The sequence below is a fragment of the Ziziphus jujuba genome, chromosome 3 (assembly GCF_031755915.1).
Source record: "Ziziphus jujuba cultivar Dongzao chromosome 3, ASM3175591v1".
In the NCBI taxonomy this organism is placed as follows: Eukaryota; Viridiplantae; Streptophyta; class Magnoliopsida; order Rosales; family Rhamnaceae; genus Ziziphus; species Ziziphus jujuba.
The window spans coordinates 4780405-4852493 of record NC_083381.1 but is presented as its reverse complement, the minus strand read 5'-3'; the positions used below and the strand labels follow the sequence as shown (position 1 = coordinate 4852493).

General features: G+C 31.9%; 2 protein-coding genes and 1 long non-coding RNA gene across 7 annotated transcripts; 2 read left to right on the top strand and 1 right to left on the bottom strand.

Moving 5' to 3' along the window:
- Positions 1-25744: 25744 nt before the first annotated feature.
- On the top strand, positions 25745-32600 carry LOC107421923 (uncharacterized). 4 transcript variants are annotated; one of them, XR_009638290.1, is made up of 6 exons: positions 25745-26157; positions 26264-26332; positions 26433-26657; positions 27151-27212; positions 28879-29000; positions 31745-32600. It is a non-coding gene; the product is annotated as an uncharacterized LOC107421923 (long non-coding RNA). The 4 variants fall into 4 exon arrangements; XR_009638289.1 differs by lacking the exon at positions 28879-29000 and having other exon boundaries at positions 25746-26157; positions 26482-26657; XR_009638287.1 differs by lacking the exon at positions 28879-29000 and having other exon boundaries at positions 25746-26157.
- LOC107421922 (probable disease resistance protein At4g27220) lies at positions 32295-40641 on the bottom strand. The gene is made up of 6 exons (XM_048477764.2): positions 40555-40641; positions 37733-37947; positions 37485-37618; positions 33484-36465; positions 32752-33290; positions 32295-32432 (listed from the first exon to the last, which is right to left on the bottom strand). The coding sequence occupies exons 4-6, from the start codon at positions 36292-36294 to the stop codon at positions 32399-32401; spliced, it is 3384 nt and encodes a 1127-aa protein (XP_048333721.2). The 5' UTR covers positions 36295-36465; positions 37485-37618; positions 37733-37947; positions 40555-40641; the 3' UTR covers positions 32295-32398.
- An 11636-nt stretch (positions 40642-52277) lies between these two features.
- On the top strand, positions 52278-56967 carry LOC107421919 (lipoyl synthase, chloroplastic). 2 transcript variants are annotated; one of them, XR_007242290.2, is made up of 7 exons: positions 52278-52919; positions 53476-53566; positions 53699-53856; positions 55305-55476; positions 55712-55822; positions 56227-56362; positions 56551-56967. XR_007242290.2 is itself a non-coding variant. In XM_016031277.4 (6 exons), exons 1-6 carry the CDS (start codon positions 52432-52434, stop codon positions 56308-56310), a joined length of 1104 nt encoding a protein of 367 aa, XP_015886763.3. In that variant the 5' UTR covers positions 52279-52431; the 3' UTR covers positions 56311-56967. The 2 variants fall into 2 exon arrangements, 1 of the variants encoding a protein (XP_015886763.3); XM_016031277.4 differs by having other exon boundaries at positions 52279-52919; positions 56227-56967.
- Positions 56968-72089: the final 15122 nt, after the last annotated feature.

The window sequence follows — 72089 nt, the reverse complement described above, 5'->3', positions numbered from 1 at the left end:
ATCTCATTGCCTAAGCAAGACAAGTTCTTATTTTTCGGGATTTAGAAAGGAAAGAAAAAAGAGAGCAAACCAGAAGGCATGTTCAAAATGCGAGAAGTCACACCCTATTTATAATAGAAGGATGAACCACCTCCATCCCACCTTTTATGTGACTTTCAGATCTACGGCTCAATACGTATCTTGAAAAAAGGGAAAGAAGATCTACTCCATACATGTAAGTGATATCTTTTTCACGCTATAAGTAACGTATGTCTTTTCATATCTAGATAAGCATATCTATTGTAATGATTATCTTCCTTGGAAAAAATCATGACACTTCGATATTACCGAAAGGAGAGACTTGAAATGTCACGCACAAGGAGAGCTTGACACAAGAATAAAACCCTCATGCAAGGGTTTCGAGGTTTATAAAAACTACAAACTAGTCTCGGACTAGTGTCGTTTGGGAGAGATCGGTCGATACAATAGGTGAAAGATAATTCGGCTTCTGCCAAACAATGACAACAAATCGGTCATAGTCTAAATCGACAAAATCGACACACAGTCAGAGATAACTCGGCCCACAACGAATTAAAGCTCCGAGCTAAACTTGGATTAGCATGGTAAATAATCACTCGGCTTATACGTATCGGGTGAAAGATCATTCGGCCAAGGCCAAAAAAAAAAAAAAAAAAGAAATAGCAACAAACTAGCTGTGGGTTAGGTCGACTACAAATAATTTGACAAATGCACAATGGACAAACTATAATTCGATTACGCCAAAGGGAAATAACAAGAAGTAACGCTCGGTCCAGTGTTCAACCTAAAAGGTTTAGCTGGACATAAATGAGCAACAAAAGAGTTACATCCAATGTCCCACAAAAAGGATGAGTAACCAAATCAAAACGCTACAAAATGTTATAACATTATGCAAATCACTTTCCAAACTTGAGCACATAAAATCGATGAGTTCAACAAAGCTCAATAAATGGAAAATGAACAATTTCCTTCAATTAAGTCAATTTGCAGAATCAAAGTGAAAATCGAGGAACACCACAATGCAAACAACAACGGAACAAAGTCATGTACGACAAAAGTAAAATTTTATTCAATTTACGAATGAAATTACAAGACTAGATCAGATGACGTAAGTACAATAGCGAAGTTAAGTGCTTATTAAAAGCTACAAAGTTTGTAGTGTGAAAACAAGTTTCGCATAGAAGGGCTACAAGGTGGCAGAAATTTTGATGCCATACAATTTCACCAGCTGTCCAAAGGTAACTGTGAATATCAAAGGACAAAATTTCCTCATCCCAAAGCGGATGATTAGATCTATTCATCAGTTGGATCCCTGCTTTTCGAGAAGCCTAAGCACGTAGAATCTCGGAGCTTTCTCCAAAAGATGCTAGTAAAACTCGAAGAAGAACCATCTAAAACTGAAGCATTGATCTTCAATAGAATGCTGCGACGATATGTTTATTATCCAATCAAGCTTTGGAAGTAAAAAGTAATAATGCAGATCAAAAGATCTAGTTATCGTTTTATTACCCAAACAAGCACAAGAGCAAAAAGTGGAACTTTGTAAATTCCATTGCATTTTGCCAAATCAAAAGCTTGATTGAATAATAAAATGAAAACCAACCTTTTGTAGGAATTTCAAGTAACAACGTTATGGCAACAAGGGTTATATATATATATATATAAATTCCGAGGATAACAAGCAACGTTTATCCATAAGCGATAAAGGAGAACAACAAAATCAAGTATATCTACAGACATAAAAGTTTATCCATAAGAAAGAGTAACAAAATTATGTTTATCCACAAACATAATTAGATGTGTCAACAAAATTTATCCAAAAATAAGAAAGGAATATAATTTTTCAAGATTAGAATTTTCAGCTACAGCATCAGGAATTTCATCTTCGCCAGTGGTGTTAAAGGACTTCGAACCCGCATAGTTAGGAGGAACCAAGCTGCGATGCACGATATCCGAGCTCGGATTAGCAGCAACCTCAGATCTTCCTTCGATAGCGTCACCTGAGATCGGACCCGAGACTTCATCCTCATCCTTGACATCCAAGAGTTTAAAAACAACATCGCTCGACAAAGAGGCAGTAGCAGCAACCTGAATCAATTGCCAAGGATCAACAAGGTTTGTATCTCATTGTCAAATTTAATAGAAGCAGAATTTAACTGGTCTATTATCTCATTAAATTGATTCAGGTGCTATTTAAAACTACTATTCTTATGCATCTTCAAATTAAAAAGTCTCTAAATAAGGTTTACCTTATTAGCAACAGATGATTATTCACACATACTAGATAAGCCTTCCATGAGAGATGCTATTGTACTCTTCTTTTTCATGTTGAACACCATTGATTTTGACAATGCCAACCTAATCGTACCCAGGTTTTTGCGATCTAATAAATCCCAATCCTCTTATTTCCATTGCTTCTAGCTTTTTATTCAAAGTCAAATAGAAATCCTTTTGATAAAGGTAATCTTCCAACTTCATCTTCCAATACTCGAAATTTGTCCTCTCGAATTTCTCAATTGTTGAGCTTTACTTTGAACCCGTTCGAGTCATAACCTCTATACTAGAGATCGATTAGCCAAACCAAGGTTTGATACCAATTGTTGAGAAAAATTGGTGTCTTCCTAATTCTTTAGGATCTTGGGATTGATGGTAAAGAGAAACCAATGAAACAATATATCAAAGAATATATTCAAAACAATCAAAAAATAAAGAGAACCAATAAATTTTTAATGTGGTTCAACTATCAATGTGATCCTTACATCCACAAAGTATACCCTCTCAAAATCCATTATTAAACTTGGAGGTATTACAATGTTGGTGAAGAGCTTTCTCTTCTTCTCTTTCGTCAACTATCTTTTTCTCTCTCTAAGTCTCACAAACTTAGATATCACCTAAAAAGAAGAGGAACAACATATTCGGATGGGGCCACAGTGCTTTAAAGGCTTTTTCTATGTTGCCGCAGTGCCACAGTGATTCTTGGCCAATGCCTTGGTCCTAGTTTTAGGTTTAGGAGCTTTTCGTTGTCTTTTTCGGTGCTACAATGCCACCTTTACAACATTGCAGCACTACAAAGTTGCTTCTCCTACTGATAGGGCTGTGGCCTAGCCTTAGGGCTACAGCTCCACCTAATAGGGCCACGACCCAATGCTACTAACCAGCAGCTTTGCTTATTGGCTACTTCTTCTTGCTTCAACTTTTCTTGGGTTTTTTTTATGTAAGTCTTCACATCAACAAAAGGAAGCAATAAGTGTCAAGACCTATCCAGGATCCCTTCCTGTAAGTCTAGACAATCTCTAATTCTAGGAGAAACCCTATCTGACCATCCTACAGAAAATCTGGCAGCATCTCTTCTAAAGGTAGAGCATGCCCCAAAAATTTCCTACATGAAAACACACTTTTATATGGTACCACCTTACTACAAAAGAATTCCATAATTGGCAACACTTCGATAACAAAATATAAATACTGATGCACATATTAGAAATAATTTCATAAATACAAAATACCTTTAATAATTCACATCTGCCCACACCACCCACTTATTGTCGTACTACATTTCAGTATTGCTTTATGAATGTACCAATGCATAATAGAGATAAGAAGGTAATAAAAAAGCAATAATAATAGTAATAATATTAACAACAGTAACAGCTCAACTTGCCCAAAGGCTACCACACCTGCCCGAAGGCTTCTGTACTTGCCAGAAAGCTTACATATTTGCACAGAGGCTTCCACACTTGCATGATAGCTATTGTTCTTGCCCATAGGCTATGATACTTGCCCGAAAGCTATCATATAATAATGACAACAACAACAACAACAACAACAATAATAATGATAATAATAACAATAACAATAAAATTAGTGATAATAATAATGATAATGAATATATAAATAAAAATAAAAATAATAAGAGTATAACAACCATGTTAATAACAACCATAATAATAATAACAATATGAATAGCAATAATATTAATAACAACAATAATATTAATAATAGTAATGGCAATAAAAGCAATTAAGAATATTATTAAGTAATCAAATCATGTATAGATACGGTAACATAAGATAAAATAATATTTTAAAATTCATAACATATAACGAAATATGCACACTCATAACGGATGTTAGGACCTGTCCAAGATCCCTTATCGGAATCCTAGACAAGCTGTGATCCCAGGAAAACCCCACCGTACCTTCCAAAGGAAAATCCGATAGAATCTCCCTTAAGGGTTAGACTTACCTTAAAATTCCCTGCATAAAAAATACACTCTTATAAGCATCACCTTATTCCTCCCATCTTGCTACCATAATTTCCACAATTTGCAGCATTTCGACATCAAACTATATAAAACATATACACAATAGAAATAAACTAATAAGTAAAGAACAAAAATATACCTTTAAATGTTTTCCGCCCGCACCACCCACTTAATACCGTGCATTTCAAATACATTTCAAATGTTATTTTACAAACATACCAATGCGTAATATAGAAAGAAAGGTAAAACAACCACCACATTATCCATACAAATAATAGCAACCATTTTAATGACAATAATAGTATTAATATAACTTACCTAAAGGCTACCATATTACCATACATGCCAGAGCGCTATCATATTTACCGAAAGTAATCACCTGTCCAGGGGCTATTTCACTTGCCCAAAGGCTACCACTTGTCCAAGGACTATTATACTTGTCTGATGGCCATCTTTCTTGCTCATAAGCTGTGATGCTTGTCCAAATGTATCATATCATAATAATAATAATAATAATAATAATAATAATAATAATAATATTTGTAAACGAAATCATGATAAATAATAATAATAATAACAATATTAATAACAAGAATAATATTAACAATTGTGACGATAATAAAAACAATTAAGTATAATGCTAGAAAATTAGATTATGAATAGTTAAGATAATATAAGGTAAAATAATATTTAATTCAAAACATATTATGAAATATACATTCGCATTGAAGGTACAAACGATACCCTCTAACATGCTGCATAATTCATAATTCTAGCTGTCGGCGGCAATATAGTATGGGGGTGGTTGCCTAGATTGGTTGTCTGGTCCCCTAAACTCGTAGGCAGCATAGTTACAAGACTAGCTATTCATGGACCACGTCGGATCGTTGCTCCGTACGGTGTGATACATATAAACATAATATAATACATGTATATATATATATATATATATATATAAAGGTACTTGATACACATACTATATACTAGTGATTTCCGATGCTATTCAGCGTTCCAAAGCACTGCCTAGCAGGAAGGTTAAAGAGAGAAACCTGTATACAAGCCACCCTGGCGTCCCAGCAGCGCTGATGCTAAAACCCTCTATTTGGCCATGGAGGTGGCGGCTAGGGCCAATATCAAACTTGTCTGCTCTCGATTCAATGGCAATCACGAGAGAGTATACAACATGTGCACTCATCACATCCGCCTGAGCACTCATCAAATCCGCCTGTGCGCTCATCACATCCACAACTACAGAACACCAGTACGTGTATGGTGCATCTAAAAACTATAAATTTTTATAGTATTATTAAAATAATGAGTTTTGATCAAATAAGAAATTTTTAAATAAATAAATATTTTTCTTCAAATCCATGAAATCAATTTACACCAAAACAATATAAAGAAAAAAACAATGTAAAAAAATACATAAAAATTCATACATAATTAAAATCACATAAATGCACTATTTATGCATCATAATTTCAATTGAAATTTATTAAATATTCAACATACAACATAAAATTTTCAAATATTTAAATCTCACAGTATATGTGTAATTTAACATCCAAAATAAATTTAAAAGTAGATCACTCACATTCATATTTGCATATATACACACATATGTACGAAATGTATATATTTACAGATGTGAAAGTACATATGTGTACGCAAACTTGTATATGTATATAGTTTACACGCAAGCACATAAATATAATTATTAATTTAAGAACAATAATAAAATCTAAAATCATAAAGCTTAGTTAATGAAAATAATTATCCTTCCTTCTACACAAAATTTTCATGATGAGCTCAAGATGCGCATATCAATCAATTTAGTACCAATTTCTATTAAAGGGAGAATAAAATGAATGCTTTCATGCCTCAAATTTTCAAAAATATACCTTAAGTTGTTAAATTGAATGGACTTAATGTAAATATATTCATATTTATATATAAATACATGATGATATATACACATCTCTATATAGAAATTGAAATACACAAATATATATATATATATAAATATATGTACGTATATTATTCCAAAACTCACAATAAGAAGGCCAATTAACATGCTCACAATATATTTTAGCCCCTTGTCTATATATTTATATATATATATATATAGTTCTTTTATGGTCAGGACCGACCTGATGAAAATGGTGCGATCCAAAAACGTGAAAAAATGACCAGCCATTATTAGATTTCAACTTATCCAGTGAACGGCTCAGATATTTTCTTGTCACACATGAGAAGATTGCAACTTCAAAAAATTTTCTTTCAACCTTCCTGCTTCAGAATATCATTTTCTTTCCCGCTAGCACCACTATTTCACACAGAGTTTACCATTTTAAAATTCCCAAATAAACCTCCATTTCTCACCATTTCAAAATTCCCAAATAAAATCAACCGTTCCAGCCCCAGATATTTTTCTATTGCTTCCACCGTCCGAGCCTTCACCACGACAATCCAAAATCCATTTAGAGCTTGGGTTAAAGGTTAATATTTGTGAGCCATTGTTTTTTTTTTTTTTTTAGCCTTTTTTTTTTGTTTTTTAAATGTGAACAAAAAACCAAAAAAAAAAAAACAATAACATCGATGACCTGCAAAACGTCACCGGCTTAGGTACCAAACAAGTGGACATTTTCCTCTAGATTAAGGGCTGCTCTTTCCTGGTGGTTCAGAGTAGTCTTAACGTGGCCGAGAGCGAAGTCCCAATGGTAACTGTATCGCTGTCTAGAGCAGAAAGGGCGCCTACGGCCTTAATAATTGAGTCTCGTTTGGTTGGGTTCTTTTGAATCTTGAGGCTCCGATCTTGATCGGATATAAGGCTGAGGAGTTCCTCCTTTGAGACTTTCGATTGAGCTGTGAGGGATGAGCAGGCGCTCATAGAGGAGTTAGAGTGGTGGGGTTTCAGAGAACAAGAATTGAAATAGTGATGTTATGGGTTGAATTGAATATTGGAAAGAAGGAGATTTGAGGACGTAGAGTTCTGGAAATTTTCTTTTTTTAATTCCTTTGTAATTTTTTTATATTTTCGCAAGTATCATTCAAAATAATAAAATTTAAACTTAAAAAAAATTGAGAACTAATTAAAAATTACTAAATTGAAAAGATAATAAAAAAAATTTGAGGGACCAAAGCTAACGCTATTACATTCCAACAGCATTGGCTTTGGTCCCTCAATTTTTAAAATTTTTTATTATTTTCTTTTTTTAATTCCTTTATAACTTTTTTATATTTTTGCAAGTATTATTCAACATAATAAAATTCAAATTTAATAAAAAAAATTGAAGACCAATTCAAAATTACAAAATTGAAAAGATAATAAAAAAAATTGGGGGGATCAAAGCCAACGCTATTACATCCGAGCAGCATTGGCTTTGGTCCCCCAATTTTTTATTATTTTCTTTTTTAGTTTCATTTTTTTAATTCCTTTGTAATTTTTTTTATATTCTTGCAAATATAATTCAAAACAATAAATTTCAAACTTAACAAAAAAAAATTGAAGACCAATTGAAAATTACAAAATTGAAAAGATAATAAAAAAAAATGGGGACCAAAGCCAACGCTATTACATCCTAGCAATGTTTTCTTTTATCCCCCAATTTTTAAATTTTTTTAATTATTTTGTTATTTTTTTATATTTTTACAAGTATCATTCAAAATAATAAAATTCAAACTTAACAAAAAAAATTGAGAACCAATTGATAATTACAGAATTGAAAAGATAAAAAAAAAAAAAGGAAATCAAAGCCAACGCTTTTACATTCTAAAAGCCTTGACTTTGGTCCCCTAATTTTTTAAATTTTTTTATTATTTTCTTTTTTATTTTTTTTTAATTCCTTTGATGAAAATTGGACCAAAAAAAAAAGGAAAAAACTTTTGATAAAAATTTGATAATGAACAAAAAAAAAAAAGAAAGAGGCAAAAATAAAAAAGAGAGCTTCTCTTTAAAACTGGACAACAAAAAAAAGGAAATTTTTTTTTTTATGAAAATATGATAATTTAAAAAAAAAAAAAAAAGAGGGTTTATGTTTAAAATTATACTAGAAAAGAAGAAAAAAAAAACTATCACAAAAGGGAGCTATTTTCTTAACAAGCATATGCTTTGTACCGGTTTTAGCGACGCTATTTTAAAATAGTGTCACTAAAAACTAAGCATATAAATTTACATATTTGGTTTTTAGTGACGCTATTTTAAATAGTATTGCTAAATCCTGTATAAAGCCAACACTTGATCTGAAAATAGCATCGGCTTTGATCCCTTTTGTGACAGCTTTTTTTTCTTCCCATTTTTTCTTCTTTTTTAGTCCAATTTTAAACAGAAATCCTCTTTTTTTTTTATTATTTTTTTTCATCAAGAAAAAAATTCCTCTTTTTTTGATCTAATTTTGAAGACAAACCCTCTTTTTTTTTGTTCATCATCATATTTTCATCAAAAGTTTTTTTTTCCTCTTTTTTTGGTCCAATTTTAAACACAAAACCCCTTTTTTTTTTTTTGTTCATTATCATATTTTCATCAAAGAAATTAAAAAAAAGAAAATAATAAAAAATTTAAAAAATTGGAGGACCAAAGCCAAGGCTTTTAGGATGTAAAAGCATTGGCTTTGGTCCCCCAATTTTATTTTTGTTATTTTTTCAATTTTGTAATTTTGAATTGATCCTCAATTTTTTTTTTTTTGTTCAATTTGAATTTTATTATTGAATGATACTTGTAAAAATATAAAAAAAATTTATAAAATTTGGGGACCAAAGCCAACGCTGCTATGATGTAATAGCGTTGGCTTTGGTCCCCCAATTTTTTTTTTACTGTCTTTTCAATTTTATAATTATTAATTGGTACTCTATTTTTTTTTTTTTTGGTTAAGTTTGAATTTTATTATTTTGAATGATACTTGAAAAAATATAAAAAAAATTACAAAGGAATTAAAAAAATAATAAAATAATAAAAAATTTTAAAAATTTTGGTTTTTTTATTATCTTTTCAATTTTTTAATTATTAATTAGTCCTCATTTTTTTTTGTTAAGTTTGAATTTTCTTATTTTGAATGATACTTAAAAAAATATATAAAAAAAATTACAATGGAATTAAAAAAAAAAGAAAATGATAAAAATTTTTAAGAAATTAGGGGACCAAAGCCAACGCTGCTAGGATGCAATAGCGTTGGCATTCGTCCCCCAATTTGTTTTTATTATATTTTTAATTTTGTAATTTTCAATTGGTCTTTAATTTTTTTGTTAAGTTTGAATTTTATTATTTTAAATGATACTTGTAAAAATAAAAATAAAATTACAAAGGAATAATAAAAAGAAAATAATAAAAAATTGGGGGACAAAGCCAACGCTGCTGGGATGTAATAGTGTTGGCTTTGGTCCCTAAATTTTTTTTATTATCTTTTTAATTTTGTAATTTTCAATTGGTTCTCAAATTTTTTTGTTAAGTTTGAATTTTATTATTTTGAATGATACTTGCAAAAATATAAAAAAATTATAAAGGAATTAAAAATAATAATAATAAAAAATTAAAAATTGAGGGACCAAACCCAACGCTGCTGGGATGTAATAGCGTTGGCTTTGGTCCCCCAATTTTTTTTATTATCTTTTCAATTTTGTAATTATTAATTGGTCATCAATTTTTTTTGTTAAGTTTGAATTTTATTATTTTGAATGATACTTGAAAAATTATAAAAAGTTAAAAAGAAATTAAAAAAAGAAAATTTCCAGAACTCTACATCCTCAAACCTCCTTCTTTCCAATATTCAATTCAAACCACAACACCACCATTTTAATTCTTGTTCTCTGAAACCCCACCACTCTAACTCCTCTATGATCGCTTGCTCATCCCTCATAGCTTAATCGAAACTCTCCAAGTATGAACTCCTCAACCTCATATTCGATCAAGATCGGGGCCTTAAAACTCAAAAGAACCCAACCAAACGAGACTCGATTATGAAGGCCATAAACATCCTTTCTACTTTGGACAGTGATACAGTCACCACCGGAACTTCGGTCTCGGCCACGTTGAGACTACTTTGGACCACCGAGAAAGAGCATCTTTTAATCTGAAGGAAATGCCCAGTTGTTCGGTACATAAGCCGGTGGCGTTTTGCAGGTTATCAATGTCCTTTTTTTTTTTGGGTTTTTTGTTCACACTTAAAAAATAAATAAAAACCAAAGGCTCTCAACCAAAAAAAAAAAAAGAAAAGAAAAAAGCCAATGGCTCAAAAATACTAACCTTTAACCCAAACTTTAAATGGAATTTGGATTGTCGAGGAGAAGACCCGGGCGGTGGAAGCAATAGAAGGATATCTGGGATTAGAATGGTGAAGATGGAGGATTTTATTTGGAAATTTTGAAACGGTGAGAGATGGTGGATTTTATTTGGGAATTTTAAAATGGTAAAGTCTATGTGAAACAGTGGTGCTAGCGGGAAAGAAAATGATATTTTGAAGCGGGAAGGTTGAAGAAAATTGTTTTGAAGTTGCAATATTCTCACGTGTGACAGGGAAATATCTGAGCCGTTTATTGAATAAGTTAAAATCTAGTGGCTGATCATTTTTTCACATTTTTGGACCGCACCATTTTTTGTCAGGTTGGATCTGACCATAGAATCTTTCTATATATATATATATATACACAACATAAATTGTAAGATGATTACTTATGGAATTTATCAACTATTAGTATAAGTATATATGTATTTATCTATTAATATATTTATATATAATTTGCCCACTCACAGCAATTGAGGTGCCTAAACCAAATTCACTCAACAGTCTCCTTCGTTGGCTTTCCGATTCGCTCCTTCCTTCAAACTTGAAAGAACCCAAAAAGATCCTGCTAAGTGGTGGTCCGAGTTCATAAAAACCGATGAGGCAGGGGCAGTTTCTGCGTTCAAAATCAAGGGGTTTAAAGGAGAAATTAGACTCTAAAACTTGTTCCAAGATATTCAGAGGATTCAAACCCTTTGGAGACAAGTTAAGAATCAAAAAGGGTGGTCAAGGATTTGAAGAAATCTCTTTCCCCTTCCCCTTTTTGTTCAGCGGCAAAACTAGAGACAGAAAGAGAGAGAATGTGGGAGAGGAGCTGTCCAGACAGGTGAAGAAGAAGCAAAAAAGTAAAAGCAAAAAGAAAAAGAAAGAGGATTAGTGGGAGAGAGAGAGAGAGAAGAGAGAGAAAGAGAGGGAGAGGAAGAGAGAGTTCTAGAAAGAAAAAGGAGAAAAAGGAAGGTGGAGAATTTTCCCACGTGGGGAAAAAAAATGAAAGAAAGAGAAAAAGAAAAGTAAAATAATAATTTAATAATATAAAATAATGATATAATAATATTATATTATATTTTGGATGACATGTGGTACTTTATAAATGTGACAAATGGCGCATCCCATTTGGTGACACATACCATACTTAAAAAGCCTCTTTTGAATATTATATTACTTGATAAAATACATCTCAGGAAAAATAATCATAACTTTACAGATCTATAATTTTTCAAACGTATATCCAAATTAGACATACCACCAATCTACGGACTCGTATCAACAAGCACTTCACAATCATACATGAGTCAAATATCAATTTTACAAGAGTAAAAAGTCAACTCCAACACCTTGAACAGTTCGGACCTCAACTTTTTTGCTCATAACTTTTAAACCGTAGCTTTGTTTTTTATGTGCTACTAGTCTATGGACTCAAGTCAATGCGTACTTCACAATGGTGCCTCGATTAACCTAGAAATCTATCCTAATCAAAAAGTCAACATTTGACCCCTCTCGGTCTATGACGGTCAAACCAGGTCAACTTCGGTTAACTTGAGAAAATTCCGATGTATTTTGGGACGGGGTGTTACAATGGATGTACATACAATAACATTTAATATGTTATTCAATCCATGATACCAGCTGTTGCCAGCACTCTACTACTAATAAAGCCCGAGAGTCATTGTCCATGTTGGTCGTTCAATCCCCAAGACTCATAAACAATATAGTTACAAGGCTAGCTATTCATGGACCATATCAATCATCAACCCCATATAGTGTGGTACAAGCAATATAAGATAACACAACATACATATATATTTCTAGGTATATATATAAAAAGGTACTTGATGCACTATACTATATACCAGGATGCCGGTCAATAACCGGCATCCTGAATACTACCTGACGAGGGGATTAAAGAGAGAATTTGCATCTGATCGCCTTGGCATCCCAACAACACCGATGCTATCAACAGTCATCCTAGCCATTAAAGGAGGTGATTGATGCTTACTATGCATTATACCTGCCTACTCTCAGATCCATGGCTATGGCAAGAAGACCATATTTACTCACGTGCTAACAACAGATACAGTATAGAATATCAGTACTATGTGGTGCATTCAAAATTATAATAATTTGATGCACTGCACTATATACCAGTGGTGTCAGGTGGTACCCAACATCCCAAGTACCATTTTGACAAGGAGGTTAAAGAGAGAACCTATATGCGGTCGCCTCGGAGTCCCAATAGCACCGATGCTATCAACAGTCATCCTCATCATGAAGGGAGATGGTTGATACTCACTATGCATTATACTTGCTTACCTTCAAGTCCGTCGCTCCTACAGGAAAACCCTATAAACTTTTTTGTTAATCATATATACAGTACAGAACACCAATATTGTATTATGCATCTAAAAACTATAAAATTTTATAATATTATAAAATTTGAATTTTGATAAAATACAATTGAATTTGTGCCCTTTTACCAGATCCATAAAATTTCATAGTCTTTTTTAACCTATCATCATAAATCCATCAATTTAAATATTTCAATTTCTATTATCATAAAACCAAATCTATGAATAATAAATAATTAAATACATATTTGTATTTTCGATCACAATAATTTAATATAGTTATTTTCTCAAACCTTCACAATCAATTTATACCCAAAGATTTCATTAAAATCACATAAAATTTCATATATAATTAAATACAAAAGAATGTATTTATTAAGCATCATAACCACAACAATAATTAACAATAATTTAAAAATGCAGTTCCTTGATTTCAAATATATAAATTCAATGTCATTCATAATTAATTCAACATAAGCACGGTCTCATAAATTTAAATAACAAATTATTTATACATTGAATACATACATTTTTCAATTTTCCACATTTAAATAATAATTTACTTTAAATGGCATCATTTTAAATACTCCATCATAATTTGCAAACAAGGTACCAATGGAAAGCTAAAGAGGTAATGAATTCTTTACGGACCTCCACTTGCCTCAATTTCACCGGGAATGGCCGTAAAACGGCTAGGAAGTTTTGGCCAAACTTCAACTTGTTGTATCTCCCAAACAGTAGGGAATTTAGCTGACTGGACCTCAAAATTGAGATCAGGTGTCCAAAAATAGTAGAAAGGATAATCAATTCAACCAGGCAGTGGCCGAATTGCTGAAAAATTGGCTTTGCCATCGTAGGTGATGGAGACCCAATCTAGGCATGTTTGGCGATGGTTTGCCTTGCCGTTCTAGATGCCGCCCTAAAATTTCCTAGGCATTACCCCTGATCGGTGCGTGCATCGTAAGGGTGATCGGAAAGTTGGATTCCAACGAGACCTAAATGGCAGAGGGAGAAAGAGATGGGAAGAAGAAGAAGGGGAGGAGAGAACATTGTTTTTTTCCCATGTGAGGGAAGAGTAAAATGAAAAAGAAAAGAATAAGAAAAAGGAAAAGAAAATTAAATAATAATAAAATAATGATAAAAATAGTATAATAATATAAAATGATATTATAATAATATATATTATATTTGGGATGATACATGCCAATTTATAAATGCAACACATGGTGCATCCCATCTAGTGACACATGCCGTAAATAAAAGAGTCCTTTGAATATTTCATTGCCTTGTAAAATCAGTCCTAGAAAAATAGATATAATTTTACAGACTCGTAATTTTTCAACCGCAGGTCCAAATTAAGCGTGCCTCTAATCTATAGACTCATATTGATGAGCACTATTGTAAAGTGTAGGATTCAACATCAAAACCCTCATAAATAAAAAGTCAACTCCAACTCGTTGATCAGTCTGGATCACATCATGTTTTGATCATAACTTTTTATTCTTAGCTCTGACTTTGGCATACTACTAGTCTATGAACTTATGTCATTGAGTACTTTCACATGGTACCTTGATCAACATGAAATTTCTCCCACAATAAAAAGTCAACTATGGAACCCACTTAGTCAATCCTCAGTCAACTTGCGTCAAACTTGGTTGAAAATTCAAATTCGGAGCACTTTCTCGAGTCAGGGTATTACAAGATTGTAAAAGTATCTTATCTTGTCCAAAAAAAAGAATATAGTTAGGATTCAGTAATTTAATAGATGGAGAAGACGAAGAAGATATTGTTGGTCATGAACATGTGATAGTGCCAGCAATATAGACTAAGACATCATATTTAATTAATAAAGCATTAAACTATGCTTTCCAAGGAAAATAAATTGTTGGAGTAAGTTCAGGGGGTGCTTGAGTTGCCACATTTATGACAATAAGAGTTTGATGAGAGTCAGAGAGACTAAATAAGATCTGTGTTCACAAAGAGTGAAACACAAGATGAAGAAGAAAAAACAGAGATGGTGTTGGAGACATGGAACTCTCAAACATAAAGAGAATACATCTATTAGGAAAACTAGCCAAATATCATTGATGAGAAAAAATAATATAAAACTATTAGTATATGACTTGCACCACAAAGGTGATGTACATGAAATAGCAGGATACACGCATATGGAAATGTGTCCTTATTTTGATGAAATCATGATATCTTGAATACTTAATCTATATATATATATATGTCAGGACCTACACAAGATCATTTATCAAAACCTTAAATAAGTTCTAATTCCAAAAAAGCCTTATCGGATTTTCCAATGGAAAATCAGATAGTATCTTCCCTAAGGGCTATACATGCCATAAAATTTCCTGTGTAGCAAACATATTTCTAAAAGCACCACTTTATTCCTCCCACCTTACTACAAATAGTTCCCACAAATTTTAGCACTTCAAATAATATAAAGGGTATAAGTGCAATATTAATTAAATAAATATCCATCATCGTATACAAAGCATTATAAGTTTACAATTAAGTATGAAATTTAATACAATAAAAGGTAGAAAGGAAAACAGAGAACAACTCCTTGGAATTCAGCAATGAACCAAAGACATCGAGCTCGCCCTAGATGTAGGAATGTCAACGGACAAGGCGAGGCCAATTTTTAAAATCCTATCCCTGTCCCCACAGGGAATTTTTCATCCCATCCCCATGGTTTTCCCCCTTTCTTTAGATGTGGGACGGGGACGAGGATTCCCTAATCAGGAACAGTGCGAGGCAATTTTCCCCATTAGTCACACACCTGAAATGACAGACATAAATTCCATAACTCACAGCAATTAAAATTCTATAACTCACAGCATAAATTAAGAAAATAATTTTTATGCTTTAATTATCTATAATTTAAAAATTAAATAATCAGAACAGTATAAACTCAGAAACCCCACCATTCTTGCAATCTTATCTAAAAAAAAAAAGAAAAAAAAAACAAAAGTAAAAACAAAATCAGATACAGGCGATAATAAATTCATTACCAAAAAAAAATAGACATTTTATATATTTTCATGAACCCATTTGTACTCAATTGCAAATAAATAAAACCCTAATTGAATAAGTCAAATAAATTCGATCTATGAACAAGATTTGGTAACTTGATAATAGGAATTAATTTCACTAAAGATTGTAAATTTAGCAGAGACGGGGAGAGCGAGAGAGAGAGAGAGAGAGAGAGAGAGAGAGAGAGAGAGAATTGATAAAGAAGGAGAGAGAGAGAGAGAGAGAGAGAGAGGAAGGCATACCTTCAAGAGTTGGTTAAAGTCACTGCTAGGTTGCATTGTAGATTGGAGCTATAGATAGCGTGAGTTGGATTGCTGCTATTGACTTCTTACGTAAAAAATGGCAAACGATAACCCAATTCCAAGGAACTGTGGTGGAGACACAAAATCCACGGTAGCAGCTGACCAAGGCTAAGGTCTTATGCATATTTCCCAAAAAAAAAAAAAAAAGAGGGTTTTATGCATATTACAAAAATAAAAATAAAAACAAAGGGCACCAAAGGGAGTTGGTGGTGGTGGTGGCACTAGAGACTGAAGTGATTGGACTGAGTGTTAACTTAGGGCTTGCAATACCTACTTCACAGTGAAAATATATATATATATATATATATAAGTAAATATATAGGGCCGGGTTGAGACCGGGGTTTTTATTCCCTGGTTCCAACCCGACCCCAATTCGGGCCTAAAGAATTTATCCCAAACCCAGCCTGCAACCCCTTTTTGTTGGAGAAAAACCACCCCGTTAGTGGTGGTGCACCACAGTTTTTAGGGTGGGCGTGGCAAATTGACATTCCTACCCGGCCAGTCAATGTCTACTAACCTGGGCCTAGGGAAACAAGTTTAAAAACATGAGATACTAATCATCCCAGTGAGTGACCCTAACTACTACATAAATAATAATATAACAATATTAAATAAGGTTGACTAACTAATAATGAATAAATAAATAAATAAGTAATTATATATACATATAATAGTAATTAAGTAAAATTAGATTTTCTCCCAAAAACCCTCACAATTCCACTTAGTTAGAAAGGTTCCCCTTTTAAAATATTTTCACAAAACCAATTATTTTGTAACCCCAAAATCAAGTAAACAAATAAATAAGTAAAATACAATTAAATTAAAATTTGAGATTTACATTGAAAATAATATAGTAACAATTTATTTAATTTTAAATAAAATATCATGAAATGAGATAAAATCACAAATAAAAATTGTAATAGAAAAATTTGTATCAAAGAAAAATTAAACTCAATATATGATTGACAATAATTTGATTTAGTAAATCAATTAAATAATAAGGGAATATTTTAACTAATTTAAAACATCCACTTGAAATAAATGATAAAAATATAATAAAATTTATTTAAAAAAAAACACCAAATCAATTTGTATAAAAGCATGGTAAAATACATTTTAAAATATTAATTTAAAACATTGATAAAAATATGCATAAATACATTTTTAAAAAATATTAATTTGCAATATAATGATTAAACACAATTAAATACATTTAAATTTAAATACGATTTTAAAACATTCTTAATTTGCAAATCGTGTTGAGAAAACAACTTGACGCACCACACTATATACCATGGTGTCAAATGATACCTAATGAGAATCCAATCGTAGCAGTGCAAACAACAACTCACTTGGGTGCTGATCCTGTGCAACTGAAGACCGACCAATTACTCGGGCATAAGCTAAGAGGTTTAAAGAAAATCTGATTAGTTTCATTCAAAGAGTAATTCAATCTCAAGAAGGCGTATTAATATCAAAAGATTTAAAGCCTGTACAAAGCATCCAAGTTGCGAAGGCAGAAATGGACCCGAGAAGCTGTTTTGGTGCATTTTAGGACTCCGAGAAGCAAAAGATGGGTTTGTTAGTTTATGAACATGATTGAGCTCACCAAGAGGCCATGGAATCATGTCAAGATAAAAGCATTGGTATCCAAGCACATCATTTGCGCCCAAGCTTCCAATATGGCCGAATCACATTATTTTGGCGTTATGAAGGAGTTATCTTGTCATCCAAGCAAGCTTTGATCATTCCAATCAATGGCAACATGTGGGAACCAGTTCTAATCCTACTAGGCATCCTCCATGGCATATTAGATTAGATTTGGAGCCTAATTAGCTTGTGACTGAACAAAGATAGCTTATTTGGAAAACTAGTTAACTACTTTCCAAATCTGAAAATTAGACTTTTAAATTAGGAAATTATCTTTTATTTAATTATTTATTGTACAAATTTATTTAGGAAGGTTGATATTTTAATATTTTGATTGTAAATTAATTAATTTCTTTTTCAAAATTAAGGAATTAACTAATACAAATTAGATTAGGAAAGCTTAGTGAATTTCAGCCACATCAATATTCTAAACCCTAACGGCCGGCTTTTATCTAGTGATTTTAGGGTTTTGTTTTGTAACTCAAACCTATTTAAAGATTTATTTTCTCAATAATATTCAGATCATCATTCATACCAAAAAATTACTCGTGAGAGAGATTTCTCTTTGTTTTTCTTAAAACACATAGAACTCAATTAAAGAACTAGTATTCTAGCTTGACTTATCAATAGGACCATCCATAACCTATTGTGGCGTCTTTGACATATATCAAGATTTTCTAATCACAATTTGATTAAATGTCAAGATGACCATTAGAATCTGGACTTAATTTTGATCTGAGCTAATTTAATATAGGTTTAGGAGCGAGCCGACCGAAGTTCATATCAGTATTCAGTGTCCCAAGTATGGCTTAACGGAGAGGTTAAAATGAAAAACTTGTAAACGGTTGTCTTGGAGTCTCAACAGTGCCAATGTTTATAATAATCATCCTAGCCATGGAGAGGGGTGGCTTATCTATATTGTATAAAATTTGCCAATCCTCAGGTCTAGAGCATCCCACAGGATGGCCATACAACTTGCACGCTTTATAATATATAACAAATATATTATAAAACACCAGTATTGTATAATGCATCTAAAATTTATAAATCATAATTCTTAATTATCAAAATCTCATAAATACCACTGGGTTAAATACCTTCTTTCAAATCCATATAATTCACATTTTCTTTAAACCATCATCATAAATTCACCCATTCAAATATATCAATTTCTATGACAATGAAAACAATTCCACAAATATTTAAAACAATTATTTTTTTCAAATTCTCAAAATCAATTTAAATCAAAATATCATTAAAACCACATAAAATTCATATAAACACAAATATTATGCATCATAAAATCAACAATAATTTTAACAAAATTAAAACAATAATTCTTTAAAACTCCAAAAGATATATTGGCAGCAACACATATCTTAAAATTTATCATAAATTAGAAATATAAATTTAAATGGAAATTCTCTTAAATATTAAACACATAAAAATATATATATTTTTCAATAGCCCCAAAATAGCTTTTGAAGGAGGATCATTCACCTCAAGCACATGAATCAATCAAGATCCTCCACGAGATCAGTTTCACGACTCGCATGTGCACCTAAAATATCAATGTTACACAAAACCAATTAAATTAATATTTTAATCCGGTATATTACACAAGAGTACCCAAGGAAGCTAACACAAATGTTGTCCAAAATTTACAAATAATATACCAAAATGAAGCTTATGGAGCAAGTGTTACAGATTGAGTTTTACCTCTCTTAGATCGGACTTGTGATAGCCGAAATCTCATCGGAAAGGTTTCAAGCTTAATGTCCTTGGATCTCTCAATCTATTAAGAATTGGGGGAAAAAAGACCTTAGATTTGGGTTTAGGGAGGTTAAATTAGTGGGAAAGGTAGGTGGGGTGATTAGAAACTCACCGAAATTGTGTTTTTTGGTGAGCCATCATGGTCACCAAAAAGTGTCACCACTAGGGCACGTCCGTTGGCCATTGACTGTGATTTTTGTTGGGGAGGTAGATCAGAGAATGGGTGACACAATGGGACTAGTGATGTCAAAAATGGATGGCTGATTTAAGAGAAATAGCTGGTTAAAGGAAATGACATTGTTGTAGAAAAAATGCCTCGATCTAGACACGTTGCAGACAATCTGGCCTTGAAATTTGGGTGGCCAGCCAATTTTGAAGGGTGGGTGATGGTGGGTCAGCACATGTAATGGTTCAGTGGTCGAAAAATGGGCAATGATGGTTGGCCAATTTCTCTCTCCTCTTTCTCTTTCTCTCTTCTCTCTCTCCTTCTCTCCTTCTCTCTCTTCTCTTTCTTACACCTCACTTGATTTTCCACCAATTAAAACAACACCCATGGGTGCCACTGTGTACTCACAGGGTTAGCCTAGTTTTTGACCCATGGCATAGTGTCATTGAACACTGTGCACACACACAGATTGGTATACATTAAACGCTATCCCAAAAAAACTTTGTAGGTCCATAACTTTTAACCAAATGTCCAAATTAAGCGTGCCGCTAGTATATGAACTCATATTGATGGATACTTTACAAACATACATGAGCCAAAACAAAATTTTACAAAAATAAACAGTTAAACACGGCATAGCTCGGACAGTTTGGACTGCAACTTGTTTCGCTCATAACTTTCAAATCATAGCTCCATTTTCGATGTGCTACTAGTCCACGAATTTAGGTTGCCGCGTACTTCACAATGGTGCCTCAGTCAATGCAAAATTCTGTTTCGATCAAAAAGTCAAAACAGATCCCACTTGGTCAACGATGGTCAAACTCGATTAATGCGAGAAAAATTTCGGTATACCTTAAGATGGGGAGTTACATATATATATATATATATATATTATATGTAACAGTGGATGTAAAATGCAAAAAACATGAGATGTCAGTAATTAAAAGCATGGACATAAAAATACATATACCTTTTAATTTAAGCATGAACATAATTAAAAGAATTACTAAGAATCACATCTTGGATGTGACCTTTAGAGGAGAAACTAATAAAATTTGCAATCCCAAATAAAAACCAATGGGATCTATGTCTGGATGAGTGTCATATATTATCTTCTATTTCTTGACCACAAATCTCTCATGGGTTGTCATGACAACCCGCCACTTCCATTTCTTGAAGCTGCAAGTAAACAATTAGCCATAGAAAATGGGAAAAGATTCATCAATCACTACATGGATCGACAAAACACTTTCTTTATTTTCCCGAAAGATGAATTAAATGAAATTATTTTACTAACTCAAATAATCCAAGTATACAAACAATTCTTAGGTGTACATGAGTCTTTCAATCAAAGCGTTTGACAACCATAATGAAAACACGTACATGACAAAAACAACTCATCGAAATAGCTTCAAGATTCTTAAGAACATATAGTTTAGAATGCTATAATGGGAGTCATCCTAAGATAGATGACCTCTTTTGAAGTTTCAACAAAATAAAAACTCTTACCATTTGGAGTGTGGTGGCTAAATTGAGTGGTAGAGCATTACATAACGTTTGGGAAATTTGAATAAAAAAAACCCTTTACTGTCTGGAGTGCTGTGCCTAAACTAAGGACAATATTGGTGGAGTAAGAGAGTGCAGAATGCATACTCGGCCATAAGTGTGTCAGTGAGAACACTGGGCCCAAGGGGGCATATTGTAAAATCTATGAGCCGTGAAGGATGCAAGGCAAAAAGCAGGATGTTAGGCCCTAAGGAGATGTGTTATAGGCTTTGTGAGTCCTCAAGGATATGCGACAAGAAGAGACATAATCAGTGAACAACATACTAGGTGAGTTATGATGACTAGTGGCAGTTTAGTGTGAAGCTACCAAGATAAGTGTGGGTAGGTGTAAGACACTGGCAATCTAACTTACTAGCAAGACTAAATGGTGTCCAATCCCATATCACATAAATGTTGAATGGTAATTGTTCAAATATAATGATAGTCACTTTTTTTACAATCAAGGCCTTTTCACAATGATTGATTTCAGGGTTTGTAAGAATTTTTTTTAAAAAGAAAAATCCTTACCATCTGGAATGCAGTGACTAAATTGGGGATAATATAGGTGGAATAAGAGAGTGGTAGACTGTTACATATTATCCAAAGAAATTATAAACCTTCTAAAAACTCTTTTAAATTTTTGCAAAGGAATATAGAAAATAATATTGTTTGCAATGGATTACATGATAAATAGGAATATTATCATACCATTTTTATGTTATATAGAAATACTGTTGATGCCATGATAAAGCTTAATCTCATTTTTATTTGATTCACATGTTCTAGGACTTAATTAGGTCAATCTAGATTAGGAATAATTAGATTGCCTTATGTGAATTAAACCAATTATTTGAGGAATCATATTTTGATTATTTTAAAGATTAAGTGTGATTGGCAAATATCATTGTTGGAATTTGGTTCCATGCATTAAAATGAATATGAAAAAGTAGTGGGGAATCCAAAAATGTAACGTTTCTATATCATTGTTTTTCTTCTTAGTCAATTCAATTGCTTTCTTTAATTTTTAATTGCTTTAGTTTAATTTTCTTTTTTGTTTTAATTTGCCAAACAATGACAAAGACTTTAAATTTCCAAAACATAAATTTATTATTCAAAGCAATTAGAGACCTTCTAAAAACTCCTTTAAAGATTCTATGCAAATTCTGAATCATTAACTTTTAAAGTCATAAGCTTACAACATGATCATATCATTAGAACTAAAAGTACGCACCTAATTACCAATAAACAGTCCTAGAACAAGAAAAATAATTTCCTAGCAAATGATATCATCTAAATCTAAAACTTTTACAAGGTATTGTATACATGCATAAGTGACTTTGATTGAAATTTTAGATTAAAATAATAATGAAAACCTATTCAAAATTCATTAATAATTTGACACAAAATACTAAAAAATCAGGTTTTTATAAATATACATTTAATTTCCAATTTGTTTCTCTCTCACAAAAATTTAATAGTAATTGAAATTTTATAGGATAATACTAGACATACATATGTAGTCATATAAATTTTTATATCTCAAATAAAGGCCAAAAGATGGTCAAAACAAATTTAATAACTTATTAACAGAAATTGAAAAACAATGGTTCATATGGAGTTCAATCTAAAGAAAAATCATTGTGAATAAAATAAAAGGCCAAAAGAGGTCAAAATTTTACGATGTTACACTACAAAAAAAAAAAAAAAAGGAAAAAAAAAGGGAATTACTGACCGAATCTTTTGCAACCAAACTTTTTTGGTCGTTAAAGATGAACATTAGTATAATGGTCGCTAAAAATTTCATATCTCATATTGGAAAAATGGTGAGCTACCATTTTCAGCAACCAAGGATTGGTCACTAAATCTAAGCTTTCAGTGACCAATTAAATTTTGATTACTCGGGAAATCTTTCCTATGTCTTTTTTAGCAAGAAGAAGATTTTTCAGTGACCAAATATGTATTGGTCATTGAAATTAATTATCACCAACCAATATTTGGTTACTAATAGTCTAAGTAATTAAAAATGAAAATAAATATAAATGTATGAAATTAGTGACCATTCTTTGGTCACCAAAAATTTTATCTTAGTGGCCAATGAATTGGTCATTAATACTAATAATGAGTGAGCAAATGGAGTTTGGTTGCTTAAAAAGAGTTAAAGTAAATTGTTTACTAGATGAAACTTTTGGTGAGCACATAATTGTTATATATAGTTGTAATAATTAAAATAATGTAACAAAAATATGAATATAAGACCTTTTTTTTTTTTTGGAGGGGGGTAGAGTATGAATATAACACCTTAAGCCATCTAAAAGCTTTTATCATTAAAATGTTGCATGAGTGATTGAAAGGTTGATAGTTAAAATTTTTTGAAATTAAAAAAAAAAATGATGATATAGGTGTTTGACTACTAAACATGAGCAACCAAGTGATAGCATAAATAATAAAAAAAATAAAAATAAAGGATAATACCTTTTAGTGATTAAAAAAAATTGGTCTCTCTCTCTCTCTCTCTCTCTCTCTCTCTATATATATATATATATATATACACAATCCGTCTATGGTGCGGACGGTCCTCATGCGGACCACAGTATTGATGACGGTTTTTCATAGTATTGGTGACGATTTTTTAAAAAACCGTCGTTAATACTATGAAAAACCTTCACTAATATTGCGGTCCTCATGTGGACCGTCCTCACCATAGAATTTCCGTATATATACATATTTGTAATTGATACTTGTGTATTTGAATTCATATATATATATATATGTGTGTGTGTGTGTGTGTGTGTGTGTGTGTATGGGTGGAAATGTATTATCGTACATATATACATACATAAATTTATTTATCCTTTAAATATAGCTACAGATATAAACAATAATATGTATAACTTTAATAAAATAAGAACTCTCCTCCACCTTATAATAAAAGCCATATTGACATGTAGATGCTATGAGTTATCAATTAACCATGTAGACTTAGTATTTAATTATTTGCTTAAATGCTCTTCTAGAATGATTTAAATAACAATGATCATTGATGCTAATATTTAAATTTTAAATTCAACTACATTTGATATTAAAATGCCCCCATTTCTTGGTTTATAAAAGAAAAAAAAAAGTGACATTATCATGATGTACATACAAATAAAGATGTACTATTTGCCATCACTAGTAATTAGTGAGACCTATGCTGACTTGGAAAATATTAATTGATTACGTTTATTATTTTTCTTATATTATGGAAAAGTGAATTCTTATTGGTAACCTATTAAGTTACCATGTCAATATGTCACTAATGATGGGTAAAGGTAAAATAATCACATTTAATCGATTTAGTTTTTAAATGGAAAATTTTAATCAATAGGTTATTCGATAAAAAAATCAATTTTGGAATTTTGAAAACCATCTAAGTATTTTTATTCTTATTTTGAAGCAAAAAAACCATCTAAGTATTGGTTGGTCAATTTCAATTCTTCTGTTATTTTCTCATTGGTTCAGTTAATTATTAGTTTTGAAAAATCAATACAGACATTGGTTCTTTCAATTTTTAATTGGTTTCAATTTAATTAATTTTTTTTTAAATTTTCTTTGGCTTATATAAACATTCCTAACGATGGTCATCATTGATTATAAATAGCATTTTCCATATTACTACGATTTTCATTATAAAGTGAGATATTTTGTTAGGAGAGCAAACTATATAAATTTCATTAAAAAACAATTGATAATAGAGTCATTATTTTCTTATATAAATATTCTAATTTGATTTCTCTAACGCATATAATGAAAAATTATATATATATATATATACACATATATATATATATATAGAGAGAGAGAGAGAGAGAATATTTTACATTAGAGTATAAAGGATTTTTCTTTTATAGAAGAGTGAACTTATTAAAGTGATCTTATTTGTTACATGATTAAAAATTAAAATTCTTTTGAAATAAAACTTTACATATCATTGTAATCAATATTGCATGCATACATAATCAGGCATATATTAGTATATATGCCAAAAACACAAATATATACATATAAATTGTTTTCTTCGGAAACATATATATCCATACTGATTTGATATTTGCTATAAACTTGTAGTTATAGATTTTCGAAAAGTATATTTAATCACATTATGAGTATGTAATAATTTTTTATATATACGGGTTAAATTTGCTGTTGATTAATTAGATTAACCACTTTCATAGCATTAATACAATTTTAATAAATTAACAAAGTCAATTAATATTATTATCATATCGATATTATATAAAAACAAAAATTAAAATATTTATCATTATAGAATATAAAATTTTTACTTTAAAATTTGGGTCTTGGCAAATAAATAAAATTTTCATTTTGGGTTGGCGGGAAATTTGCCCCCTTCCCTTCCAGTTAAAACAACATTTTGCCCTAGCCCCATTTGAGACTCTGCAGTGCTTCGTCACTCCAACAATGTCATCCCCTGCTCTACGGCCGCATAAGAATTTCTTCCGTGTTTCTTCTCTCTCCGTCCGACGGATGATCCCGATCTAGCTGCCTCTCAGGTGTGCTTCACCTCTTTATTTCTCTCTTTTCCTTTTCCTCCTCTATTTCTCCGTCGCTTTCAATCACACAGCGACTTTCACTCTCCTCGTTTTCATCGAACTTTTCTATTTCCATCTCCTTCATATCCCCCAACACATTCTTTTTTCTTCCTCCCTCTTTACTCACACACTTTCTTTCTGATTTGGTCCCAAAACTTCGTTATCCTTCACTTGTGCAGGTAAATTTCCACGCCTTTTTTTTATTAGATCCGTTTTTGGGTTTTAGATGGTGATACTGGAATTCACATTAAGCTTTTACTAATTAGATAAAGTTGGCTTCTTTAGGCTTTCCTTTATTGTTTTCTCGATATGGATGCCACAATGCACATGTGCAAATCTGCTACTTCGCCACCTGTGAGTTCTTCTTTATGCGGTTCATTGCTTTTTCTTTGTAAAGACAGAATTTTTGCATTTGGGTTTTGGTTCTGAGGGTTCCTATAATGTTCAATTGTAGAAATTGAAATGGGTTCATTTAAAAGATTCTTTTTTTCATCCTGCAAAAGAAAAATCAACTCCCCGAACAGTTGCGCACCACCCAAATAGTTGTTCGCGTTATTAGAACTGCACATGAGATGGGGATACCTTATGTTGCTGTTCACTCCACCATAGATAAGGATGCCCTTCATGTGAAACTGGCTGATGAAGCGGTTTGCATTGGTGAAGCACCAAGCAATCAATCGTAAGTCACACTAATTCTCTGTGTTTGTTTTCTCCAATCATGGTTATCCTAGTCATTTTGCATTTTTTATTTTTATATGAATGAAAGAGAAAAAAGAAAAAACATGTCACAGATTAGTAAAGGAAATCTCCCCGATCTGTTTCTGAATCCAGTTAGTCAATAGTGTTTACATGTTTCTCTCTCTGAGAATCTTATGAAAAGGTTCTGGAGTTTACCTCAAATTCGTTAGTATTCCAACTTGGTTAAAATTTCCAGTAGTTGGAATATATTGTAAAGTGTTGGAAACATGCTTTCCAAGTTTCTAATATGGAAGAACCTCTATTTTCTCTTTTCTGTCATTATCTACTTTTATTTCCCTTCGTTATTTTGTTTCTATAGTTATATTTGTTGCCCTTCAAAGGAGTAAAAATTGTTGATTTCAACATTTCTAGTTCATGGTTCTCTATATTCATGTATTCACTCTTTGATCTGATGGCCATATCTTGTTATGCAGAACCAACCAAAAGTCTCCATGAGATTGCAAAGGTTTAACTGGTTCACATATTTTCAATGAAGGTAATGATTATTTTACCTTGTTACATTGTATTGAATTCGTTAGACAAAATTTCCCTGATATATTAGATGAACATAGAATTATTGGACTGAATTTTATCTTCTTACAAACGATTATTTATACAATTAAACCATAAAAATGATAAAACTCTCTACTTGATTATGTGCATTAGCCAGAAAACCAGAGTGACAGAGAACTCATAACAGCCTATGACAGCCATAATCCTTTTAACTTCCAAGGAAAATGATCTAACCTACAAATATAACTGACTGTGGTAATACTTGTTTAATAAAGCCTTGAAGGTATGCAATTTTGTAATGTTTGCTGGCTGTTTCCTCCATTGAGTTGAAAGTTGCTTTACTTTGATAAAAATTAATTTTATCATGTGGTTTGACAGATTAATGAATTAACATAATTGAGTGCCCAAACTATGCCATGAATCTCTAGAAGCTGAGATGTAATACCACTGACCCAAGTGGTCATGTGCCAGTTGTCTATTGAATAACTGGTGCACAAGTATGTGGTTTCCAGCTGTGTAATGTCAATCTGATATCCATAACTAGAAAATGAAGTCTATTCTAATTGTATATTCTTTCAGGACCTATTAATCATAATGAAAAGTTAATTCATAAACAAAAAAAATGGAGATGGACTATCTCTAATTAGAATAATATGTTCAAAGATGAAGATCAAAGTACCACAGATTATAAATTACCTCAAAAAACTAATTCTCTGCAATGTGTCTGCATGGTTTGCAACCACATCCCACCAACGTTTTAAAACATGTTATTGCTGTGTCTGCTCTGCAATTGAAATATCTCTTTGAACCTCTTGGTTTGAACACAATATTTCTGCATCATGATGGAATATATATTAAATATAAGTTGAGAAAAATGTGCTTGTAAATTGATCTACTATGTGTGTGAAATCTCCTCAAGGTCTTATTATGTTTTTCATGATCCTCTTATACTTAAGAAACCCAATTAGATGGGCATTTAGCTAAAGTAATTCCAAATACAAACATTACATGTCAATTTGGAAAGTGCAGTGTCTAAATTTTGGGAACTTGAAGCAGTGAAAAATAAATGACACTTTTTGCAGGATCTCTTTAGATTGAGTTACAGAGGAGAAAGCTTGCTCGTTTACCTATGTAGGGTGGATAGCTTGAGGTTGGTTTAGTAGGTTGAGAAGTCTTATGGGATGCTTATAAGACTTACTGGAGTGTTCACTGTTAGCAAGCATAAATAGAGTAGCATGAGGTTTCCCTGTCAGCTTGGCATATTTTCATGCATTATATTGGAAAGATACTGTGGTGACAAGTTATTTCAGGGAGATAAAACACTTGCTTCCCTTCCAATGACAGTTAATTTTATACCCTAAGCATCAGGATTTGTTCTGCTTTAACTGATTGTTGAATGGAATAGTATATGTGGATGGAGATACATGAATATTGTGTTCTTTTTTTTTCTTTCTTTCTTCTTCTTCTTTATATATATATATAGCATTTATAGTGGCTATATATACATATATATATATATATATCTAATTTCTTCTTCTTCTTTATATATATATATATGTATTAGGATTTCTAGTTCTGTATTGGTTTATATATATATAGCATTTAAAGATTATACATATTGTGTTGTTTAATTGCTATTTTAAACAAAGGAAGGAGATGCTGCTGAAGAAACAACACAGACAAGCTCTCCTTCTTGATAATTTCCTAAGTGTGGATGGACTTGGTCCAGGGCGCTTCCTTTGTGATAGAAAACTTGTCACCTATACATTCGGTAATAGCAACAAATATGAACATGTTCATTTTATTTTCTGCATAATTTTCTAAGTGCAATTCACTCTTTTGAGGTAGTTATTTGATCTTTATGTGGTTTGACATTTGGTTTTTGACAATAAGAGAAGTATGAAATGTGGGTGGTGGGAGAGTGCCTTCATTCATTCAACATATTGCCTTTGATTTGCTTTTAACCCCAATTCTTTTAGGGTAAAAGCTTAGTCTAATTGAGCATTTTGTCTCTACTTACATTTGTCTTTTCTTAAAAAATGGGTTACACCTTAGCTGTCTCTCCATCCGAATAGAGAATTTTCAACTGTTGAGCACTTGGGATAGCAACGTAGAGGGTTCACTCTTTCAAGTTCTTTTTATTAGGCTATATGCTTTTTCCTTTAATTGCCAAATTTTATGTTTCTTTGGATACTGACAGTTAATTGGAATTAATCAAGATTAGTTTAGATGTTGTGTGGTTGCCATACTTTTTATGAGGTTTCATTTTATGTGGATGTTTCTGCATTTCTGTTGGCACATCAACATTGTCTGAATAGATGGATGTATATTATTGGAATTCCTTTTTCTTTTATAAGTTACTGAGATTCCTTTTTCATTACTCTGGTGCCTAATTCATTGATGGTCATAGCCCAAAGTAACTTTGTAGTACCAAACCATTATTGATACGTAATTAAGCATCCTCAATGATTGTTTGCATTGTTAAGAACTTGAATTCTAAAGATTTTATTTCCATGGATGCTTGGAAATATAATGTATAAGCGTATGCACTGTTTGTGTATGTAAGTTATCATTTTCACCTTCAGCCAAAAAAAAAAAAAAAAAAAAAGTTATCATTTTTACCGCCTTGTCTTTTGTGTTACACTAATTTCTCTAAGTGCTAGTTTAATTTCTAATTGGTTGGGGTCGTTTTCAGATGATTCTCTTGGGTTATATATATATATATATATATATCTATATGCTCTACATTCATGATAATTGTATTTTGTTAAAAACATTCCATTTAGAAGGTTAGAAGGAATACAAGATCTTTAAGGGGAATGATTTGTTAAAATCTCTCTGTTCCTTATTATCGACTTATTCCAGTAGAGAAGGGTATTGACTATTCAGCCAAACCATCAGGCTTTGCTCACCTGTTGGTTGCCAACATAAAGCATTTAGAGACTAAAGTTTGGTTGCTGAATATAGAGCATTGGTGACCAATTTTTGGTGATTAAAAACATTTTTGAATATGTAAAAGACCAAAAGTGACTACTAGTATTTTCACCGACCAATCAATTTGGTCTTAAAAAGTTATTTTTCGATGACCATGTTGGTCGATAATAATTATAATATTGGTCACTTAAACCACTTTAGGCTACCAAAAGTTGATTAAATTGGTGAATTTTTCAGAGTTTTAGAGATTAAAGCATGGTCACTGAAAAATCAAAATTTGGTTGCTGAAGGTTTTAAGTTTTAGCGACCAAAGTTGTTCAGTAACTAATTATGGCTTTTAGCGACCATGCAGTGATCATTTGTTTTTTTTGTCATTGATGTTCTGTAGCCACCAAAGTCCATTTTTGGCGACCAAAAAGAGTGGTCATTGAAAGTGATTTGTTTAGTAGTGTTACAGTACATACAGCAGACATACTTATAAAAATTATTAGGTTTGTTCAAGACACAAATTTCAACTCTTAACTGATCTAATTAGGAAATAAAAATTTGCAGCAATTATACTGGATAAAATATAAGGAATGTGAAGCTAAATGTTTTTACATAAAACTTGATATACAAAGGATACCGCATATGAAATTTCAAGCCAAAATAACTTTGTTTAAATATGTTTTGAAATTAAGCTTTAAAATTTCAAAATATTGAAAACAAACCCACTTAAGTAAATAAATTTTTACAAATTCAGAGCCAAATAAAACTTTTAGATATTTAAAACAAATCTAAACAATCACATTATACCCATAAAAATTTCAGATCAGGGTTCCAACATCTAAAATTCAGTCTAATCCTAGAAATTTATTTTAAAACCCATATAAATCCTGTAAAACATCTAATCCTTTGCTGTCCTTAAAACTTCTAAAACTTCTTCTCTTTGGGCTAAGACACCCAAAGATCGATGAAAACCTCCAATAGGAAGAAAAAAACTTAATTAATTTAAACCGTTAAAGAGAAATTTCAAAAATAATCCCCTAATGAATCCTTTAAGACTGGTAGGAGGAGAAAAAACTTACATACCTTAAATTTTATAGCTAGAAATTATATTCCCACTCTAAACCTATGTATAAAGACCTATGTTTCTTAACCCTATTCCAACTTTAATAATAATTAAATTAACATAATTATGATTGCTAATTAACTCAAGTTGTAAAACAAAATAAATAGCTAATATTCATAAATAAATAAAATAGATAAACAATTAAACAATTAAATAAATACACACAATAAAAGGGACATGTTTTTTTCAAAGCTGTATATGTATATGTATGTATGCGTGTGCCATTTATTTGTATCCGTGGATATTGTAAAATGGAAAAACATGAGCAGTAAGTAATTGAAAGCATGAACATTAACATATATATGCCTTCCAATTTAAAAGTGGCGTGGAATTATTAGGAATCACATCTTCGCTGCCACCTCTAGAGTAGAAACTGACAAAATTTTCAGTCTCAGAACTTTCAATTGATAGGAATCGATGGGATATATGTCTTGGTGAATGTTATACATTATCTTCTTTTTCTTGAGCAGAAATCTCGTCTGAGTTGCAAGAAGAAATTTGCCATAGAAAATGGGAAAAGTTTCGTCAATATACTGCATCAGGGGACAGCTTTACTTGGTTTCCTAAAAGACAAATTAAACAGAATTATTTCATTGACTCAGATATGCATGGCAGTTTGTCGCAGGTGGATAAACAATTCTCAAGTGTAGATAAGTACTTTAAACAGAGCATTTGACAACCATAACCGAAACATGTGACAGAAGCAACTCATTGAAACAAAGCATTAATAAACTTTTGCCAACAACAATATTATTCCTAAGCTACTAAAGCACAAAGTCAAATTGCATCCTCTCTACATGTATATATTTTTGTTAGGAGTTTGGAAAAGTGAACAATTTCATAGAAATGCCTTTGTATTTTAGCTTAGGCAATTAGCTTAGGCAATTTCCAAAGCTTAAAATTTGTCAATCCCCCATCAACAGCTCCTGATACTTGCTCGACCGTGAATATTTCCTTAAAAAAGGCACGCTGCACCGTCAGAATTTGTAGAGCCGGTAATTTCAGAAGAGAAGCAACGGGGGATACAGTTGATTTAATGCGCATGCAAATCATATTAACTTCTGTTAGTCTGGGAAACCACTCTGCATGAGTGGATAATAGATCACACAAATACTCCTCGGCGGTCACTCCCAAGCACGCCAACTTGGGGAATGAACCCTGAAATAATGGTATTATATATGTTAACAGCTACAACAATAATCAATGTTATATATAGCATAGATGATAAATATTAGCTGAACAAACTATACATATGGCTGTGACTGCATATAGATATAAAGACTGCTTTTTATCGCATGGATTATATATAATCCGCAGTCTTTTGGAGACCGAAGAAATTTATTTATTATATATATATATATATATATAGAAAGAGAGGGAGAGAAATTATACTAGTTGCACACGATAATCAAAAACCTTACCAGAACAAGTTCTAAATAAACTATATTTATGTATATATTGTTTGTAACTAAATTACCTTTTCAATAAGAAAGAGAGGTTTAGGACTAGCAGTGGTTTGATCATGTTGATGATGGAATGTTGAATGTCGGCGGCTAAAATCTCCACTTTCTCACATTCAATAATCTCCATCCAAGTCAATGACGGCCACTTGTAAGTATGCATTCCTGGATAGAAACTCCCAAGTTGTGGTAGATATCGTAAGCAAAGTTTCTCTAATTTTGGGAACACAAACTTGATGATTTCTTCAGCACCATCATCACCTTCTTCTTTTGCGATGATTTCTTTGATGGACCTGCAATTCGTTACAGTCAGCTTCGCTAACTGCTCAAGACCTCTAGCGGCGGAGGCTGGAAAAACATATTTGAGACTCTGACATCTATCGACTCGTATTATACGCAGATTTCGACAGCTATTCAACTGTTTGTCGGCGGCTGATAATTTTGTAAGTTTGGAGGTGAATTCTGGAGGGGCAAGCTGGTCATGATCAGGCCATATGCTCGTAAGCCTATCCAGCTTTTCCATTTCTAATACCTCCAATGATTTAGGGAATTTAAACTGTACCATCCAAAATGTTATATAGTTCATCAATATTTTTATTTAATATGAAAAAAGAAAAATACCTGAACACCGTATAAAAATAAAATATAAATATAACGATAACAAGTAACCCACCTGCAATTAATTGGCTTAAACTTTTGGAAACATATATATATATATATATATATACACATACACGAACATTAATTACCTTCCAATTGAAAAGTGGTGCCGAATTATTAAGAATCTCATCTTCACTGCCACCTATAGAGGAGAAGCCAATAAACTGTGGTAGATGGGCAAGACTCAGAACTTTCAATTGACAGAACTCAGTGGGATCCATGTCTTGACGAATGAAACTCTTATCTCCTTTTTCTGCAACAAAAACCTCTTCTAAGATGTTACATTGTCTCAATTCCATTTTTTGAAGCTGCGAGAAGCAATTGACCATAGAAAATGGGAAAAGATTCTTCAACCCATTGCACCCGTGAGCACATATGGCCCCTAGTTTCCCAAAAGAGCCGATTCCTAGCTGAGGATAACATATACTTTCCACACTGGAGACATCAAATAAAAGTAGTGACTCCAATTTGGGGAAGGCAGAATGAGTATAATTGATTGATTCAATGATATGCTTCATTTCACCAGCATGACGTTGGAGGTTGAGACGTTTCAGTTGAGGAAATCCCTCACTGTCTAGTTGAGGAATACAATTACTAACTCCTTCCACCAGATCCAAGTACAAATCTTCAGATTTCTTTATAAGCATTTTAAGACTTTGATCCAATTGATCGCTTCTTGTGAGTTCGAGTCTTAGCTTGTTTGAGTTTTCATAGTCCATAATCTCCCACAAAGGAAACACGCCACCAACACTTATTCTGAATCTTTCTAACTGATCAGAGAATAAGCTTGTTGGCAAAGCGTCAGCATTCTTAACACTTACGTTCAATGTGGTCAACTGAGACAAGTGCTTTAGCTCTGAAACACTGGCATTAATTCGTCTTTCACCTGTAACTCCTTCGGCTTCCCAATTTTCAAAGCTGTACGTCATGTTCAACTCTTCTAGGCTGCTTAAATTCGATAAGACATTCGGTGGAATAATTTCAAGCTTTATGCAATAGCTCAAATCCAACAATCGTAGACAAGTCAACTGTCCTATTTCTTTGCACAATTTTCCAACTTGAGAGCCTGCCAAACTAAGAATTTGTAAACCCCGTAGCTCACTGATTTTAGCTAGGACATCATCATCATCTTCAAAGATGCAACCTTCAAGACACAATGTTTGAAGATTTGTAAGGGAAACAAAAGATGGAGGCAGTAGAAGATTACGAAAATTGGTTAAATCCAGCACTTTGAGTTCCTTCATCTCTTGAAAGAAATTTTCTGGGACTTCAAGTGACTGACCATAAATATCTACAAAAATAAACAATTTTAGCTTTGGACATTGCAACTTTGAAGGAAGACTAGCAGGGATAGAACTGCGGTAAGGTAGAGAAATCATAGTGCAATTCTCTAAAAACTCCTTATTTGGCCACTCTTTCAACTCATTTCCATGTGTTACTGATAAAACCTGACGCTCTTTCCTAGCAATGTAAAGAGCAGCATCACGAGCAAGATCATGCATTTTGGGATCTTGACCACCATCACCATCAAGCAATAAACAAGAATCTTTAAGGTAATCAACCAATGTATACAACCTATCGCGTGCTTCATCCAATGTATTGGCATTTTCAAATACACCCAAACCGAAACTATATCTCAACAGGTCTCTGAGGTAAACAGTATTTCGTACCACAAGCATTGCACATAGCAAGAGCAATGACTTTGCCTCGTCACCACGTAGCTGGTTGTAACTCCACTCTAGAATTGAGTATGCTTTTTCTTGCATTTCATTCTGCTTATCAAATTTTTTTAGGCTTTTCAAAGCAACTCTCCATGAATATATATTTTTACTTTTTAAAGAACTTGCAACCGAGATGATTAAAACCGGCAATCCTGAACATCTTTTGGCTACTTCAACAGCTATATTTCTTATAGCTGGATCTTTTACAACATTCCCTGCTTTCTTCTCAAACAAAATCCAACTTTCTTGCACATCTAAAACTTCAAGCTTAAATTCATTTTGCGTACCTGTTTCCGATAACACTTCTCGAGTTCTAGAGGTTGCTAAGATTTTACATCCCCCAACAGCTTCAAGTCCCACTTCATCCAAATCAAGTTTGTTCCAAATATCATCTAAGATTATCAAAATCTTCTTGTTTCTTGTCCTTTCTTTCAAATTAGATGCTCTTCCAGCTGTGGTTTCTTGTTCAAACTTCAAACCTAACACGTCAGCAATTTCTCCTTGAATTCTTTTTGGGTCTGGGTTCTGCGACACGGTTGCCATAGCAACCTCATCAAACAAGTGGTTTTGTTGAACAAGATCGTAAACCTGCTTGACAAGTGTGGTCTTCCCCACACCACCCAATCCATACACTCCGATAATGTTGATGTCAGGTTTCACCAAATCTTTTATGATGCTATCCATAATTGATGTCCTCGATTGAAATGCCGCAGATGTGGTAGATGTGTTCCATGTCCCTTGTGGGGGAGCACGGTATGAAATTGATTGGGTGGTGTATTTTCCACCCTCTGCCTGGAGCTTGACAACATCTTCCTTTATTTTTGTTGATTTCCTGCTTAGTTGATGACGAGGCTTCAAATTTGGACAGAACCCGTGGAGACATTTCTGGTTTGATTGGCGTTCTTCTTCAAAGAATTTCTTTGCCTTTTCAATAGTCGTGTCAGCATTTTCGAGCCACTTTTCGACATCTCCTTCGATTTTTTCATTTGTTCTAAGAGATTCATCCACTTTGTGTTGCACTCTGACTTTGAGAGAAGCTAAGTACTTAACTTGAGTTTTTAGATCTTCTATGTTACTTTTGTATTGAACTACGTGGCCCGCTTGGCGTACGATTGGTTCAAATGTATACTCAGCAATTTTTGTTGCGATCCAATTGCCAATAGTCATAACAAACTCCATAGCTTGCTGTGTAGAAACCTCTTTTTTTTTTCTTTTTTTTTTCCTTTTTTTTACTTTTTCTTTTTCTTTTTCTTTTTTCTTTTTTACTTTTTTTTTTCCCCCTCTTTTCCTTTTCCTTTTGCTGCTTTCTTTCTTTTTTTTTTTTTTTGGGGAGAATTGAACTTCTGGAGTCTGAAAACGTAAACCAAACAAAATATGAGAATGAGTTTGGAATAGTTAGTAATTACAATTTTACAAAAAGAGAAAATTTCCTAGTATTCAATTCAATATTTAGCTACTTAGCATCAAATTTGATACTTTTTGGAAAACGTATATGTGTCATGTTGCTTACATTTTTATATAGCTTTTTATAAACAAATGTAATCTTTAAAAAAAAATAATAATAAAAATAAAAAAAAAAACGTAATTTCTATTCATTTTTCGCTCCTAGTTTGCCAAAATAAATACATAGTTTAATTCTATTCTTTTCCTGTTTCATTACAAAGCACTATTTTTTTTAAAAATAGTTTCTTATTACTTATAAACCTAGTAAATATGTTAATTCATTTTTTTAAGTTTTTTTAATTTATAATTTTTTTGATTTACAATAATGATGTTCTATAATTACGGGTTCAAGTCCCACAAAATGTTTGACCCAAAAAAAAAAAAAATGCATGTTTAGTAACTATAAGTGATACTTTTCTTACAATTTTTTAACAGTAATGATGCGATTAATTTTGTAGCTAAAGTCATTATCATTTAGAGATAAAATTCAACTTTTGTCACTAGCATGCATACATACTGAATTTCATGTTTGTATTAAATCTTTTGCATTATAAATTATATAGCTGAAAACTTCTAATGTGGACTCAGGAAAAATTATCAAGTAAACTGGTGCCTAACTATCATTTAAAGCACAAGTCACACACACAACGAAAGGTGCCTAACTATCGTTTAGAGTTCAATAAAATGGTGCGCTGCCTAACTATCATAAAAAATAAATAAATAAATAAAAATCATCCATCATGAGGAACAAAGAGATCCACAAAATAATAATAATGATAATAATAATAATAGTACTACTACTACTACTAATAATAATAATAAACAAACAAACAAACAAAAAAATAAACAGATGCATGAGAGCAAAAATCATCAACTAGGAAATGCAAAATAAAAAGGAAAAAAGTTGATTGCTCGAGAAACCAAACCTGAAGCTCACTTGCAAGTCGTCAGCGTTCTGATTCTAAACAAAGTCCACGGTGACGAAGCTTCAAGAAAACGGGATAAAGTAGATCTCAAGGAGAGAATGCACGGTACACAAGAATGCACAGTGAATCAACAACTACAAACAAAAATGCATGGTACATACACAAACTCATAAATAGAAACTTAGCACAGTGAACAAAAAAAAGGAACAAAGAGATAAAATAAAATAAAAAGGGAACCTGAACCCCACCTGCAAGTTGCCGAGGTCGAATTCAGAAAAAAGCTGTTGCTGGAGCTTCAAGAAGACGGAATGGAGCAAATCTCCGGAAGAAAGAGGGAGGGAGAGAGAGAGAGAGAGAGAAGCTTAATATTTACCTTACTAATATTTTCCGACGTTTACAACCAGGTCGTTTCAAATGGGCTATAGTTCGCCTAGTGGCCGGTTGGGCTTTAGGTCTGCTTCTACTATAATGTAATTCAAGTTTTGTTAATTTCTTATAAAAGTTGCGTATGTAAATTGCATACAAACTACCTACAAGAACATTTACTTTTTTATTAAAATAATCCAATTGGTTAACATATTATTCTTTATGGGTTCAATTTGGGATGAAGGAATATCAACAAACTGCTATATTACGTTAAAGGTGTACATGTATTTTTTCAAAGGAGTTGAGGGCAATTTTTTAATTTTTTAATTTAGTTTTATTGTTTTTACTAGTGGAAGGAAGAAAAGAAAGTGAAGTACGTAATATCATAAAGAAATTAACGATACTTTGTATGTCTCTAAAATTCTTTTCCATTTTTTTTGGAGAAATGTGTTAAAAAAAAAAAAAAAACGACAAACAGTTTTATAGTTTTTCTTACATTTAGTATATTTGATCAAAAAAATTTACTAGGAAACGAATTAGGACCAAACTTGCAATTAGTTTCAGTGACGAAGTTGATTTTTGTTACTAACCATTGCTTAGTGTAAGAACTTATTCCTGTCACTAAACCATAATTTTGTGAAATAGTGACATAGCGTGGTGAATTTGTTTATTGTCACTATTCGGAGACACTGTTCAGTGATGAAATGCCATTTTGTTGTTGAAATTGTGTGTAAAAAGCATGTTGGAGTGTGTGTAAAAAGAAATTGTAACTAAAATCATTTAAAGGTGCCTGAGAATCAAAAAATGGTTAATGATATACATGAATAAAATTTAACAAATATATAGAAAAAATTTCCATGTTTGACTTTTTAACGATAGAATAAATATGATGAATATTGAAAATTAAATGTTTAAAAATAGATATATAATAACAAAAATAGATATATAATCATTTCTTCATGAAGAATCTGGAAATTTTTGAACAAATAATAAAAAAACTATATATTTGACAAGAATTTTTATTAAAAAAAACCATACAAATAATTTAAAAATATTAAATATACTAAAAGGAAAAAAGATTAAAAATTGTTATTTACAAATAATAAGAATGTAAATGTTTACAAATAAATATATAATGTAAATGTTTACAAATAAATATATAATTATTTTTTTCATAAAGAATCAGAAAAAAATTGAACGAATAATTTACCAAAAAGATATAAAAAAAATGTTATTGTGAGAGAATCTAATAATTAAATTTTAGAAATTTTCTATTGTATGTAAAACTTAAATTTTAGATGGCCGACACAAGACAAAAAGAATAAAATTATATGACCATTACATGTAACCACTAACTCAAAGTATCTTCAGAAAAATAAATAAATATATATATATATATATATATATATATGGATTATATTTCTGTAGCTACCTGCGTGCATAGAAATGAGATTTAACAACATGGGGTGAAAATAGTGTTATAATATTATGACTTACTTTTTGCTAACTAATTAATTAACTAAAATGAAATCATTTATATTCAACAAGAACGAAATCCAAACCAAATAAGATGTACAACTAGTCAATGGCGTAGCCACATTAGTGTGGGGGGGAAGGCCGCCCAAGCTTTTTAATTTTTGTTTTTATTTTAAACAAATGTATTATTGTATATAATTAAGAAAAAAATCACTTAAATCTATATTTGCTCCCCATAAATAAATAATTTATACATTATATTATTTTTTGTAAGCATTTTTATACTTACATTATAAACATTAGTAGTTAAATATGTGTAATTATAAATTAAGTGAACTGTCAAAAAGAAGTGATTATGGATAAGTACTCATATTGTTCTATTTATTACTCAATATTAATTTCCCAAAAATATATAAATAAATATTCATAAATAAATAAATATTTAATGAAAATTTTTCTTTTGCATCCTTCAATTTTGTTATTATTCACATAGACATTAGGCTTTTAAAATATTATCATTTATTTCCTTTTAGTTTTCGAAATTAATCAAAAGAGATTAATATATTAATTATTAACAATTTTTACCAGTTAATATGAATAGTTAAGGGTCCCAATTATATTTTTGTAATATTATTCGATTATAAAATATTGATTTATAACATTTTTTTGAGATATTTAACTTTTAAAATTAACCGGTAAAAATTAACAAAATTTGACAAATGGACCTGTTTTTATTGCTATAGAAAACCACAAAAAGATTAATAATAATTTTTAAAATATGTAAGATCTAAGTGAAACGATAACAAAGCTAATGCGACATAAAGGATATTTGTCCATATTTAATTTAGCTAATATCTATAGGAAATTTTGTATTTTATTTTGATTTGTCCATCTAGTGTACTCTTTTAATTTGCTAAATAAATAAAATTTCTAACTTATATTTGAATATGTATAAAAAAAACAGAACCTATCGATTTCCTAAAAGATAAAAATAAAAATTGAAAAATCGGTCCTATCAAATGATATTATTCTTAGACAATTATAAAAAATTATTTTAAAATAAAATTAAAAACTTTTTTTTATGTTGGTAAATGTTTAATTTATGGATAATAACCCTTCATAATATCTTTTAAAAATGATAAACTGTGGATTGAAAACTTAACTTGGCCCTGTTTATATTCGACTAAAGATGATAGATGAAAGAGGAGAAAGAGATGGAATTGCGTACCCAACTGATCAAGCTCGAGTGCTACCAATTGATCTCTCACTGCTTTCTTTTTTGGCTCCTTCAGCTTCTGTTATGTCTTACCTTATGTTTTAGGCCTTTTATTTATTTATATACTAACTTATTTATTATTTAAGAAAAAGAAAATTACAAACATAAATTAATAAAAAAAGCAAGGCATATCTACGCACTTTAAGAAAGGTAAAAGTGATGATGAGTGGCAAGCATGTTAATAATATACCTTTCGTAATTGAATGCATAGAAGTAAAGAATAATACTTCCTTTTCCATCCTTTTTATGGCTTAAGTAAACAACAACACTTAACATGTCAAATAAATTATTCATGATATATACCGAATGTGATGGGTTAATATTTAATTGGTTTATATTTAATTATATGCATACCTTCAAAAGTTCACTTATCTATAATTATAATAAAATATTAACATATAATAACACGTAATATAATCTTAGTAGATTTATTTGATACCTCTTATCAATATTTGAATGGAAATAGTAAATGGTGGTTGTAACAGTCATTGTAACATGTCATTTGTTAAAGTGTGAGAGTGGTAATGGATACTACACAAACTAACATCCCTTTCATGTTTTTATTTATTTATTTATTGATATTGAGCATGGGGAAATTAGATTATTATATGAAGAAACAATAACTTTTACTACTAGACTATCCCCACAATATCACATCTCTTTCATGTTCAAATGTGACAATTTATTATAATTCTAACATTGATTCATAAAACATGCATGCATCAATATCAAATCGAAATCTTATCTTTCAATTAAATTTGAAAGTCTCAATTTTTGCCACAGCACAAGTGGATACCTTTACTTTTTCATTTCATCTTGCTTGGAATCAGTCTTATTGCCTCTTGATTATTACAAACTTTAAATTTACATGAACTTCATGTAGCTACTATTATATCCACAACCCATACACAAAAATCTATAATATTTGTTAGGGAAATTCATTGCCTTCAACTGCTGTTATACATTTTTTTTTTTAAATTAATAGAAAACTTTCATTTAGACGCCTTCAGTTTTGTCCTAATTACAGATAAATTTCAGATTTTTAAAAAATTTTCATTTAGATCCCATTTATTAGTTTTTATCAATTAATTTTAACAATTAAAAGCTATAATTGTATTTTTATGGTATTATTCAATCATAAAATGTTAATTTTTAATCTTCTTTTAGTTTTTAATTGTAAAAATTGATTAAAAAAATTTGATAAACGAGTCTATTTTAATAAATATAGAAAATTACAAGGAAATTAATGATGATTTTCCAAATGTGTGGATTTAAATGTAATTATACCAGAACTAAAAGAATCTAAATAAAATTTTCCCAAAAACAATTGAGATGAGGTAATTACATTTTATCCCTTCATATTATGGTACATTTTACACCTTGCTCCCATATGACAATATCTTTTAAACTGTCCATCAAAATAGGTCAAATGCCTAACTATGACACTTTTTCTCATAAATTCGACAAAATTAACCAAGCATATTATACAAAATAAAACAAAATACAATAAGACAGTTTTGAAGAAGAGTTCCATGAGTTATATAAGTTTAATTTAATCAATATTTTTATATTAAAATGCATGATTAGACTTTATTGATAGAAAAATAATAGTTTAGAAAGCAATGTGAGATGTTTTGTTTTGTCGTATATAAGGAAAACTGGAAAAGGTAATCTGATTGAAAAGGGCAAAAATGTAATCATCCCTAATTCCTTTGCTATTAGATATTTTTTTGCTGAAACCTTTGTTACTAGATATGTGTGTGTATAAATATATATATATATATATATGCACAGTGAGCCTCTTATAGGAATGTTAATGTTGGGAAAACCATTAAAACCTTTGTCCTTAGTTTTTTAATTACCTCAACATCTAATATTTAAAGATGTCTTGGTGATTTAATAAGTTTGTTCAAGTGTTAGAGCCCTAACAGGGCAAAGTAAACCTTGTTTGTGCTCATTTAAACTCCAAGAATAATTTTATATCTTAACCATTCATTAAAACAAAAATGAATTAGATACGACAACATTTTAGATTGATAGCATTAGGACCCATTCAAGATCTTTTATTGAAAATCCTAGATAAACTCTAATCCTAGGGGAAACCCTACCGGACCATTGTACCGAAAATTCAATAGCATCTCTCATAAAGATTGAGCATATTCCAAAAATTTTCTACACAAAAAACACTCCTATATAGTATCCACTACTTGAATCGCAGTGATAGATGATGCAATTAATACATCAAAATAAAGACCGACGTTTATAAAGTGTCGCCTAACGTCTAGTCGCTAAAACTATAAGATAAAAGATGACGCATTAATAGTGTCACATAATATTAAGTTTTTAGCAATGCTTTTTCAAATGCGTTGCCTATTTTTTTTGACTTTTTAGCAATGCTTTTTAAAATGCATCCCCTATTTTTGGAGTTTTTAACGACGCTTTTTGAAATGCATCGCCTATTTTTTGACTTTTTTAGCGATGTTTTTTGAAATAAGTTGCCTATTTTTTGAGTTTTTAGCAATGCTTTGTCAAATGCGTCGCCCATTTTTTGAGTTTTTAGCTACACTTTTCAAAATGCCTCACTTATTTTTATGCATTGCCTTTTTTTTTAATTTGCTTATTTTAATTTTGTGAAAATTGATTAAAATAGTAAAAATACAAAATAATTAAAATACAAAAAAAAAATTAGCTTCATCCAAAACAATTAGAATATAAAAATTTAAAATAAACATTTTTATAACAAAATAATTATTAAATAAATTAAATATTATCTCATGAAATATTTTTACAATTTGGTAAACTATTGTATATGCAAAAACAAAAACAATATTAATTAAACTTCCATGAATGCATAGTTATTGAGATGGAAGTTGACATCTTCTTGTTGATGATATTATGCTCTCATATTGCATATGGAAAAATTAAAAAATTATTAACAGTTATGCAAAATAAATAAATATATATTATTATTAATAAGTAATTTAGTCAATGAAAATTTAAGAAATATTACCATTGTTCTTAAGATTTGGCAGGGCATATTTTTCCTAATTAAAAGTGAAAAACTCATAATGAAGCGGATCAAAAAATTAATTAAATAAATAATAGTAAATATCATAAATATTACTTAAAACATAAGTAATAAATCTATGTACCAATTTATTTAGAAGATATTTTTTATCCATATCCCATCACAGTCATTACGAACATAGTCACTCTCATATTCATCCTCATTATCATTTTCATCAACACTTGACAACTGTATGACAAATAGATTGTGAGCCATCGTAGTATAGTCAAGAACATCTTCTTCAACAAAAGTACGATGTTGTGGTGAAGTTAAAATAACAGATCATCTCAAATCAAGTTGATCTTCGATATAAAATACTTGTTGAACTTAGCAAAACAATGTCAAGCAATATCACAAACAAAATATCTACAAAAGCAAGATTAAGAAAACTTAACGAACCTAACCTACAATAAAAATGGAAAAAAAAAGAAAAAAAAAAAAAACCAACCCACTATATGTCACCACCAACCACAAAGAAAAAAGAAACCCACCTAAATGATGGAGATGAAGAAAGAAGAAGTCAAGCTAACCACGAAGGCGACACAGAGAAACACAACTTTCCAACGGTAATGTAGGCAAATGAAAAATTTAACCCGAAATATCCCACTCTTTAAGTCTCTCTTATATCGCTTCGAATTTTAACATCTATTAGGTAATGTACAAATATCTATTTTGTCTTCTGATAGCGTCACCTGTTCTATTATTATTATTATTTTTTATTTTTTATTTTTGTTCTTTAAATATGACTTTGTTCTTTATTTGATTTTAAAATTTGCATTTGCTTTTAAAATATGCAAGTCTCATAAATGTTCTTTTTTTTTTAAATTAAAAAAAAAAGGCGACGCATTTTCATTTTAAAAGCATTGCTGAATCCTTTTTTTATTATTTCTTTGTAAGCTTTAATTAGTTTTTTGAAATTTCATCCACAAATATATTCACGTTGCAATCCAATAAACATCAATTCCATTGATCCAAAAACAGAAAACAGTTTTGTCAATGTTTTTCTCAATTATTCACATATATGTGTAGATATGAAATACAAAATATCTCACGACCTAATTTGATGAGATAGAATATACCAAATGTATAATTGATCTAATCAAACAAGAACTTATTATCCAATTTCTCTACATAAGTATGTTCAATGAGATGAATTTTTAGGTTTTTGGATTTCAATGATAGTTAATTTGCATTTAAAATTTGCAAATCCATTAATTTTTTTTTTTTGTTTTTGTTTAATTAGAAAGAACAGGTGATGCATTTAATGTTAAAAGAGTCGCCAGATAATTTCAAACGACTCATTCACATCTAAAGGAGTCACCTTATACTTTTTTAAATTTCTGTAATCAGTACTTAATTTTGTTTAAAAATCGGATTGGGTGACGTAATTACATATTTTAACGTCGCCTTTTTTTTTTCCTTTAAATAATTTGTTTTTCCAAGTATAATTTATTTTTTGTTTAAATTGTAAGTTTCTTAACTTGTATTATTTTTTTTTAATATATAACAAGGGTAAAAGGCAACGTACAGTCTTTAGATAGCGTCGCCTATTCTATTTATTTGTTTTTCTTGAAATAGGATTTTTTTTTCATCTTCAAATAACCAGCTTAAATATTTAACCAATATAACTGAAGTGGTTGTTCAATTATTTTGCTTTTCAAGTACAATTTATTTTCTGTTTAAACTTGCAAATCTCTTAAATTGTATTTTTATTTTTTATTTTTTAAAATACAGGCGATGCAATTATTTTGTTTAGCGTCGCCTATTCTTTGTTTTCTAAAGTAATAGGCGACGGAATAACAATTTTTTAGCGTCATTTGTTTTTTTTCTTTTTTATTTAAATAAATTTTTTTGCAAGTACAATTTATTTTCTGTTTAAAGTTGTAAGTCTCTTAACTTGTATTTTTTTTTTTTAATAACAAGGGAAATAGGTGACGCATAGTCTTCTGATAGCGTCACCTATTCTTTTTTTTTTCCCCTTTAAAAAAGATTTTTTTCAACTTTAAATAAGCAATGAAAATATTTAAGCAATATAACTGAGGTGATTGTTTAATTATTTTGTTTTTCATGTACAGTTGTTTTCTATTTAAACTTTCAAATCTCTTAAATTTTACTTTCTTTTTTTTTTTTTTAAAAAAAGAGAATAGGCGACACAATTACTTCTTTTAGCATCGCCTGTTCTATATTTATTAAGGGAACAGGTGATGCAATTACTTCTTTCAGCGTTGCTTGTTCTTTTTTCTTTTTTCTTTAAATAATTTTTTTTCCTAGTACATTTTATTTTTTGTTTAAACTTACAAATCTCTTAAATTGTATTTTCATTTAAAAAAAAAAAAAAGAAACAGGCGATGCAATTACCACTTTTAGTGTCGCTTGTTCTTTGGTTTTTTTTTTTTAAAGGATTTTTTTAAACTTCAATTAAGCAGTGAAAATATTTAAGCAATATAACTGAGATGGTTGTTCAATTATTTTGTTTCTCATGTAAAGTTTGTTTTCTGTTTAAAATTGTAAATTTTTTAAATTTTATTTTATTTTATTTTTCAAAAAAAGGGAACGGGCGATGTAATTACTTTTTTAGCATCGCCTGTTCTATTTATTAAAGGAACAGGCGACGCAATAACTTCCTTTAGCTTCGCCTGTTCTAAATATGCAAATTTAACGACTCTTTTTCATAAATGCGTCGCTAAATCCTTGAATAAGTGACACTTTATAAAAGCATCGCTAAATGTTGGTTATGAGGCGACACTTTTTAAGGAACGATTTGCCTTTTGTTTAATATTAATTTTCTATTCCATTTAACACAAGTTGCACACTTGGTCTGATGGTGTGGTACTTGTTAAGCTCTTAAAGAGCTTGGATTCAACTCCCCTTTTAGTCATTTTTAATATTTTTTTCAAAAATATAAAAGAAAAATAAAATAATATAGTAAAAATAATATAATAAGAAAAAAAGTTAAAATTGCCAGTCATTTTTAATATTTTTCCAAAAATATGAAAGAAACATAAAAATAATATAAAATGAAAAAAGTGAAAATTAATAAAATAATAAAGTTATTATATGAGTTAATATTTCATTTGTTTAAAATATAAGGTTGTTATCCAAATATTTATTTGAATTTCATTGTTTATTAATTATTTTACATGAATTTATCTATTAAACAATCCTAATTTGATAAAACTAAAAGCAACTTTCAAAATGATAAAAAAAAAAGTATTTTTTTTTAATAAAAGCGTCACTAAATATACAAATAAGCGACGTTGTTTCTAAAAAAGTATTAAAAGGGTCGTTAAATGTTAGAATAGGCGATGCCTAAATGTTTGGAGAGCATTAAAAGGGTCATTAAATGTTAGAATAGGCAACACTTTTTAGAAAAAGTGTCGTTAAATGTTACAATGGGCGTCACTTTTTGATGCTTTTTAGAAAGAGTGTCGTCTATTCTCTTTTTTTTTTTTTTCTTTAATTAGTTTTTTTTTTATCTACAAATAAGTACTGAAAATATTTTTTAAATATATGAAGCAAAATATTTTTTTATTCATATAATTAAAATTTTTGATTATGTAAACATAGATAAAGTGGTTGGTTAATTGTTTTGCATGAGTATAGCATTTAAACACTATGATTCAGATAAAAGATAAGCACAGTATTAAAGGCAACGCTTTTCAGATGTATATTCAGTGACGCCGAAAATCAGCGTCGCATATTTTATTTTTAGCAACTTTTTAACTTCGACGGTTTTTCAATGCGTCATATATTTTTAGAATTTTAACTGACGCTTTTGCTTTAGCATCGCAATTTTATTTTTTCAGACACTTTTATTTTATAGCATTGCTAAGTTAGATCGCTAGATCTCAATTTTCGCATAGTGATCACATTATTCCTCGCATTTTATTATAAGATTTTCTATAAAAAAAATAGAACTTTAATAACAAAGTATGAGAATATATATACAAGAAATAATTTAATAAACAAATAATACTTTTAAATATTCATGTCCACCCATACCACTCACTTAGTATAGTACTACATTTCAACATTGCTTTACGAACATACCATTGCATAAATGTAGATAAAAGGGTGACAAAACAACAGTAATAATAGTAATATTAACAATAATAATAGTGTAACATGCTTGAGGGCTACTACAATTGTCCAAAGGTTGTAATATTTGCCTGAAGGTCGTAATTCTTACCCGAAGGTTATAATATTTGCTTGAAAGCTACCGTATAATAATAATAATAATAATGATAATAACAACATTAAAAATAATCATAAGAAATAATAATAATAGATACAATAATAATTTACAATAGTGATAATAATAATAATAATAATAATAAATAATAACAAGCAGTAATAATAATAAGAATAATAGTAATAATAACAATAATAATAAAAAATAATAATAGTCATAATAATACTAAAAATGATCATTATAATAACACCAATAACAGTTAAAAATAATAACAATGATAATGATAATTTCAACAACAATAACAATATTAATAACAATAATAATAATAACAAAAATAGTAACAAATAATAACAATAATAATACCAATAATGATTAATAGTAATAATAACAACAACAATTATATAATATTTGATAAATATAATCATAAATGGATAAAATAAAATAAAATTTTAAAATTTATAAATATACTACGAAATGTACACACTCGTAGCAGAGTACGTACAATGCTATATAACATGTTAATATGCGATCACATGATATCAGCTGTCTCAGATACTCTATTACCAATACAGTCTGGGATGGTTATCTATGATGGTTGTCCAACCCTCAAACTCGTAGCCAGCAGAGTTATGAAGCTAAGCTATTCATGGTTGAATTGGATTGTTGCTTCCCATATGGTGTGGTACATACATATATAATATAATATATATACACGTATGCATGAAAAATATACTTGATGTATCACACGATATACCAATGGTGTCAGACAATACTCGGCGTTACAAGTATTACTTGACGGGGAGATTAAACAGAGAAACTTGCAATCGGTCACCTTGGCATTTCGTGATGCCAATTGCCAATAACTTGCCATGGCTAAAATAATCGTCTTTCAACCGAGGAAAGGATGGTTGATACTTATTGTGCACTATATTTGCCAATCCTCAGGTTTATAACTACCACATGCTGGGCAAACATACATGTGTATTAAACCATATATATATATATATTATCATAATCTTAAAATTACACTTTAAAAGCAACTATATATATATATATATATATATATATATGTGAGGTCGTCTACAGTGCGGATGGTTTGCATAAAAACCCATAGTATTGACAACCATTTTTCTAAAATCCATCGTCAATGTTATTTCTGTATGATAGTATTGATATTGAATTTTTCAAAAACCGTTGTCAATACTATAGATCTGTATGTGGACAATCTGTACTATAGATGATCTCTATATAAATCCTCTTTAAGTGTTTTTTTTTTTCGTTAACATATATATATATATATATATATATTAAGCATTTTTTGAATAATAATGAAAAATATATCGTTCATTTTAAATTTTTTGATAAGTTTATTAATTCATTATTAATTACAGTACATTAATCTTATTATTTTATGATAAAATTTTATTTATTACATATCCATATATATTAATCTATAGAATTTTTATGTGAAATATCTTTAATAATAATAATAATATCTTGTATTATATACACATTTTATCTTATATTTTAAAATTAAAAAAGAAACTAAATAAGAATATCAATCTTATTATTAATTACAGTAGTTAATTCATATTATTTTACAATAAAATAAATATAACAAAACAATAAAAATATTAATGAATAGATTATATAAATAAGTAGATCAATCTCATTATTAATTATTATATATAAAATCTTGTTATTTTACAATGAAGATATTAATACATAGATTATAAAATCTTTTTTCAATATTTTTTATTCCAATTATCTTTTTTTATTTTATTTTTCGCTTTTCTTATATTAAATTTTCATAATATAATATAATTATCTTTATTATTATTATTTACCCTATACACAATTTTTTACCTTGTAAGGTAATTTATTATTTTATAATAAAATAAATATAAGAGAGCAATAAAGATATTAATATATAAATTATATAAATAAGTAGATCAATTTCATTATTAATTACTATATAAATTTTTTTTATTACTTTTGATTATTTAACAACAAAATAAATATAGCAAACCAATAAAGATATTAATATATATTATAAATTTTTAATGTTTTTATTTTGAGTATTTTTTATTCCTTACAAGTAATTAATTTTTCTATATTAAATGCTTATAATATAATTTAATTACTTTATTATTATTATTATTTCTTGCCCTATCAAAACGTTACCTCATAATGTAATTTTTTTAATATTATATATATTTTAAGGAGATCAAATAAGAAGATTAATCTAATTATTGAAATTTATATATATTAATGATATTGAAATTTCATTTGTTACATATCCATATATGAATATGTATTAGTGTATTTAATTTTTTTATGAAATTTCTTTTTGGTTAATAGTTTATTTTTTTAGTGAAATTTCTTTAATGATAAGAAGGCAAAGACATAATTGTTTCATGGATGAGTATTCTGGATTGTTATTTAACCATATTAATAGCAAGAAATAATAAGGAGGGAGATGAGCCTTTTTTTAATGATTTTGGATAGAATTCAAAAGAATTCCATGACGACACATGGGAGTTATATTCACTCATTATTCAACTTTTATATATTATAAAGTTTTATTTCTCTTGATTAAACTCCAACTATATTTCTCTCTCCTCAAAAACCATCTATAAGATTTCTAAATTCTCTACTTCTAATGGGTAAAATTGTTAGACAAAGAAAAGGGTAGAATCTATTAGAGAAAAAAATTGTGAAAGAGAAAAAGTAATACAATCCAATAATTCTCTCTCTCTTTCTCTTTCTCTCTCTCCTCCTTAATTTTTACTATTATTTAAAATATCGTTAACTCATAAACTCAAAATTTGAATATATATGAAAAAACTAAAAAATCTACTAGTCCCTTTGTATTTTTTTCCTGCAAAACAATTCAAGAAAAAGAAAAATCTATGTCACTTTCATATAAATGCAATTTAGTAAAAGGTTAGCTGTAAACTTAAGTTTTTAGCAACAAAACCTAGTTTCATAACCCTAAACTCGGAGCAATTTTTTTATTTTTTATTTTTTAAGCTTTTTGGATGCATTGCTGTATTTCTGTCAATTAGAATTAGAAATCCTCAATTAGGTTTTAGGAGATAAAAATATGATCAGGACTTAATTAGAAAAGAGGAATTTTTAATTAAGTGAGATAAAAAATCATTTTTAAAAAAATAAATAACTTAAGAAAATGATAAAACTTAAAAGAATGTTTGGATTTGAACATAAAAATTTAAGAATTTTTAAAAGGCAAATATATATATACATATATATTTATATACCGTTAGATTATATTAATTGAAGGTCTAGATTGTTTCTTAAAAAGCTTTGTTAAAAAGTCTAGTATTATGAACTCTACTCATTGTATTTAACAATTCATTATAAGCTAAATTTTAATTTAGTTAGTTTTATTTTAAATTTTTACATAAATGCAACTTCTTTTTGTAAAATTTTTCACTATAGCCTCTCACATTTTATTTTAATTTCACTTTATTTAATGGCTTGACTAATCAAACTATAAATCACTTTATATATTTTATTTTGAGTTATTGTTTTAAGCTTTACTTATTTTATATGTAAAATAATTTTTTTCAATTTTCAAGTTTGTTTTCAAATAACAATTATACTTTTTTTGACATAAATGTTAGAATAAACAATGTATATATATATATATATATTTACAGAAATATTTTCGAAAGAGGAGATTTTCACTCAGATCAATTTTAAAATTTTAAATTAAAGATATTTTTTTAATAATTTTACTAGTAGGCTAAGCCTGCAGGATTGTTAATAATTGAAAAAGATTTTTACAAAAGGAAAAAAAAAAAAAATCAAAGTTTTAAACAAGAATAATAAAAGTTGTTGAACGGTGGATAAAAATTTCAATTTGGTTTTGAAAATTAAACCAAACAAAAATCAAGGACGGAGATCTCAAGGTCCAAACCACAAATGTGGAAAATGTTCTACTACTTCACGGAGTACCTGGACTTCATTACTCCAACCATTCACTGACTAACACTTATTATTTTTAACCACATAAGAAGTGTCTTATTCTCTCTTCTTGCCACGTTTGCTCTCTTCCTTGTCCAAAACACTGTTCTTCTATTTATTTATTTAAAAAAAGAAAAAAGAAAAAAGAATACGCAATCACGAAGTAATTTCCATACCATATATATATATATATTTTTTTTTTTTTTTTTGGGTATAATTTCATATCTGGTTGGAAATTTGGAATTCAACGGTGAAAGAAAAGTGGTAATTAGTTGCATTGGCTGATGTGGAAAAAAGGATTGCACGTGTTAGACAGTTAGTGGAATGAGTACTGAGGCTTCGTACTCACGGGAATAGAAAATTCCCGCCCAAAACACGCGCAAAACTCAGACGCAAAAACCAAAGCCTCCTTTATTCTTTTTCTTCTCGTTCTGTATCCGACTAATGAAGCTGCCATTTTTATCTTGGCCCAAATTCTTCTACTTCTTCTTCTTTTTGTGTTGGACTAATAAAGCTTGCATTTTTATGAAAACCCAACTTCCAAATTCCTTTCCTTAGAATTACTCATAGAAAAATAGAGATGATTTGTCAATCCCAGCAGTTTTCACTACTTTCTGTTTCTTCTTCTTCTTCTTCTTCAAATCCAATTGCAAAACCCCACATTCCCATGTCCATAAAGCTGCCAACTTTGGGATTCAGAATCCGATGTGAGGCCGTGGATTCGGCCAAGAAGGCGAATGGGTATTCGGGTCCTCACACTGGGAGAGACCCAAATGTACAGAAGCCCGGATGGCTGAGGCAGAGAGCCCCACAAGGAGAGAGGTTTCAGGAAATTAAGGAATCGCTTTCCAGTTTGAAGCTCAACACGGTTTGTGAAGAAGCCCAGTGCCCCAACATTGGAGAGTGCTGGAATGGAGGTGGGGATGGTGTTGCCACTGCCACTATCATGCTTCTTGGTGATACTTGTACTCGAGGATGCAGATTCTGTGCTGTCAAAACCAGCAGAAACCCTCCTCCTCCTGATCCCATGGAACCCCTTAACACCGCTCTTGCCATTGCTGCTTGGGGGTAGGTTCTCTCTTTTACCATTTCCCATCATGAAAATGTTGTCTTTTTTGACAAACAGGCTTTGCATATGAGCTATGGCATGTGAAAGTTAAAAATGGTTTTAGCTTAAAATTTTTGGTAATTGTTTTCTGTCTTTGGATTATGTTTGCTAGGTTCTCCCTTTCACCATTTTGCAGATTATCTTGTGTTTCCATCATGAACATGTTATTTTTGGGACAAAAGTTTCTATGCAAGCTTGCTACAGGATGTTTAGCCTAATATACAAATAGGTTTCTAGCAAGTGAAAGTAAGATACTTTTAGCTTTAAAATCATGATTCTGTCTTTGTATGATGAACTTTCTCTTTTGTGAATTTACTGTAGTGTGGATTATATTGTTCACCATTTTGAGTCAAAAAGTCTCTATGCAAGTTACCGCTGGGTCTTGAGCCTTATACGCGAATTATGCATATGGGTCTATGGCTTCTGAAAGTTAGGAATGCGTTTATAAGTTAAGCCGTATAATTCCTTCGTTGTATTATTGCCATCAACAATTATTTTTCTTTGCGTTTTTTGCAGTGTGGATTATATTGTTCTGACAAGTGTAGATCGTGATGACCTATCTGATGGTGGAAGTGGACATTTTGCCCAGACTGTGAAAGCTCTGAAGGTCTCTATATCTATGTCTAGATAGTATTTAGTTGCTTGCTGTTTCTTTGATCGTTGTTGGTATTCCAGTATTAGTGCACAAGATGTTGAGCTGAGGGCACTGATTTAGTGGTTAAACAACTAATTTTTGCAGGAACTTAAGCCGGAAATTATGGTTGAGTGTTTAACTTCTGACTTTCGGGGTGACTTGAATGCTGTAGATGTTTTGGTGCACTCGGGATTAGATGTTTTTGCACACAACATTGAGACTGTGAAACGGCTTCAACGAATTGTTCGAGACCCTCGAGCCGGGTGAGCTACCATACTGAATTTTTTATTTTTTTTTTATTTTTTAAACTGATTTCCGTAGTATGCTTGGTTTATTTGCTGATTATTTGGTTTGGAAACTTGTCATAAGTGAAAAGTTACTAATTTATGTGAGCCAAAAATATGTTTGAAGATACTTAAATACTTGTCTGGATTTAGATTATCCAACATCTACTGTTTATATGATTTTTTTATCACTCTCAATTGGCTTTATTTGCAATGGCTTCTTAATTTTTACTTGTGTAATGCCAGGCAATATGTTAGTTCACATCTATATTTCAAACTGATATTTCCAATTTTGGCTGATTTTTCTATAGACTTGCACCACGCCCTGAATTTTTGATGGTTTTAGAATTTTATTTAAGTGACTCTGTTCGAGTTGCCAATTTTAACACCCAGCATACATGAGCATACATGATTTAATCATGTCTTGGTTTTGGAGATATGTGATCTTGAAAGATATCATTGGAAATGTAAAACCTGTATTTTCTGTGTTGTTTTGACATTCTAAAAGTAAAATTTTTGTCAATTTTTTTTGGGTATTATGCCATTTTCAGAAGCTATTACAACTTATTGGTTTGGCTGGTTTTCAGTTGTGTTGTTTAGCTAGGAGAAAGGGGTTTGATGGTTTTATAGAGATATAGGTAAGAAAGAGTGTAATTGTGATGAATTCAAATTGGGTCTACATGCTGGCCCCAGCTGGAGGGTGTTATGGAGGTGGGGTGTGGGTGGGAGGTGCTGGGATGTTCAAGAGCTAGAGCAGTACAAAACACGCTCTTGCACATTTAAATAAGTACTGAGTTTGTAGATTTATCCTATTCATTTTTCTTATTTGAAGCCCGATACTTTTGCCTGGTAATGGAATATTTTTTTACTATTTTGTTTCTGCATTCTCTTTTTTCCCTCGAATTTAGGTTCTGATTATCAAATTCAGAATTTCTTATTGAAGCAAAATGGAAAATAAAAGTATAGGTTACCTAAATTGATTTTAGAGATGGTTCTGCTATTTCAATGTTGTGCAATTGAAACTTGTGAATGTGAATGCAAATTATTGGGTTAGGGGTATATGATATGTATATAAATTGCATGCTCCTCCACCAACCATTCAATTGGATTTTTTTATACATCCAGAGAAGGAAATCTTTTCTGGGATTAATAATGCACAAAATTCTCAATTAACTGGGCTGGTTACATTTGGAGTTTAAGAAAAATGCCAAGAATTTAGGGGGAGAAAGGTTAGATGTAGAGAGACTCTTGAGCATTATAGGCTTTTTTCTGCTTGTCTTTTAGGATAAACTCCTAGACAGGTTTGTCTTATTCATTAGCTTGTCTTAGTTGTTATAGCCAGACATCTGTTTTTAAAGATTATTTAGTTCTCTGTGAAGTCTTATTTGCAATGCTAGTTTTGATTTTATATTCCATTTAATAATTAGGTATGAGCAGAGCTTATCTGTTCTAAAACACGCAAAGATCAGCAAGAAGAGTATGGTAACAAAATCTTCCATAATGCTGGGTCTTGGAGAGTCAGATGATGAGTTAAAGGAGGCTTTTGCTGATTTAAGGGCCATAGATGTTGATATATTAACGCTTGGTCAATATTTACAGGTTTGTTAATAATCAAAATTTCTTGTTATTAGTGTAGAGTAATTCTTGCATAAAGCAACTATTTAACTCACATTTGGATTTTTGCAATGTAACCTCTTGTGTCCTCTGATGGCTGTGTTTTATAGCTGTTTCTGATCTTTAGGCCATGGTAGTTGTGTTATGAAAAAAATGGACATTTGCTTTAGTCCATCGTTAATGATGAAGTTGTTGAATTAAAATTGGGTAAATTTTTCAGCCAACTCCATTGCACTTGACTGTCAAGGAATATGTTACCCCAGAGAAGTTTGCTTTTTGGAAGGAATATGGGGAGTCTATAGGATTCCGCTATGTTGCCAGTGGGCCATTGGTAAGATCTTTGTCACTATTACTGTTCTTGATGAAAATGATTATCTTTTTATATCCTTTCTTCAATGCAAATCGATCTAAGGCGAGCATGGATTATTATAGTTGATTATGATACTTTTTATCATGAAACAAACGTAGACCATTTTTGGACCACAACTGGTGAATAGTTTTACTTGATGGATAGCATAGCTTTGCGTATACCTACCAGTGTTCATGTCACTTTTTTTTTTGTTTTTTTGTTTTGTTTTTTTTTTTTTTTTTTGGGGTAATTAGTGTTCGTGTCACTTGGTGAAGCTTTTTTCTATTATTTCATCTTTGGTTTGTTGATGTTTCTCTTCATAATAGCTGTTTCCAGATACAATTATCCATTCATGAAAGTCTTTTAAAATATGTTTAATGTTCCAGGTTCGATCATCATATAGGGCAGGGGAGCTCTTCGTTCAGACCATTGTTAAGGACAGGGCTAACCAAACTGCTGTCAAATCCTAACTGTGGCAAAATGATGATAATTCAATTCCATAAGAAGCTGAAGTCAGGCCAAGTAATTGCATAAATGGCCCTAAAGCATTGTAGGGTCTGAAATTTTTGCTCTGAGAGGAGGAAATATCTGTTCCATAGCAAATTACTATTTAATTTATTCATTTATTTCTCTTCATGATCTAGCCCATTTTTGCTGTTGGATGAGAAATTAGAATGTTGGGATTCTAAATATTTGATTCTCGCATTCAGGGTTTTCTTTCTGTTTCTGGTTACTCTCCTTGATTCAAATTTTCGAAAAAGTGGAAGTTGAAGAGCATTATATATGTTGGATAGAAAAGTATCTCAAGCTTTGTGGTCGAATTTGGATGCAATACTTGCAACCATTACTTTTAGAAATTTGGTATAAAAACTCGTAAATTGTGTAAAAGAAAACAGACCAAGCTCGGCACATCAATCATTCAATGACATTACAGCATCAACGTGGAGTCCAACTGGAGCTGCTGGTTCAAGTGCATACTGCATGGTAGGGGAGCTGGTATTCATTTTGAAAGAGGGATTGGATATTCTGATATGTACTTAGTTTAAAACTATGTGAAAGTTTTTTCTGTTTCTGTTGTTCTTTTCAGAATATATATATATATATATATTATATTGATTTTTGCATAATTAAGTTTCAAATTTGTTTATATATATATATATATATATATAAAGGGTTTCAAATTTGGAAAGTCATTGATATGAATGTTAGTTACTTTTTAATTTTGATCCCCAATGCCACTTCTTGAACATTTACATCTGCAATTGATATTCTCTTCATCGTTGACAATCCTATTTTTCAGTATCTAAAACTTTTTCTGCGATCTTATGGAACTGCAACAATGAGTTAGCATAATGTCTGAAAATAAGATCGGCTTCCTTAATTATAGCAATGTCGGAAATCATTCTGTTTATTTCCATTATCTATTATTACTGATATCTTATCTATTCTCAAGTTTTCCTGAAATGTTTGCATTTTGGAGTAATCTTTGTGAAAGAAATCACCATAGTTTAGTTCTGTATGATGTTACATCACAATGATATTGGTAGACAACAAAATTATTTGATCTCTTTAAAACAATAACTATGTACATTTAACTATTAGCTAATGTTCAGAAGAGAAACATAAAGGTATATAACTACATATATAACTCAAACTAGAAAGACAGAAGTACCACACAGATAAGTTGGCATTTTCTTCGTATTGACATTATCTTGAATTTCTCATTTCTCGCCATTGAATCCCCAAATTTTGCTTTGAACTATTTACTTTCAAAGAAGATTGGCAAAACAATATGTGCTTTGGATGCTTTACACTCGAGGATTTGATCAAGTTCATCCAGACAGCACGTGGAAGATGCAAAGCTTGTTGAGACTTGCGAGTATGTTTGACTCGAGAAGTTCTGGTAGAATGTTTTTTTTATTTTTTTATTTTTTTTATTTTTTTTATTTAAGGACCGTCAGTGTCATCCTTGAGTGCATAAAACAAGATGAAAATGACTTGTCTGTGATGAGTTACCAGAATCTTCACCTCTAAAACTCAAGAGAACATCATGTTTCCATCCATGTTTATCAGATACTGAAGGAAAAACAGCAGTTTCTGAGCTTCAGTTTGTATATATAATGAAAATCAAACCACAAATGTTATAATACATACATATGTAGAGGTTAGGTGCACAACTATGAACAGCATATGATGTTTTCTGCACGCAGTTTTTTTCATTTGTTATTTCAATGTATTATTCTGTTTGAAAGGAAAGACAAAAGGTGAGAACTAGTCTTAGTCCTTTAAGCTCAACTTAGTCTTAGTCCTTTAATTCAAGCTCAACTTGGATAACACAACTCTCATTTATAATATTAGAAACAAGGGAAAAAAAAAAAAAGTTCATTGGTTCTAGAACAACCGATTTATTTTACATACAGAGTAATTTTCAATTCTTTCCAAATAATAGCTAGAAAAATGATAGGTGTTTGTTGATTAAAAGAATTAATCAAAAATGTTGTATTCTCTGTAAAGGAAAATGCAGGCGTGCCAAAAATAAAATAGAATAGAAATGCAACAAAAATAAAAGCAAAATAGAAGAAATAAAAATATGCACAGGAATATAATTTAATCAGGCAATTATATCTAAGAACAGAGAACTAAAAGATTTTAAGAATCTTAAACGGTTCTTAACATTAAAAATAAAATATTTAGAACAATAAAAGAACAATGAAATTGAATAATATTAATTTTGGACTAAAGCTGGACTGTCAGGACCCGTACAGAATCTCTTCCCCGGAACCCTAAACAAGCTTTGATCCTAGGGAAACCCTACCGGACCCTTCAACGGAAAATCCAGCAGAGCCTCCCCTAAGGGATTTACTTACCACAAATTTACCTGCACTGAAAGCACACTTCTAAAAACATCCCCTTATTCCTCCCACAAACTACAAATTGATTCCCACAAATTTCAGCACTTCAAAATAATACAGTAATCCAGTGCGAAATAACTACAACAAGAGTGAAAGAAATATTACAATTGCAAGAAAAGAAGAACAGGATACTGCACGAACTAAAACAGCGAGGAAGGTTGAGTCCGCTCCGAATAAACACCGACAACCTGGCACCTAGAGGAACGGAATTTAAGAGTGTGAGATGCTAATCATCTCAGTAAGTGACCCTATCTACTATACAATAATACCACGATAATACAATAGATAGATAATAATTAATTGGAAATAATAATTTCTCTCAAAACCCTTACAATTCTCTCAGTTGGAAAAGTTCCCCTTTTAAAACCTTTTCACAAAACCCTTGTTCGTAATTCCCGAAAACCAAGACATCAAATAAATACCAGAAAAGTAATAATTATATTTTTAATTCCAATACAGTTTCCAAACATTTTGTTTTTAAAACACAGTTCTGAAAATCATTTGATGCACCTATTATATACCAGTGGCGCCAACAGTACCCAGCGTCCCAAGGTACCGCAAGACAGGAGGTTATAGAAAGAAACCGGCATACGGTCGCGTGGCGTCCCACTGCGCCGCTGCTAACCTGGTGTCCCGGCCATGGGGGGTGGCCTACCCTCATCCGATGGCAACCACAGGACAACCTCATAATATCAACCGCGCGCTAATCACACCCACCTGCGCGCTACTCACATCACCTGTGCGCTAATCACACCCATCTGCGCGCTAATCATAACCGTGTGCACACTAACCATATCACATATAAACAGAACACCAGTACGTGCACGGTGCATCTAAAAATCATAAAATCCACAAATTTAATTTATAAATCAAAACTCTCATTTTGCATAAACACAGCGGGTATAGTCCATCCGCTTGAACCCGAAATTCCTCCGTAATTTCTTTATAATCAATACCATAAATTCCATGATTTTCAAATCCACCAACTCCCACATCCACCAATTCAAATAATCACATTTTCCCAATAGCATAAATAATTCTCGAAATATAATAATCAAATCTCATAATATTCCATGGGCATATTTTATAAAAATTGAAGTCACCAACATAACCAAATATTTTCCTTGAAATATCTGAAAATCAAATCATGCCCAATTTAATATTAAAACCACAAGAATTTCAAAATCCTCAAACCCATAAAATAATTTCACATGGCATAATTTGTAAAATGCACGTTTTTCTTAAATCCAATAAATTCACCAATAAATCCATAATAAATCAAATAAATATTTGGCACATAGAAATTAAATTCCAAATATTTAAATCACACATAATATATTCACCAATTAAATTCCCAAATTTATTTGAAGGTGGGTCACTCACCTGGAGCACTCAATTAACCCACGATCCACTACGGGATCAATTCTACGACTCACTGGTGCTCCTAGAACAAAATTCACAGACAGTCAAATAAATTAATATTTTATTCGGGTAATTCCCAAATGGGTACCCGGGGAGCGAACACCAAACGATATCTAGAATTTACGAGTTATATACCGAATCGAAGCTCGAGTGATGCTGATCACAGATTCGGTCTCAATTTCCAAGGATCGTACCCGACGGGGTCGGAATTTCATCGGGAAGCTTTTCGGGTTTCGGCTCCACAATTCTCCCAAACCATCGCGAATTGGCGGAAACGGATGTCGGATTCGAGTTCAGGAGGTCGAACACAGCGGACTGGAGCCGGCCGGAAAACTGGGTACTCGCCGGAACAGTACTTTCCGGCGAGCCGCCGCGGTCACCGGCAACCGTCGCCGGCGGCGACGCGTGTGGTGGCCGTTGGTCGTGAAATTTTGCAGATTTGTAGATCGTGAGGAGAGAAACCCAACGGGACCGGCGGTGAGCAAAACGGAGGCCGGACGGCGGAGAAATCACCGTTTGAAGATTTCCGGCCCCTCGCCGGAAAACGCTCCGATCCCGGCGCGTCGGTGGTCCGATGGCCGTGATTTTTGGTGGGTCGGCCGGACTTGAGGAGAGGATGATGGGTGTACGGCGCATGTGGCCGGAAAATGGCCGGAAGTGGGTCGATTTGCGGTGGCCGGCGGTGGAGGGGAAAAACTCGCCGCCGATCTTCGGACGTCCGATCCGGGCGCGTCCGGCGGCCGTTCGCCGTGAAAATTGGATGTTTTGCCGGAAATGAGGAGGGCAACCTTGCTGGCCGGCGCGTGTGCAGTAACTCGGCCGGAAAATTTGAAAATCTCCGGTGGCCGGCGGACGCTCTCTCTCTCTTTCTCTCTCCTCTCTCTCTTTCTCTCTCTTCCCCGAGAATTTTATCAAATAAAAACCCCTGTGGGACACTGTTCACTTAAGCCAAATATATTAAAATAATACGGTATCCGGCGAATTTCAAACGTGCATAACTTTTTAACCAAACGTCCGATTTAAGCGTGCCGCTAGTCTATGAACTCGTATCGACGAGTACTTTACAACCATACAAGAGTCAACACAAAATTACATCGCAAGAAAAAGTCAACTCCGGCACCTTTTGGACAGTTTGAACTTCAACTTGTTTTGCCCATAACTTTCAAACCGTAGCTCCGTTTTCGACGTGCTACTAGTCTACGAACTCAGGGCGTCATGCACTTCGCCACGGTACCCTAGTCAACTCAAAATTCCAACTGGAGCAAAAAGTCAACTTTTGACCCCTTCGATCAACGGTCAACGGTCAAAGTCAACAGTCAACCTCGATCAACGTGCAAAAATTCCGACATGGTTCGGGACGGGGTGTTACATGGACAGACATTCTGAAAAGGGTCTTGTGTAGTATTGAGAAATATCTTTTGTCTTTTGTAAGACCCTTTATATAGAGCCCGTCAGAATCATTATTGAAATAAATATCCTATCAAATAGCTAGATAATAATGATAAAAATAAAAAACTGATAATCTAATCGAGATAATGATAAAAATTAAATAAATAAATTATCTATATGATACTAAATACTATCTCATCTTGTATTACATTATCTCAACATATTCTTTATTCTGTCGATGGTAGTGATACAAACATTTCTCTTCACGTTTGATCAAATTTGAATAATTTGATGAAACATGTAGATGACATCAGACCATCTATCATATCCCATCAATTCTGAAGAAGTGATGGGGTCAGCCTTTACGATCATCTTATTTTCATCTTGACCATAATTTTGGCCTTTACCTTTGACTACTTACCCCCAACCAAAACATCCTGCAAGGGAGTCAGTAGCTTGCTCATCACCATGATGGGATAGTGAATCCTTAGGTTCATGTTCAACTTTATGCTCATGATCACGTTCATCAGGTTGATTACAGTCATCATACTCATCAAGTTGATCATACCCATCACACCCATTAGACGTTCGTGTTCACTTCCATCATCCTTGAGGGTTATTGGCCGGTCGTGCTCATCATGTTCACGTCCATGGTCATCACACCGCTCACGTCCATCTGGCAAATCACATACAATATCAGGTTATACAGCCAGAAGGCCATTCACACTCAATAGGCCATCCACATTCAGCACATAACTACTGCCACCATAATTTACATCGATTAAGAGTTTGACGCAACTGGTTAATACTCTCGCGTAACCGAAATGTCCCACCGGGGCATGCCACAAAACATGTTGATTAAAAAAATTAATAAAAAATATTGTAGCCTCTGTAAAGGAAAATGTGGGCATGATAAAAATAAAATAGAATAGAAATGCAACAAAAATAAAAGCAAAGTAGAAGAATAAAAATGTGCAGGAATATAATTTAATCAGGCAATTGTATTTAAAAATAGAGAACTAAAAAATCTTAAGGGATTTTTGACATTAAAAATAAAGTATTTTGATATGAAATTGAATAAAACTAGTCTTGGACTAAAGCTGAATAGACATTCTGAAAAGGTTTCTAGGTTTCTTGTGTAGTGTTGAGAGATATCTTCTGTCTTCTGCAGGAACTTTTATATATAGATCCAAATCAGAACTTTATTGAAATAAATATCCCATCAAAAAACTAGATTATAATAAAATTATTTGATAATCCTAATCTAATCTAGACAAAGATAAAAATTAAATAAATAAAATATCTAGATGATACTAAATGCTATATATCTACATTTTGTATTGCATCATCTCAATTATATTTTTTATTTTGTCGAAAATAGTGGTACAAGCAGTGTCATTTACGCTATGATTTATTTTGCACCCCATTCTTTTCTTCTATTCGTATCCTACAGTAAAGCTTTTCCTTTCTTAAAAAATATGATTTGTAATAGAACTTGGTGGGACCCGCAGCCATACATGGAGGTGTGACATGGAAGACTAGAGACCTCAACATTTACCTCCACACTTGCAATAGTTGAATGTCATTTATGAATAGTTGCAGGCAATTTTAAAATAGTAGCATGTAAAACATGAATAGTATAGACATAAACTAGAATCAAGACAGCATGGGCGTCCAAATTGTATAAATAGACCCATGAGGTCATCATCAATAGCAAGCCGAGAAGCTTAATTACAAAGCACTAGCTATATTCTCCCTTCCTTCTCTTCTCTTGCATATAAAATCTCGGTCTTCCTGTGTCAATTTTAGAAAAATTGTCTTCTTTTTTTTCTTCAGAAAAGGTCTCTCATTTCTTATGGTAATAAATACTCAAGTCTACTAGTTCTCTAATTTCTTATAGCGTTAAATACTCAAGTGTCCTAATTACCCAACAAATTTGGTATCAACTGTTTGGTTTTAACCTCTCCATCATACCCATGAAAGCCAGTACTTCCATGTTTAATTATGCCCAAGATCTAATTCCCATCTCCACAAGTGAGAATTATGAATTTTGGTATATTCAAATGAGAACATGTTTTATCTCACAAGATTTGTGGGACAGAATTGATGTAGGCTTAATGAGCTTGAAAGTCATGGGTGGCAAAAGCCAAGGAGTACAAACAAAATATTCGAAGAGATGCATGTGCATTGCTTTTCATCCAACAAGGTGTAAGCAACACAATCTTCCTTAAAATATCAAATGCAGCTAAAACAAAAGCTGCTTGGGAAACTCAAAAGCAACAATTCAGAGGCTATGAAAAGGTAATCTCCATCAAACTTTAAACTATTTGGGGAGAATTTGATAATTTAGCAGTGAAAGACAGTGAACCTATCGAAGATTTTTCTTCAAGAGTTTCTGGAATTATTAACTAAATTAGAAGTTATGGAAATACCATCGTTGATAAACAAATTGAGGAAAAAATATTAAGATGTTTGCCAGCAAAATTTGGGCATGTGGTTGTAGCTATAGATGAACCCAAAGATTTAAAAACTTATCCTTTGGATCAGTTATGTGGTCCTCTCGAAGCACACGAAAAAAGGATGAGTAGGTTTTCTACTTAACCTGTGAAGCAAGCATTCAAATCACATTGCAACATTTCAAACAAGAATTCTACAACTTCAACAAGAAACTCCACCTTAATAGGCAGTTCATTTAAAAAAGGAGGATTGTCTAGATATTCAAGTCCAAGACAGAAGAGGAAGAAACAATAATGAAGAAAGGAACTTTCAGGGTAATTCTAAATCACATTGCTTTATTTGCAAAAATGTCAGGACCCGTCCAGAATTCCTTCCCCGGAACCCTAGACAGCCCTGATCCCAGGGAAACCCTACCGGACCCTCCAACGGAAAATCCGACAGAGCCTCCCCTAAGGGATTTACTTACCACAAATTACCTGCACTGAAACCGCACTTCTAAAAACATCCCCTTATTCCTCCCACAAACTACAAATTGATTCCACAAATTTTAGCACTTCAAAATAAAAATACAGTAATCCAGTGCATAATAAATACAACAAGAGTGAAAGAAATAGTACAACTGCAATAAAAGAAGAACAGGGTACTTCACGAAGTAAAACAGCGAGGAAGATCGAGTCCGCTCCGAATGAACACCGACAACCTGGTACCTAGAGGAACGGAATTTAAGAGTGTGAGATGCTAATCATCTCAGTGAGCGACCCTACTACTATATAATATAATACCACGGTAATAGGTATATAATAAATAATTATTTGGAATTAATATTTTCTCTCAAAACCCTTACAGTTCTCTCAGTTGGAAAGGTTCCCCTTTTAAAACCTTTTCACAAAACCCTTGATCGTAATCCCCGAAAACCAAGACATCAATTAAATATCAGAAACAATAATAATTATATTTTTAATTCCAATACAGTTTCAAAACATTTTATTTTTAAAACACAGTTCTGAAAATCATTTGATGCACTCACTATATACCAGTGGTGCCAGAGTACCCAGCGTCCCGAGGTACTGCCAGACAGGAGGTTATAGAGAGAAACCGGCATACGGTCGCGTGGCGTCCCACTGCGCCGCTGCTAACCTGGTGTCCCGGCCAAAGGGGGGTGGCCACCCTCTCCGATGGCATCCACAGGACACCCTCATAATATCAACCGCGCGCTACTCACACCCACCTGCGCGCTAATCATATCCGTGTGCACAATATCCATATCACATAATCAGAACACCAGTACGTGCACGGTGCATCTAAAAATCATAAAATCCATAAATTTAAATCATAAAACAAATTTCACATTTTTCATAAGCATAGCGGGCATAATCCATCCGTTTGAACCGGGAAATTCTCCACAATTTCTTTATAATCAATGCCATAAATTCCATGATTTTCAAATCCACCAACTTCCAAATCCATCAATTCAAATATCCATATTTTTCCAAGCATAATTAATTTCTCGAAATATCATAATCAAATCTCATAATATTCCATGGGCATATTTAATAAAAATTGAAATCACCAACATAACCAAATATTTTCCTTGAAATATTTGAAAATCAAATCGTGCCCAATTTACCATTAAAACCACACCAATTTCAAAATCCTCAGATCCATAAAATAATTTCACATAAATTTGTAAAATGCACCTTTTCTTAAATCCAATAAATTCATAAATAATTCCACAATAAATCCAATAAATATTTGGCACATAGAAATTAATTTTCAAATATTTAAATCACACATAATATATTCACCAATTAAATTCCCCAAAATTAATTTGAAGGTGGGTCACTCACCTTGTGCACGTATCTCAATCAAGATCCTCCACAGGATCGACTCCGCTACTCGCACGTGCACCTAAAACATCCACAGTACCAAACCACAAATATTAATATTTTATTCGGGTAATCCCCAAATGGGTACCCGGGGAGCGAACACCAACGATAACTAAAATTTATGAATCATATACCGAATCGAAGCTCGAGTGATGCTAATCACAGATCCGGTCTTAATTTCCGATGATCGTACTCGACGGGGTCGGAATTTTATCGGGAAGCTTTTCGGGTTTCGGCTCCGCAATTCTCCCAAACCGTCGCGAGTTGGCGGAAACGGATGCCGGATTCGGGTTCAGGAGATCGAACACAGCGGACTGGAGCCGGCCGGAATTTTCGGGTACTCGCCGGAACCGTCACCGGCGGCGGCGCATGCGGTGGCCGTTGGCTGTGAAATTTTGCAGTCTTGTAGATCTTGATGAGAGCAACCCAACGGGACCAGCGGTGAGCAAAACGGAGGTCGGACGGCGGAGAAATCTCGGTTTGAAGATTTCCGACCCCTCGTCGGAAAACACTCCGATCCCGGCGCGTCGGTGGTCTGATGGCCGTGATTTTTGGTGGGTAGGCCGGACTTGAGGAGAGGATGATGGGTGTACGGCGCATGTACTGTAGATCGGCCGGAATAGTGCCGATTCGCGGTGGCCGGCGGTGGAGGGGGAAAAATCGCCGCCAAACTTCGGACGTCCGATCCGGGCGCGTCCGGCGGCCGTTCGCCGTGAAATTTGGAGGTTTTACCGGAAATGAGGTGGGCAATCTGGATGGCCGGTGACTCTCTCTCTCCCTCCTCTCTCTCTTTCTCTCTCCTCTCTCTCTTTCTCTCTCTTCCTCGAATGTTTTAACAAATAAAACCCCTGCGTGACACTGTTCATGCCACGTGGACCAATCAGAAGCTGACACGTGGTATTACTGTGCACTTAAGTCAGATATATTAAAATAATACGGTACCCGGCGAATTTCAAACGTCCGTAATTTTTTAACCAAATGTCCGATTTAAGCGTGCCGCTAGTTTATGAACTCGTATCGACGAGTACTTTACAACCATACAAGAGTCAGCTCAAAATTACATCACAAGAAAAAGTCAACTCCCGGCACCTTTTAGACAGTTTACACTTCAACTTGTTTTGCCCATAACTTTCAAACCGTAGCTCCGTTTCTAACGTGCTACTAGTCTACGAACTCAGGGCGTCATGCACTTTGCCACGGTACCCTGGTCAACTCGAAATTCCCACCGAGTCAAAAAGTCAACTTTTGACCCCTTCGTTCAACGATCAACGGTCAACCTCGGTCAACGTGCACGGATTTCGGTGCGATTTGGGACGGGGTGTTACAAAAAAACCTAGGCATGAATCTAAAAAATGTAGTTTCATATGCGCTAAATGCAAAATTCCTAATTACTTACAAGTAGATTGTTGCTATAAAAACATGCGAGGAATTAATGAAGTTAACTATTCTAAAAAAGTTGAAGAAAGTCAAGTATTTTATTTATGTATGTTTTTAAATAGAATAAAAAATTACTTCTTATTCGGATAGTAGTTGTAGTAGCCATATGATAGGTGATCAATAACTCTTTGTGAAAATGAATGGAAAATGTTCCTACGAAGTAAAGCTTGGAGATGAAAAATTGCATGGAGTTAAAGGAGTAATTGTAGTAAACTCCAAAGAAGATAACTCTAAACTCATCGATGATGTGCTTTATGTTCCTGGTTTAACATCAAATCTTTTAAGTGTTGGCCAATTACTTTGGAAAATTATTCTATGAATTTTGATGGTGATGAAAGCACTTTTTTGATTAAAACGAAATCATCATAGTGGCAAAAATAAAAATGAACCAAAATAATGTTTTCTCCTTGTTATGTCACTAGATTAAAAATATGCTTTCAAAAGTGAAAAAAATGGATGAGTCATATTTGTGGCATTTAAGATATGGACATTTAAATTATAATGGTCGTTAATTATTAAGAGATAAAAATATGGCTTTAGGCCTACCTCTTATTGCCCATATATATAAAGTCTACGAGGGACGCATATTATGGAAAAATGCACATATTACCATTTCCCAAGGATATATGGAGAGAAAAGACACCATTAGAGTTGGTTATGCTAATATTTTAGGGCTAACTCAAACTTCCATCACTAAATGGAAAAAGATACTTTATTCTGTTTGTGGATGATTATACTTATATGATATGGATTTAATTCCTCAAAAGAAAAGTTAGAAGCATTATCAATCTTTCTACAATTCAAGGCACTTATAGAAAAAGCAAGTTGCGAAGCCATTGAAAATACTCCAAACAGATCTTGGTAGAAAATTCATCTCTAAATCTTTTATAGAGCATTGCAAAAGAAATGGTGTACAGAGGCAGCTTACTATTCGCCAAACTTCATTGCAAGATGGTGAAGCAAAATGCAAAAATAGAACAATTGCAAAAATGGTCAGAAAAATGCTAAAGGAGAAAGGCCTTCAAATGACTATTGGGCAGAAGCGATCAACACTACAGTCTACATCTTGAACAGATCTCCAACAAAAGCTGTAATGAAAAAAATGCCATATGAGGCATGGTAGATTTACAGCTTATGCATATATCCCCTCACTAGATAGAGAAAAAATTGATGAAAAAGGAGAAAAATATCTCTTCATTGGATATAACGGGGAATCAAAAGTATACCGATTATTTGATCAAAAAACAAATAAACTGGTAACTTCTAGAGATGTTATCTTTAACGAATATGTAACATGGAAATGAGATAGTAGTCCTAAAACAGTAGCAAAAATATTTAAAGAAATTTTTGCTTAAGAAACCTTAGATCTTCAGGCAGTCCAAGATTCATGTCTAAGCACAGGTCAAGAAGTTCCAAGCCAAATCCAAATATTAGCTATATCTTTAGATGATAAATCACCACCAAGAAAATGCTCTATGAGAGAAATTTATGAATCTAATAACATTGCATTCTTTCCATGTGAGCCTCAGAATTTTGAAAAAGCAACAAAAGAAGATATTTGGATAAATGCAATGGATGGGGAAATTGCAACAATTGAGAAAAACAACACATGGGAGATGATGGACTTGCCTGAAGGCAAAGAGATTATTGGATGAAATGGCTCTACAAAACCAAATAAAAAGAAGATGGCACAATTCAAGAACACTAAGCTTGGCTAGTGGCAAAAGGCAAAGAGATCATCCGCACCTATTGCTAGAATGGAAACTATTAAGTTAGTTCTCAAATTAGCTATTCAAGTGAAGGTTCCAGTCTATCAACTGGATGTCAAATCCATAAATTCTAAATGGAGAACTCTAAGAAGAAGTATATGCGAAGCAACCTTTGGGTTACACCATCAAAGGAAAAGAAAATAAAGTTTTGCGATTAAAAAAGGCACTGTATGAATTAAAACAAGCATCATGAGCCTAGAATTGCAAAATTGATTAAACAAGCACCATGAGCCTAGAACTGCAAAATTGATTCATACTTCTGACGTGGCAAAATGGATTTCAAAGAAGTCCCAATGAGCCTTCCCTACATGTCAAAAATGAAAGTATGTAAAATATTCTCACTGTATGTTTATAAGTTGATGATTTAATTTATACTGGTAATAACCATAAAATGGTAAAAGAATTCAAAAGTGCAATGATAAAGGAATATGATATGATAGATCTTAGTCTGATGAAATATTTTCTTAACATTTAAGTTCAACAAATAGAAGGAGATATATTTATTTCTCAAGAAAAATATTTAAATGATCTTCTCAAACGGTTTCGTTTGAATGACTACAAACCAATGTCTACGCAATGATGTTAAATGGGAAGTTGTGAAAAGATGATGTGTAGAAAAAATTGATGCAAAAATCTATAGAAGCTTATTTGGATGCCTGATTTATCTAACAAATACCGAGCCAAACATTGTCTTTATTATTAGAAATGTTTCTAGGTTTATGCACAAGCCAAATAAAAATCACTAAACTATAGCAAAGAGAATTATGCGCTATCTACAAAGCACAAGAAAGCTTGGAATTAAGTATAACAAAGAAGCAAACAACAAGCTCATTGGATGCATAGATAGTGATTGGGCAGGCTCGGTAAATGACTCCAAAAGCACTTCAGGATATTTATTTTGCTTGGGTACAAAACCAATTTCTTGGTCATATAAAAAAAAGAAAAAAAGAAAAAAAGCAAAGGACTATGACATTATTTTCAACAGAAGTGGAATATATGTGAACTATATATGCAACTTGTGAAGTAGTATGGCTTAGAAGAATTTTATCAGATATGCAATAGGAGGAAGCTACTCCAACAATTATCAGATGCAACAATATGTCTGCAATTGCAATGACAAAAAATCCAATGTTTCATGGCATGATAAAGCATATAAAAATTCGACACCACTTTAAAAATTTGGTCGCAGAAGGAAAAATCCAACTTGAATTTGTCAACACAAATGAACAACTTGCTGACATCTTCACAAAGTCGGCAACAAATGAGAAGCTAAAAGACTTGAAGACCTCCACCGAAATTACAAATTAAGAGGGGGTGCCAAAATATATTATTTGTAATAAAACTTGGTGGGACCTGAAGCCATGCTTGGAGGTGTGAATAGTTTATGAATAGTTGCATGTAATTTTGAATTGCAGCATGTAAAACATGAATAGTGTAGATATAAACTAGAATCAAGACAAGTGTCATACAAGCATTGACATCCAAGTTGTATAAATAGACCCATGAGGTCCTCATCAATAGCAAGTCGTGAAGCTCAATTACAAAGCGATAGCTATATTCTCCATTTCTTCTCTTCTCTTGCATATATACTCTCGGTCTTCATCTCTCTATTTTAGGAAAATTGTCTTCCTCTTCGAAAATAGCCTCTCATTTCTTATAGCATTAAATACTCAAGCCTCCTAGTTTCCAAACATCTTCCGCACACATTACCCAACATCCTTTATCTTAAGTGGTGTTTTCCCTCTGTGCACAAAAGCCGATGAGTGACTGCAATTGACTGTTTGTCCTTCATATTCTGTGTCTCTGGTGTTTAGATGAGATCCAAAATACCAAATGGATGCGCTAGACCTTCTCTAACTTAGCGGAATATCAGAATTCCGTGAAGAACAAGGAAGTTTGATCTCTTCTTAATCCCATAGAATGTGGACTCCACACCTAGAGAGAAACTTTCCAGGGTGTTTCTCAACTGCTGAAAATGAGACTTTATGTCTGTTACAAATCTTGAATAGAGTACCCAAGCGGCAAATAAAACTACTGGGGACATGCTGAAGCTTCATTTGACTTGACTGTTTGGAAAAGACAGTTCTGTCAAGGAAGCATTAAGACCTGTTATACAAATGGAATGGTTGATCTTCTTGCCGATTAAATTCTAATTTGAAAGTAACTGTTTTGGAGTTTAATTCTAGTACAGCACAGATAATCACACCTGCCATTTTCTTCGACTCATTTGAAGGTGGAATGAAGATTATGGCATCACACTCGGATTTACTGTCAAACCAGTGTGGAATGTCAGTTCCCGGAAGTATAACTTGGATTTCTGAGTCCCTCAACAATCTCAGTTCGGAGATAGCAACCCTGTTTCGTATATACGAGCATGCCCATGATATTGCCATTATTCTCGAGCAATTATTTGCAATAATTACTTGCATTTTAGGTGCGAAACATTTTCTGGAAGCTATGGAATTTCCTCAAGCAGTTTGTATTGATTTGAATTAAGACTGCAAAGTTTTAAAAGCCTGTTAGTTGATGGAAGGCTAACAAACTTGTTTTCAGCCAGATTCACTCTTCAATACTGCAAAAGCTCTTTGGAGTTACGCAGAAATGTTCTCCTGGTAGAACACGGTTTTGAAGATCGAAGGTCTATTACAATATGGATATGAGAGCTCTAAACTGCTATCATCAGCCATTTGACTCGAAAGAGGAAGCAATTTCGAGATTTGGAACGATTCATTAGTGTCATTAGTTTGTGAGAAGGCAAGTTTTGAGCAACTATCAAGACAAATATGCTCAAGATGATGGAGCTTATAATTTACAAATGCTATTAGGAAATGTGCTCAAGTTTTTTACGAGAGGCTAAATTTAAAGAGCAACTAGATGATCAACTAAGGAAGCTGGCAACGCTTTTATAGCACTGCCGGATAAATCAAGTTTCTTCAAATATTTCATTCTACAAATATGTAGGAAAAGCATTTGACAC

Coding starts and splice junctions, on each gene's coding strand:
- LOC107421919 (XM_016031277.4), top strand. CDS start 52,432: ATGATTTGTCAATCCCAGCAGTTTTCACTACTTTCTGTTTCTTCTTCT. Junction 53,567..53,698: donor AGACTGTGAAAGCTCTGAAG/GTCTCTATATCT, acceptor TAATTTTTGCAG/GAACTTAAGCCGGAAATTAT. Junction 55,823..56,226: donor ATGTTGCCAGTGGGCCATTG/GTAAGATCTTTG, acceptor TTAATGTTCCAG/GTTCGATCATCATATAGGGC.
- LOC107421922 (XM_048477764.2), bottom strand. CDS start 36,294: ATGGAGTTTGTTATGACTATTGGCAATTGGATCGCAACAAAAATTGCT. Junction 33,291..33,483: donor CACCACTTTTCAATTGGAAG/GTAATTAATGTT, acceptor TGGATGGTACAG/TTTAAATTCCCTAAATCATT. Junction 32,433..32,751: donor CTCTCTTTCTTATTGAAAAG/GTAATTTAGTTA, acceptor CCATTATTTCAG/GGTTCATTCCCCAAGTTGGC.